The sequence below is a fragment of the Mastigoproctus giganteus genome, chromosome 3 (assembly GCF_048544385.1).
Source record: "Mastigoproctus giganteus isolate SK-2022 chromosome 3, ASM4854438v1, whole genome shotgun sequence".
Taxonomy (NCBI): Eukaryota; Metazoa; Arthropoda; class Arachnida; order Uropygi; family Thelyphonidae; genus Mastigoproctus; species Mastigoproctus giganteus.
The window spans coordinates 148,436,680-148,508,768 of NC_143577.1; positions in this window are offsets into that span (position 1 = coordinate 148,436,680).

Below are 72,089 nucleotides of genomic sequence, written 5' to 3' on the forward strand. Positions count from 1 at the left end.
TTTGAATCTATGGCTCCTTAGTCTCTATAGGATAAACTGATAGTTCCTTGTGCTGTGAAACCTCTTTCAGGGATTAAAACAGTGGTTTGAAACGGGGTGCCGCAACATTCCAGGGGTGATACGTAATTTGGGTTTAAGTTAAACTTGTTATTTTTTATTTCCTTATAAAAAGGTGTGCAGTATCTCTTAATTTTGTGGTGATCTATAATTGATGTTTACTTAGTACCTCTATTTTATTAAAGAATGTAATAATTTTATACTGTATATATAATTTGTATTATGAAATGTAATTACAATAATATAATTATAAAAATAACTATCATATTCTTTAATATTGTGTGTGTGTGTGTGTGTGTGTGTGTGTGTGTGTGTGTATATACACACACACACACAGGGAGAGAATCGGATCTAACAGGCAGAAAATTACTTAGGGGTGCCGTTTTTAAAAAGGTTAAACCACTGGATTCAACTGTCTTAGGTGTAGAATATTCACCTGGATATATGGAAGTCTGTCTCTGTGCGCTGTATGTTTGCAAGGGTATATGTGACCAGGGCTGTAGTGGAAGGCATACGCCGTATATACTCTGGATTTATTTTTTAGATGAAAGCTTTTTGAAAGAAAATTTCTGAAAATTAAAACGGCGTGTACTCGTTGGAATTCCATTAATAAACACGGTATACTCTCTGCATATGTAACATTCACAGTATGCCTTCTGCTAATTTTAAGACAAGTGACCATGGTCTGAGCCCGTTTGATTACTACATTGGTATGCAAAACGTAAAGAACCAGTCAGGTTTTCACCTGTAGCTTCTCAAAGGAGTGGCCTGGATATGGGCAAAACATACCAAAGGAACCTCGTGAGTACAGAAATGAAGGTAATACCGACAAAACGGTACAGATGCCTTTAATTCAAAAAATAGGAACATAGCACTGGCTGCCATGATACAGATGCATCACTACCAAAAATGGAACAAAGGGAAGAAGTGGTCTATAGTAGGAGATATGGCCACCCCTAATGTCGATGCAGGCTTTGCATCGCCTGCCCATACTTCGAACAATGTTATGTTCTTGCGGTAACTTAGTCTATTCCTCTGTCAGCGCCATCTTCAGATGGTGAACATTTTCTGGTGGGTGTTGACGTGCCACTAGGACGTCTCCCCAAAGCGTCCCATATGTGTTCGATGGATTTAGATCGGTTGAACGGGTGGCTAATGCATACGAACAATGGCTCACTTTCCAAAAGCATATCAATAGCTGCAGTGCGATGCGGTGTGGCGTTATCATCCATAAACACTAACTCTGGCCAAGTGCGCCTCAGAACAGACGCACATGGGGAAGGATTACTTCAGTATAGTAGCGTGCACCGGTTACAGTACCGCCTTCCAGTATCTGGAGTTGTGTACGTGCATCCAAGATAATGCCTACCCAGACGAGAACACCTTGACCGCCATATCGATCCTTTTAAGCGATATTTGCAGGGTGATAGTGTGTTAACAAGTTGCTAGATCAGCTGACGTCCAGAATCGCTGCCCAGAGAATCTATTCTCATCAGAAAAGAGTTACTCCATTGAGCTGCTGTCCAGTTGTGTTCGATGTACCACTGTAAATGGTGTCTCCGATGGACAGGTGTTAAATGGACAAAGCGTACTAGCCGTTGGGCAAACACTCCACCTTTGGAGTCGCCTGGCCACAGTAAACTGCGATATCCTGTGTCCTGTGCAGCCGGTTCGCAATGGATCCCGCTGTCCGGTGTCGGTTCCTCTTGGCCTGTAGGAGTATATAGCGGTCATCATCCGGCGTTGTTTTTCATGGACGACAACCACTGGTCCTTAAGACAGCTGTACCTGTCGTTCTGAAAGTCGACGATGCTATGGGTGATACCGAACTCTGCAGCCACACTCCTTGCACTTCCAGCTTCCCAGTTATTCGACTCCGGGTAAAATTATCCAGATGTCTACTAGCCAGCCATTTCGTTGTGTGTAGCACTCTATGAAACCAATAGAACGTCTGTAACAATCGTGCTTCCCATTCGTAATTTTCACAACTGCTGCTTTTCTGTTTATGTGAGCCCTCTCATCGCGATGCAAATTTTTGCATGTACACCAGCTTTTTACTGAACGGCCACAGTTATGCAAATCGCCAGTGTTTCGTTTTATTTTGTGGTTCTGACACCAAGGACCAACACTAGAAATAGTGTTGGTCCTTAAGTTTTTCACACCAATGCAAATACGGTGATGAATCTTCTATTTTCTCTATCTTGGAAATCTCCTCTGACCGTGTAGTTGTCGTGCAGTATAAATTTCTTTGAATTTCCCTTCCGATATACTGCTCCCTACGCTGCAGCCATTGCGTGTGCAGCTTAGAAGGAAAACGCGGCTCTTAAAAGTCAGGAAGGCTGCCTTCTGGCGATCGCCTGAACTTGCAGGTTTTACAAGGGCTTTGCTCTGAACACTTTAGAAGTAATTTGATCTCCAAGTACTTTCAGGTTTCAAAAAGTACTTGCTCAGTAAAACTTCACCTAGAGGCCATGAATGAGGGGAAGCTCCAACAGAATCGAGCACGAGAACGCTGTTAAATCGCTGAACTTGAGAATTCGGCTCTGCCATATAAGCTAAGTTCTCCGTTCAACCAGAATCCACTATACAAATGGAAATTCCACTCAATTAGATTTCAGTAAACACCCCCACCTAAACTCAGTTAACTTCGCCAAATATGATCAACACAGTAAATAGCTTAGCACCGACGGCCTCGTCTGACGTTGACTGTATTCTTCAGTTTGTGCTGAAATGCTTCAATACCTTCATTGATACAGTCCTGTCAGTATTTAGCAAGATCCGTCAATTCCCCCCCCCCCCAGATGTGACAGTCTGTTTGGTAAGACCGCTACCTGAAATTCTTTCCTTCCCAATTCAATCACTTAAGCTTAACTGATGTGTCATTTGGGTGGTTAGCGTTCACTTCTGTGAACACTAACCACCCAAACAGTGACACGCCACACCAGCTTGAGCACGGTTGTGAATACAGTACAGTATGTCGATATCCACGCTGCATTTGTCATATCCGTTCACGTGCTGACAAGGTTACTCAGACGATGTTTGAAAACAGGACTGTTATTGTTCGGAATGGTAATTGAAGTTACAGCTGAAGTCCTGCAAGGCGGTATCTTGTCTAATATCTTGTTCTCGCGTGTTGTGCTTTTGGTAAAGGAACCGACTGACATTACCTTTGTGATAAAACTTCAGTTAACTTTGGGTGGACACTTCTCACTATCAATTCCTTGATCCAACAGACTTTATTAGCCATAAGTCGCAGGCTTTTGCTGCATCGGGAATAAAGTAGACAAGGAAATAAAAATTATGCACTTCCGTACTACTCACGTGGTTAGCTATCCAGCTGACAATTTCAACTTCAAATTGTCATACTCGGCTACCTGCGGGGATAACTTGTTCCAGTAATCAACTTAAACATCTTATTCTGAATTTATGCTCTCCCCAATTCTGTGATTCTCTATAACAGTAAATTCCGACTTCATTCATTTTACTAGCTCCTCTCAGAGCCTGATAAACCTCAATCAGGTTTCCTCTAAGGAGCTTAGTTACCAAGCTGTAGTCCACATAATCGGTGTCTTTCCTCGTACGGTCGTCCTTTTGCCGATCTCGCCATGAGTTTATAGCTGTGGACCATTTCAATAAGCTTAATCTTTCTCCATGAGTTTTCCATACTTGGGACGCAGTATTCCAAATGAAGTCTTAAAATTGACTTATACGGTGGGATTACGACCTTCCTATCTATAGGGCACTGAGTTTTCCTGACTGGCTGTTTGCACCAGAAATTCAACTCCAAGTGTAAGTTATTTTGGAGTTACTATTCCTAAGAGTAAGACATCTCGTTTTGTTGCATTAAAACATAGCTGCCAATGAACCGCTTGTCCTACCTGCTCAGTTTCTGCCTCTGCTTCAATCCTGGTAACTCTAAACAGTTTATTGTATTTTTTTTCTCACTCAAATCCAAACCAACAGTAGTCCAACATTAAGTATCTGCTATTTCGGTTGTCAAACAATACACTAATTTTAAGTGTTATTTTTGATCAGAAGCTGTCCTACACAGAACCTACAAATTATGGTCTGTCAACTCTGGGTTGCTAAAACAACAGCTTTAACATGTCAAGAACCAATCTGTTGTATACAAATACAGCAAGAGCCTATACCGTCATTCTTTATAACGCCAGGGGTTATCTGACTGTTGAATTGAACTATCTGAAAATGTTGACTTCCCCTGCATCAAGGATCACCCAGATGGCGGCAAGGCTTAATATCATAAGTCTTCCCCCCATTATTCACGAGAAAAGCTTGCACTGCTATTAAAATGGTCACGTTCACTTCTCAACCAGACTTCTGGGCTTTCTGCAGTTGGAGAATTCCAGTCCTTCAGGTTACTACTAACCGGCTAAAATTATCTAATCTGTTCTTCATGCAAATACTGCTGTGCATACACTCCTTGTATGGCGATCTCTTCAATTTCGCAGTGGACAAAATATATAGGTAAACGCTACTCCATGGACTTCCTTCCGAGACCTCTGCCACAGTGTAGTAAAATCCACTCCCAAGGATTTCTTCAACGCCACAGTTATGATTAACCTTTTTTGCGCCTTGATGAGATGACTGGCGACATAAGTATAGCTATTCGTGACTAATTTTGCTTTGCTAGAGATTCTGTGCACATTGACTTTACAGAACAAGACTGCTTGCATGGATTCCACCCTAAAAAGCTGTGAAAGTAAGAGTTAAGGACTAAGACTGATATTGGATCATTGCCAAAAAATGAATCGCTATGCATGCAATGAGTTCCTGCACTATAACACTACTCCACCCAAGATAATTGTATTTACTTTGCAACACTCTTTTTTTATTATTATTATTAATATCAATTTATTTCCGAAGAAATGTCCTTTTACAGCTGTGCAGCTAGAGGACATGAGTTATATACAGAGAAAAAACATAAAATACAGACATATGCATTGTATACAGAGCCAGATACAATATACGGCCTTAAACAGCCACTGGTGAAGATACAAAAACATAAAGTTACAACAAGTACAAAAACAAACTTACAACAAATAAAAGTGCATCCGGATACATCGAAGCGTGGATATTGCGGCATCACAGAGAGTCCACCTAGAGCATGACTAAGGCATACATGTCTGCAAGAATGGAAGATCTGTAGGTTCTGTCCTTGCAAAGTTTCTCAGCGTCTATGGCTAATCTGTTAAATATTTGGAAGGAGTTGTGTGGAAACATGTTGTCCAAGGAGGACATGCTACGCAGCTTCGATCTGTATGGGGAGGTGTTGGACTGGCATCTTCTCCTGTCGGACGGTCTGGCGATGATATCCCAAATATCGGGTGACCTCAGTTTTCCGGATAGAAGCTGAGAGAGGGTAAGAAGGTTCCTAGAGATGATGTGATACCTCCAAGGAAGCGTGTTAAGATTGGTGACCAGAACAGATTTTGAGATTGTAGGTGTTAAGCCGGCAACCTTATTTAGCCATTTCAAGATCCAGAATTCCAGGGAGAGGAACCTGGCTTGGTATGATGAGGGTGCTGAGGACCATATATTCGACGCATATAATGGAATTTGGAAAATACAACGAAGAATGCATTTGATGATAAGGTCCGGGTTATGGAAGTTGGAGATCTCTTGTTTTACTGCCCATAGAGCCGAATATGTTTTCGTTCGAGTGGCATTAAAGTGAGGCAAGAAGGTGAGGTCTTTGTCCCAGATGATACCCAAATCTTTATGTTGGGTGACTTTTTTAACTGGAGAATTCGCAATAATGATGTCCACATCGTTGGTATTTTTCTTCTTGGTGATAGAGTTGTGCAGTTTTCTCTTTATTAATGGAGAGCCCAATCGCATGAAGGTAGTTTTCCAGTTCATGTAGCTGTCGGTTGGAGCTCACAGTAATAGACTGGAGAGACTGGGGGCATTTTGTGGTGACGAAGAACTTAATATCATCTGCGTAGGTGGTAAAATTAGTACGGTTTGATAGGAAGGGTTCTAGAGATGCGGCGAAGAGGGCGGCAGAGAGAACGCCCCCTTGGGGGAGCCCTCTGGAGCAGAGAATGTGGTGATTATGGTTTTGATTTTTGATCCATAGGATCCTGGACTGAAGGAGTTTCCTAAGGAGAACTAAGATGTTGCCAGAGATTTTGAAATAGTTGCACAGTATGGTACATAATGCATGGGTGGACAGATTGTCAAAGGCCGCCTTAATGTCGAGAAACACAATATCCAGTTGCTCTTTGTTGCTTAAGGTACTTTCAATTCTGAACAGTGTCCAAGAGGTTGGTGATCGTGGAACGTCCAGGAAGTACACTATGGAGGTTTGTGGCCGAACATGTGATGGATGAGAGCAGGAGGTATGGCTTTTTCCAAGATTTTGAGAAAAGTGCATCCTACAGAAATTGGTCTGTAGTCATTAGGCAATTTTGGGTTGGACTTTTTTGGAACTGGAGAAACATAATGTGTTCCAGATAGCGGGGTAAACTCCTGTTACGAGTACGGAATTGAATGCATCAAGCAAGAGATCAATGATATATACACTGCACAGTTTAACCATGAAAATAGGGAATCCATCCGGGCCAGTGGTAGACTTGTTGGGAAGACTGTTGATGACCTCAGTAAGGCGTTCCTTTGTGATGGCTAATTTATCCAGTGATGTCTGGTTAGCTGGTGGATTAACCCGAATGAAGGGGTTTGGGGCAGATAGGGGCTTAGTTGCGAGCGAGTTAGCCCATGCAAGGAAGGTGTCAGTGGACATGGGGGACTGTTGTTTCTTGTTGGTGAAGATTCTTTTCCCAAGTTTCATTCTGTGTGCAATCCAGTCATTCTGCGCCTTCCTCCGAATGCGTAGGAAGCGTGCCCGATGTTTTTTATAGAGTTGGTAGTCGGCTAGATCCCGTGTTTTTTGCCATTTCCTGTATAGTTTCTGTTTGATGATGAAGGCGAGTTTTGCGTCGCTGGTAAACCAGTTCTTGGTCCTGGGAGACAGGCGTACAGATTTGGAGGCCCCTTCACAGGCGATGTCTTTTAACAAGTTTGCTAAATTGGTAAGCGTTTGATCAGGATGGCTAGCAGCAATTTTTTTCCAGTCTGTAGCTTTTAGTCTTTGTAGGATGATTTGAGGTTGCATATATTTTAATGAGAAGATCTTGAGTTGGGATTCTTTATGGTCGTGTTGTTCAAGTTGTCGGGGAGAACATAGACATTCACTATCAAAGGAAATTGGGAGGTGATCTGATGCAAACTTAAAAATCGGCGTTGTGAGAGTAAGATGGTCAAGGTTATGAAAGAAGAGGTCTAGGTTTTGATGTCGTCTTGTAGGTTGCGTATGGGTTAGTTTAAGGCCTAGAGATGAGAAGGAGCGTACGACGTCCTTCAAAGCAGCTTCGTGTCTTGGGGAGGGCATGTTGAAATCTCCTAAAACAACGGTGAGCATGTGAGGCTTGAGGTGGGTTATAATCCAGGTAGTTAGCTCATCCCTTGTGTCGGGATTATGGTCAGGAGGTAAATATACCGCTACAACTTGAGTTCTCACTTCTTTAACTGTAAAAATTGCAGAAATGGCTTCAAATGCAGGGGAGTCGCTGAGTTGTTTTTGTATTTGTAATTAACTTCAAATGTAAATTATGTAACGAACCTTTTTGTGCTCCAACTTTAATTATATGGTTTTCTAATTATTAAATGATGAAATATTTTATTACTTCAGTTTTTATCATTATGTTATCTTTTCACGTAAACCCGTGGCTTGTAGCCGTAAAGGGTGTGTACGTCGTTTTACCTTATATAAACGAAGTTCTTATTGTTGCTTGATTTGGACCTCATTCTTCATCCCTTGTGGTTGGCACACAGCTGGTAGAATCGCATTCTCCCTCCGGGTGGGAAAGTTAGTCTGACGTGAGGAATTTTTGTGCCTTTTTCACCATGTGGTTGAGTTAATCGGTCTCAGGCGAGGGTAGTATATTTTTTTTTTCGTCCAGCAAACAGAATCGACCACAGAACACACGCAATTTACGGACGATATATTCGGAGCAATGTGATACTAGTCGCTGATGCTCCTAAAACCCAATTACAACTACATTACGCCCCACAAACTTATTTTCCATCGCACGAATCGGCTTTATTGGGTACAGTACCTTCAAACACCCGACCCGGTGAGCTTGCCATAATTTGGCTTGGTACAGCCTCCACGTAAGGGGAAAAAATCGTTGGGTGATTGACTGCTTTTGAAGGTTAATTCGTACACTAGTTTTACAGTAGCACAAATATATGGAAGTTAAATTGAAAACAATGTTCGCCCAAGCATCTACAACAGAACGTAAATAATATTGGTGGAAGCAGGCAGTATGTGCCGTTCAGGATCTTTACTCACTATGCAGTTCCTATTTGTTTCGATATCTAATAGATTATGCGGCTCTCCGATTTTGCTGTCTGTTCAGCACTCTCCTTACTGAATTGGGCTGTTCCTTATTGGAGTTTATTTCCCTAACAGACCTTGAGTGGAGAATTGGACTGTTTATCATGGACCTTAATTACTGGACGTAATTTTTGAATTAAAACATTTGTTCCTGTCCTCTTCTAGAGCTAACCCTTACGTGGTCTTCCAGGGTGAATTCTTTTACTGAAAAGAATGTTGAAGAAATTGACCTGCCTCTAGGCTTTGGCAGTTTGTTGCTGCTGTCTGAACTTAGTCAATCACCGAACGCCAACAACACAAGGTACACTGGGGTATATCGGCAGCACTTCATTAATTGGCATTATCCATCACGATATCTACACTCGCACTTCGGAGTTGCTATACTATTGTAATTCACATAAATATCAGATCAAAATATTCTATTTCTGCAGGCTTGTACCCGTTGAGTCTATCTTGATTAATTTTGAAGTGCAGAACTAAGTAAAGAGTATTCGGTTGGCTGTTGTAGGGATTTTAGTTGAGTCAGCAACTTAAGCCATATCGCGCGATAAAATTAAGAATGAAATATTTTTCATTAATATTTTATTGTGAACAGTTTCGCTGAAGATATTGTCACAATCAAATAGTCTCGTTTTAGCCTGAAAATAGAATTTATATGCTATTTCATCTGAAGACAACGAGGAACGCGGTAACCGATGTTCCGTGTGGGATTGAATAATATCAACGGCGGCACCCATCGTCATGGTTTTGATAGGGGTACCGTAACCACGCAGTGGTACCAAGAACAAATCGTCGAACCGTATGTGGGACTGTGTAGGAGCGCGGTTTGTCCATGTTCTTTTCATGCGCGACAACGTCACTGTACACAGTCAAAGTGATAGTATATTTTGGAACTGAAGATATCCAATTGCTTTATGGGGCCAGCACGATCAGCGACTTAAATCCGTTCAGACATATGGGACGCTCTTGGGCGTCATATCTGCATGCCGATAGCTGACTCAGTCACTTGAGCTAAGGTCTACTCTGGAAGAATGAAATTTGCGACAGAATCGTATAGACTTATTTTGAGTACGGTTTTCCGCTGTCAGGCCTGTTCAGCTGTTAGAAGATCGCCTTACTGATATCATGTGAATATATTTTCGAGCATCTTGTATGAACTTACGTAACGTGAATTTTCTGGCAATTATGTAACACCTATAAGCGTCCTTTATACCTGTCCGAAGCTTCTCGGTATCTCCATTTCATGGTTTTTTTGGTACTCCACCATACCAAATTGTCATGCTTCATCGCGAGTTTTTTCTGTGTTATGTTAATTTTATCGAGGTGTGCGTTGCTTGCTGGATGAAAACACTGAGTTTACATTTATTGGAGTCTTGAATTTAGATTCCTAATTTATCTTTTGTTGAAAGAAGCTGCAAGAGTTGTGGTTGGATTTTGGGAGAAATGGCCACTTAGTAGTTTTCATAAGAGTTCATCTTTTTTGTCAGTAGATGCAAGGGCTGGAGATTCTTAGCCAAAACTGAACAAGATGTGAATGGAAATCAATTTGGGTTTTCAGTCATCTGAGGACTAGTATCTGAAGATGAGGAATTTACTGTTGAGGCGCCTTATCGCATTCTTCTCTATATGCGAGGACAGTGTCGCTGTACATGTTTCATATCGTAATGGTGACTTGGTGGGATCACTTGGGTTTTTGAAATTTTTCTGCACAAGCACATAGCGGCAGGTAAATCAAATATTTGAGTATACTTTGGTATTCGAGTGCCTTTAAAAGCGAATATCAGTTGTTTAGAGTTACGTTTTCATTGATTTCATAAATATACGTGGTCCCAGTCTAATGATGTCTATTTCCACTTATTCTGACAAGACCTATTTACATTTTTCTGACAGGATCAAATAATTGGTTGCCTCAGCTGCTGACTTCCGTTGTCCTAAATATTCGTTGCCAATTCCTTCTCTTCAATGGCGGCACTTGTGCACATGTCCACTTTAATATTACCTATCAGACTATAAAGCGTTTAGGGCGTAAGCCTCAGTCTATGGAAAAGTCTAGACTATAAGTATAGTGCGAAAGCATAAATAACACATAGCCAAATATGAACGAACAGAATATTAGCAAAGCGCATCGTTTTAAGTTATCTCATTGTGAATACCTTCACAACGAGTTGCCATGATATTGCACTACTTCGAATAAGTAACGTTAGTCTTCTCCTCAGGTGAAGCGTTACTTATTCGAAGTAGTGCAAGATCATGGTAACTCGTTGTGAAGGTATTCACAATATGAACTTAAAACGATGCCGCTTTGCTAATATTCTGTTCGTTCAGATTTGGTTGTATTATTGATGCTTTCGCACTATACTTATACATAGTCTATCAAAGACTAATTTAATTTTCCCTTTTCATCTTCTCTTGCTATAAATCTATTCCATTCTATTCAAATTCAATCTCTTCTATTGAACTAAACTCCACCAATCACTTGACTTCCTTTCTTTGGAACTTTACTTCTCCAGTCCAACTTTCCTAACAGTGAAGTAATTTTTCATTGCAATTGTATTGTTCACAACTTCAAATTTCTTTTCAAATGTACATAGCGGGGTGAGATGTTAAGGCTTTTGCAATTACCAATGCCCTCAAGTTCTGTATTTACTTACAGAAAACCATAACCACTCGGCACTCTTGATCTTTTCTTATGAACAACTCTTCAAAACAGTCAAAGTAAGTTGTTCTCTAGGTAGCTCAGCTAACCAATTGGTAGCTGTCTGTTTGGAATTTCTCTAATGAACAAGTTCTTAAAACCTGTGCCCCTGTTCTGTTGCCTTTTGACACTTTCTTATTCCCTTCATGTTTTTCCTTTTGTTTGGAAATTTGCTTATATGCAGCCAATTCAGGGTGACAAATCCCTCCTGTCCAATTATCAACCCATCCCACTTTCTATTTCTTTCCAAAGTAAAATCTATTAACCTCCAAATACTAAAGTATTTCACTTCCAGATCAATCACATCAAATGTGGATTCCGTCAGTGTCGATCCACTGGCGTTAAGTCGGCTTATGTCATCAATCTTTAAAAAAATTCAATGGAAAAGTTTAGTGAAACTCGATACCTGCTTTTTAGCATTGGGTATTCAGTGTTTCTCACTGCTCGTTGCTGTTGGAGGATTCTCTATCTTAACTTTTCCACTAATGCGTCGCGTTCCCCAAGGTTCACTTTCTCCCATTCTTTTCCTCTTGTATACTAATGTCATTTTTCGATTGACCGGAAATTCTATCCATTATTTTGCAGATAATAGCACATTGCACCCTCACGTTCCAGTTTGTGAGAAACCTTGCCAAGACAGCTTAATCTTCTGAATTAACCGCTACCACTTCTTTAAATGCTGGCCGCCAGGAAATTGTACAATGTGGGAAAAGATAGCTTAGTTTTAATCCTCCTAAAACAATCTTTATTTTATCTTGTAAAAAGTCTTTTGCTCGTATGCTTATCTTCGCTGAAACTGAAATCTCTAGACAAGATAATGTTTATTAGGAATTGCCTTGGCTTCTAACGTCTGTGCGCATAAGCACATCACGAATATTGCTTCCTCTTCATCTAAAGTTTTTTTTTTTTTTTCCCTCTTTCGCTCTCGGCTTTACTTTTCTTCAACACAGCTATTCACTTTGTACAAATCTCAAATCTGCCATATCAAGGAACAGTATCCCACATCTGCGTTGGTACACCCAAAACACTTCTTAGGCTTCCAAACTTTACTTAAAAGAGACAGTCAGGTTAATTAATGATTCATCTCCTACAAAGTCTCAGTTGTCTCAAAGACTTGTTTTTGTTGCATGCCTTTTTATAAATGCATGAAACAAACAATTCTTCTGAATTGGCGTATTCTGAAATTCTCCCAGTGTCGTCCGAACACGTGCCCCAGCCACTCAGCTTCCTTTTTCCCCTTAACTCCCGTTTTCTGGAATAACCATCCTTCATGTTATTTTCTGAAAATTACAATATACAGAAATCGTAGTCTACCTTAAAGTATCTTTTTTTCTCTCAACCTTCAACCCGTGCATAATATTAAATATTACTGGTTATAATACCTTGTCTCCGACAAAATCTCTAGCAAAATACAGCTCGGGATTTAACGCGACGGGTAAGCTTATTTGTTTTTTTGCAATGTAACCCCCCATTCATGTACAAAAATAACCGCGATGTCTCAGTGGTAACTAAAGAGTAGTACAGTACATGCATTTTAGCTGAATGTAGTTTAAGTTCGTGTGACTGCTGAATACGTGGTTTTTGTATTTATCTTGTGAATGTTGTTGTCGTCCGGGAGTATAAACAGAATTTATTACTTTTATTTAATGGGCAGGCAATCCATCCTCTTGCGGAGCCACAAACTATTCTAGAACTTTGGAATATTATTAAATTCAGTGGCATAGTTTTTGGTGGTTGAAGGAGGGGAAGAAAGGTTCATTTAGCAGCAACTCCTTTAAACATTTAATTTTGGTCCATAAATTGGAATGGATTGTATCCAAACCCATTTGGTCTATTTATATAAATAGTTGCAAAGCTTAGAACGCGTGTAATCGGAAAAAACTATACCAATGGTATCGTTTGGGCCGCCAAGCAATTTAACCTCGTATCCAAACGTTAGAAATGTTATACACTTTTCATTTGCTATACCAATTAAGTCTATCATACATCGTTACCCCATTCAAAGTGATCCAGCCTTTTGTAAAGTCAGTTAACAAGTCGGGTCAGAGAATATTATCGACAGCTGAAAGAATTGTTCAAGATAATGGATATTAAATTTGAGGAAACTGTGCGATTGTTTCGGATAAACTGTTTAGTCTTTGACAATGTCAACGACAGCTGTTGCTGGCCTTTCTGACCGCGAGTCATTATTCACATCGGCCTGTCCTTTAACAAAGTGTTAGACGAAACTGCGTTCTATTTCAGCAGATGTATCTGCTGGAGCCTGCTGGACGAGACTAAACTTTGTTACACAGGGTTTATTTTTAAGCCAATAAAACCTTGAATTGATTATTTTTATTTTGTTTAAGACATTGTTTTATTAATCGGACCATTTCAGTTGATCTTTCTAACTGTACAGCTACGATATAAATTTAAAACAGTAAGTTAGTTATAATGAATCTGAAAATTTATCTTCAGTTATTTATGGTACCTTACATTGATCAGGGGTTTCATTTTTGATGTATCGTTTGATTAACTTTAAAGAAAATGATAAAATCGCAGGAAACGTTTTAACTTTGGTTTGATGGAAAAAAATTTCGTGATGCCGATGAGTTTATCAGTAATGGTTCTATAACCGCCATCGAGGCTTTAAAGTTTAGGAGGGGCGTCGCGAAAGATTGTTCTTGAGATTTCTTGTCTATCACAAGAAATAGGCCTCCATTCATTATTCAAATAATGATTTGAAATTGTGGCAGTACGCGTATACTTTAATTAAATCCTCAAAGGAGGTTTGTAGACGATAAAATTCAGTCCGGCCAACATAATGTAAAAAGGATACATTGAAGTGTTTTATAATGTTCAGTAAGGGTTCTTTATCAGTATCTGCTGTTAGTCGTAATAAATAAATCATTGGGATTCCTACTAATTACTTCCATTTATCAATAAATAATTTTGCGAATAAATGATAGATCCTATCTGTGTGCGCATGTAGACCAAATATCATAAATGGACTTTCTTATTTTTCTTTTTATATCAATACAGCATATTTGTGGAATAAAAATAAATCTTTAAACCATAAGTGATTACGTGACAAGTCGCGTGAACCTACAGCACACTATATTCAGAGGCAATATTTATGAACAGGAAAGGTTTATTAAATTTCTCTTTTTTTTTTTAAGAATACTTTTCCATTTCTTCAAGATAAATCATTTTGGACAAAAAGTGAGATATTAGGATTCCAGCTGCTCATTGGTAGCGCAGGAATTCTGAAGGAATAGCCACATTTACAAGAATAGGCACGTGTAATGCGTTTCATGCTAACGTCGCTGATACAAGGTGATCTAGGCGAAGCAAGGAATGCGAATGGAATCTCAGTGGTTCTGTTATTAACTTAACGCACAGGAATATTTCTCTCTAAGGAGACGTTGGTAATGGGAGCCATTTGTGAGAGAAAATATTGGATACTAACATTTTAGGAATCTCGAGAGAAAAATACATTTTTGCTTCAAAAGTCATACTAGTTTGGAAATTATGGTTGAGGCTCATTCCATGTCATTCATGGGGTTGCTGCTGATCAATATTCTGTGAAGTTCTTTCAGTACTTTTCAGCTGCTATATTTTATGCTAAGACATTGAAATAAATAGAATATTAATACGCAGAAATCGCTGCAGCTTTTTTCGTAACTGAAAACTTTTACTGCTTGTGTGTTAAGCGCCAAAATGATGGTTCTAAGGCATGACAAGATTGCATCTACAAATAGTGTATTTTGCAGTGGTTATGCTTTTTTCTGGAAGAAAAACCGACCTTCCGGGGAGAGAAAATCATGCGACCCTTGCCCGAGACTGGATAACTTTCCACGTTGTGGAAATGTAGACATCTATAGTATCTTATGTACGACGGTACCTGAACATCAATTCAACTGCGCCTTAGTACATTGAATACAAAACTCTGTAAATAGCCCGAAATGTGGTTATGCCAATTTTTCGCTAGGTAGGCGATCACGTGGAAAGCATGCTCAATGAAATCTACACCACGGGGAGGTGGGCCATAACTACGTACATATTGTGGGGGACCTCAACTAACTCATACTGAATGCCTAAAATGAGTTGAGATCGCTTAAAGAGGAAAAAGGGCATTCAATAGTGCAAGACTAGTGGATGCCACTATCTTGTACCTATGGAGGCAAAACCAGCAAAATCCCGCCTCGAGCGAAAGAAAAGAGGCCAAAAAAGTACTATTGGTGGTGCCAGTTTCACTGATTTACCAGTGAAAGATTCTGCCCTTGTACAAGAGTGGGGAAAAATAAAATTGGTAAAATAGAATAGGAAAACTAAATTTATATAAAATAAAAAGTATATATATGAAAAATAAATAAAATAAGCGTAATAATGCGGCGCCCAGATAGAGGAACCAGTAATCGCGTACCACAGAACTAAATCCACGAAACCAGCAAAAGAGTTCACCTTGAAGGCCACTAATTTTGCCCCTTCATGGGCTGTAGAGAAACACATTAATTTCTGATCTATGGAAAGAGAAAGCAAGCCCATATCGTCAGGTAAGTTCAGTCAATAAAGCCCAGTCAGGTGCGTCCTCTCGTAGATCAGCCCAGCTAAGACCACATTGAAATCAGTTCTGGGAAAAGAAATAACTGGGTATCTTATCATTTAAGTAGGCTTTTTATAATTTTAACTGTGATAGGTTATCAGAGAATTCGTAAGTAAGTTTCAAGACTCCTAAACCAAGTATCAGTATGTTCTCTTCCATGGTTTGAAGTTTAGGATACATTACCACATCGGTGCGAATACTGCATTTTAGCATACGTATTGATAAGTTTCACCACTTGAAAGTAATGTGGAACAGTTAACATGAGCATAAAGTACTGGTCGGAAGTTTAAGAGATAGCTGTAGAAGATGTAGGTGTTTGCAACGAGGTGCGACAATTGGAGAAGGAGCAGGGGTGGGCTAGCCAACATCTTTTCTTTTTGTAACTACTTCTAGTACAAATTAAGAATGCCTCAGAGGATCATTTCCTTGCCATGAGCAAGGAGTATGTGGAGGAAGTGGCTACATCGAGATGTTTGAGGGCCAGGTCAGAATCCATATTGATTGGTTGCCTGTAGATTTGATTGTTGATAATGACTGCAGTCTTATTAGGAGTAGACATGCAAAACTCTTACTTAGTACAGATAGACGATAGGATTTTGGCTACTCTGGTCACTTGGAGAGGTTCTTGAGTGAGTGGTAGATTGGCATCGTCTTCGGGAAACTTGCTGGCACGAAGACAATGGTTGAACAAATTTAATAGTAACTATGGTTGGAGTTTAGCAATTTTCTCGACTTTTTGGCTCAAGAAGGTAACTCTGGACACTTATGGTTTCGGTTCTTATTACAGCTAGCTGAGTTCATCCAGTTTAGTGTTTTCATAGGCATCGTCTACACAGATTTGCTGTTGGTCAGGGGTCTCGAATAGGCGTTTTGATGCAAGAGCGCATCCGATGTTACAAATTGATTGCTTCCAGTTGAAAGTGGCATTTCCCTTGGGGGTCACCATGTAGCAGATGACTCCTCTAGTGAGTTTGTTTGTCACGGCGAGATACATCACTCCCAGGTGTCAGTGTTACCTACAGTTGAAACATTGTTCCTACGATTTTTTTTGATTTGTTGCATTAAAGTACTCATTTCTATTCTTCTATAGGAATTACGGAGTGCTACTACCACTTGAGACCAGGAAGATCGTGCCCTTTTAAAATCTTTGTGGACAGAGTGAACCTTGCAGTGATGCTTCATTTCTGGGCCATCATGGGACCGCACCAGGACGAGTTTACTTCATGTTGCTGACTTGAGTGATAATGTTGCTTATCTTGTTGATTTGGGCTATCTGATTGTGTTATCTGATTGTGGCAGTTTGATCCAGTAAGGCTTCTTGAAGGGAAGAGGAAGATTCGTCTCATTTGGCATTTCGCAGAACAGCTTTGGAAATATCGTGTTGGAGGGTTTATTTATGGAGTGCGAGAGGTTGAATATTATAGCTCTGTGGCCAGACGTGGTGCAACATTCGTTAACACGGCAGTTGGATAAGTTGGCCACCACAGATCTAGTTGCGGCAGTAAGGCGATAATCGCTTTCAACAGGGTACTAGAAAACGTTGATAGGCAACTTGTTAGGTAGATTCAGAACGGTGAGAGATGAGGGATCAGATGCTGAGAGGGAACCCAAGTGCCTTCCATTATGAGAACTTAGAGAAATCTTTATTGCAATAATAATACAACTCGATACATTGCAATGTTGCCCTTCACGGCCGCCAGGCCAGGGGTTAACGGTAATAATACAATACAAATAGGGCATTGATACATAAAACATAGGAAAGGCATATGTAGAAGTATAACTCAAAACTCCAAGTACAATACAGTTATTTACAGTACAATATATAAAGATAGGTGGAAACAAAATTTCATATACATATAGTAATATAAACAGTGCAGCATTCTTTGCACTGAACAGAGTTAGTCAGTAATGGACTAACTGTCTACTGAAAACTTAGTATGCCATCTTCACATCAGGTGGTATTGTTGACTTTCGGCATTAAGACGAGCATCGAGGGGAAGGATCAGGGAAGTTCAATTCAAGGATGAAACGTCTGTTTCCCTATCAGAAGTGAACTTTTAAGGTCAGCATCCAAGGACTGGGCACATGAAAGTAGCTGAAAAGGCAGGAACCTATCGGATAGGTTAAGACTGCTGAGATGTGGGCATAGAGTTGGAGTCTCCCTGAGGGAAGCTGAAGGACTCCATGAGCACGGTCCCAGAATGATAGTGCCAAACTCTCGGCAACCATTTCGATAATCATGGTAAGACGTTTCGCCCTAATCAGCGCAGGGAGCCTGCGAATTTGAATTAATCTGGCCATTTCAGTTGTCCTTAGCTGTGGAGGAAGTTTGTTTGTTTATTGCCCATTTTAAGAGCCAAAACTCAGCAGGAAAGTGGCCTGATTGTGCTAGTGGCAGCTGATGCCCATACTTCTGCAGCATATAAAAGGGAGTATACTGTGGTTTTTATATATTTTCTAGTAGTCGTGACTTCATTGATATATGCTGCGTGGCAATCCATCGGAGTCGAGCTGCCGGGGTGAGGAGCTGGTCTGTGGTAACTGAAGCAGAGCTTAGGACAAAGACAAAGACAAACTCGAGATCAGTATGCTTATTGACGATGGGAATTGGAGAATTACACAGAATGGGCTGGATATAAGGAGTTTTCTTTAAAGAGAATATCATAAATTCAGTTTTTTCTGGGTTTATTTTTAATCCGAATTTGTTGAGGTAGTTAATTTCCGTGAGTGTATTATTAATTGATCATGAGAAGATCATATGGAGAAATCGGTGTGAGGAGCTTTATATCATCTGCATAACATAAGATATCACACTTGAACTCAAGTGGAGAGAAGTGCTGTGAAAAAGAGCCCAGATAAGACGCCATCCTGTGGCACGCCTGAAAATACTTCGCTCGTATGTGCCCATGGAGAGTAAGCTGGATTATTCCGTTTTGAAGAAGTGACGTCAGGAAGTGTAGTCTCCCTTGATCTGATAGTGGTCTGAAGTAGCTTCAGCATTGCAGAAACGTTTAGAGTCGAAAGCTGCTTAAAGGTCTACATAGATAACCCCAAGCTCTGCTTCGGATTCAAACGCAGAGAGGATAGAGCTGTTGGTGGCTAAGAGATTAGTCACAGTGGATCTATGCGGAAGGGAGTAATGGATTTGAGGAGGCTGATGTGGAAGAAGTTTAGTTATAACGGGGAGAAGTACCTTCTCAAGGAGTCTTTAGAAGACTTGAAGCGAAGCATTGGAAATTGCCGGTAATGCTTAAGTGTAGGAGATTGAATTTTGGGAATAGGCTACACAAGGTAGATGTTCCAATGCTTGGGAAAGATGTTAAAAGGGATCCAAAGTATATGGGCTAATTCATTTGATAATGAATTGGTGGATTCCGTCCGCACCTGCCGTAGCAGAAGCTGATATAGAATTAGTGTTTATTGTCCAGCGGCACCGGGAGTACCCTCTACAAAGGGCGAGGTATACTAGGTGTCGCAATACAAACAAACTCTGAATGCCAGAGATAGTGTAAGATTATGTTGGTCTGTTGTTACTCTGGCATTTAGCGGCCAGGTCCCCTAGTCTGACCCCTCGTTTCCGTCTATCCTCTCGGGGAAGCCTGCTGGTACAATAAGAGAAAGTTCTCTGGCAGGGGTGAAACCTGGACTGCACCTGAGCTTGCCAGGGAAGGTCCCAGTTTAAAAAAATCGCTGGAAGAGGAAGATATGAAGGAGGGAGCGGGGCAGGAAGCTTAGGGTAGTTAATAGGAATGCTATCCACCTAGAAGTTGGAAGGTAAGGGAATAGAGGCCACTCCTGTGAAAGAAGCCCATCCTCTAGGGAGCGTCAAAAGTAATATTTGAGGTGATAGGTTCCACAAGGCGAAGAGTAGGGATGGGAGGTGAAGGGAGTGTGGGTAAGTTGGGAAAAAGCATAGGGCCAGGGTGCCCTATGTAGTGGAGGAAGAGTCGCAATGAGGACATTTGGGTTCTATATATGTGAATCCCACACTGGTTAGACCAGCGATAGCCGATATCATATCTCGCGCAATGCTACAAATTGGAGGCATGACCTCAGCCGAACAGGCGGAGATTCCCATATGGGTTGCCCCTGCTGCAATCCGAATTGGAAGTCCTTGCTAAAACAACGCACTACCGTTTATTCCGCTTAGATATAAAGCTATCATACAAACAATTACACAAGTACTTTGTTATACTTGTTTAGGGGAAGACTTTAGTAACGGTACACGAAACTCGCGCACTCATTTACCTTGTTTCATCTGTCATCGCACGAACAGACACGACGCAGGTGCCACCTAAATAGTGACAACTGTCAAGATATGCGCATATTTCTTTTCCTTACAGGTTAAGCGAACTCCTTTCCATTCCAGCAAATCATGATATTATACTAGATATGGTATTCGGCATATAGTGCAAGTAAGCCACAGGCTTTTGCTTCACTGGCAAAAAAAAAAAAACAAGTAGATAAGAAAATACAATGAGGCATCGTCTACAAAATATTGTACATTGACTTGAGGAGGTAATGCTGTTTGCTTTTCGAAACTGCTTTTATATACATGTATATCTATATCTCTTTTCGTATTTCTCAGCCACAGAAACGAGCATAATTCGATTGTCAATTAGTCTTTACCAGCTTGATTCAAAACTCTGGAAACTGCTGAACAAGGGACGATATTTCTCAGTGAATTTCTAATCACTTCAATATCAATCGCAGTACTCGGCCATTACAACCGCTTACGTGCTGTACAAATCGGTGAAATTCTTCAGATGGTTTATTTGGGCTCACGGAATTCAATGAGTAGAAATGGAACAAGTTGTGATGGTTGTATGAAGATGGCAAAAATAATCGTGCGGTTTGTTTATTTCTTAGAAAAGTGAGTTTGAAGCACAGAAGTATGCATTTGTGTTGTTTCGAAGGTTCCTCGTTTTTGTTTGTTAATTTACTGTTTATTACATCGGAATAGACCCTTCAGTGCAGGAACAGACGTTACCAGTAACGTCTGCTACTGATTAGGCGAAGACAAACTACTGATACTATTACGATAGATGTCGCCACAGTTGCATTCACTCACAGAAGGAAACCCTCACATCGACAATGAATACGCCTTGGAAATGTCACACGTGATGAACACCGACTTCGATTTGTCGAATAATACTTTGCTTTTTTATCGAACTTATTTTGTATGGATAAGCCGATTTCCAATAAGATGTTTTGTGGATCCTTTTATTCCACAACCCTGAAAGATGTTTGTTCGAAGTTCTTTGAGCACAAAATACGGATAACCAAAATCTGTTGTTCGCATTTTATTATGATTATTTTCAATCGGCAGTGAAGATTACATCTTATGAGTCTGGTGTACAGATTTTTTTCTACAGATCGCGCAGTTCAAAAAAAAGAACTCAGCACGGTTACGTTTACTCTAATTCAAACGGAGGTTGAAGTTAGGTCCATCACATTGCTAGGAATATGACAAAGTGCCGAAGAATAGTCGGGGTGAGAAAAAAAAGCTCGTTATAAAACTGTCTTTTCGACAGCTTTGACTTAGTTAATTGTCGCCACTTCCTTCCAAAAGATGTCCCTTTGGAAGAAGTGGCGTGTGTGTCAACTTAACCCTCGATTGTGAACTTTCGTCCTTTCCATAATTTAAAAATGACCCTTAGTTCTGGAATGCTAACAGTGAATTCCATCTTCATTCATTTTACTAATCCCTCTCAGAGCCTTAAACTTTAATCAGGTCACATCTGAGGTGCCTGGTTGCCTAGCTCTGCAGCCTACTTAATCGGAGTCTTACCTCGTACGGTCGTCCTTCTGCCGATCTCACCATTCGAGTTCCTTGTCTTTGGATGATTTCAGGGAGCTATCTTTTGTCAGATGAAGTTTCTATACTTGAACACGGTATTCAAAATGTGGTCTTACTGTGGGATTATGACCTCCCTATCTCTACAGGATAAATTATCGATAGGACACGGGTTTTTCCTGGCTGCCTGTTTAAACTGTTCAGAAAACTTCATAACTGCATGTATCGTAACTTCGATATCCGTTTCCTCCTCCACTGATTTTAATTCAACCCCACCAAGTGTAATTTATTTGTAGATTGTTATTCCTCAAGTCTAAGACCTTGCATTTAGCAGCATTCAAACATAGTTGCCACTTCTCTGACCATCTTTGAAGTCATTCTGGAGCATTTCTTGGCACTGTTCATTAATGACCCTGCCGATCTTTACGTCATCTGGAAACTTTGACATCACGCTTTCTATCCCTTCGTCGATCTCTTGTATGAAAATGAGAAACAACGGTGGTCCAAGAACCGATCCTTGAGGGACCCCTCCTGACTGTACACCAATCTGAAGAATATCCACTAATCGCAACCCTCTGCCCTGCAAGCAAGTCGGCAATCCATCTTAGAACCTTGCCAGTAATCCAACTTGTTCAAGCTTACACAGTAACCTCTCATGAAGAAGACTCAAGTACTTTGCTAAAATCCAAATAAACTGTCGATATTGTTCGCTGAATCATGAGTACATGCATACGAATGTAATACATGCGAGTATTACTCGCATGTATACGTACCTGAACACATGTGAATGCAATCACAAAAATATACTCTCATACATAAACCAGCTACATAAGCATATATATATTTTAAACACGTTTATTTACTTACGCATACACAATTTAGGATGCATTCACATCAATTTCTCAAGATCATCTGTCGCGCAAACAAGTAGCACATACAATTGTAAAAAAAAAAAACTCGACTGACCTATAATTGGGTGGGGAAACACATTCTAGCAGGCCCTTATATTCGAGTTTCACGTCGCATCCAGATAGGCATAGTTGTCAGATTAGTTAGTTGTGACATGGTTTTTTCCTCCTAGTCTCGAAAACCTTTTTAGCAAATTCAGAGAAGGCATGCGTAATGCATGTAATCAGAAATGAGTATTTGCTCTCTCCGCGGTTTATGGATCCTATTTTACTGATTAGCATGTAGCTGTGGAGTAGATAATTGAAACAGTCATGCAAGACATGGGCTAAATCCTCATTATCACCATAGGTACATTTAGGGTCCTGTATGAGTCCTGTTGACTTAATTTTGCATTGAGGGAGTCATGTCCCGATAGCACGAATGTGGTGTACAAGCCTGGTGCAAACCAGGGCAGTGGTTCGGGGAGAGACTAGTGACATGAGGTAGGAACGCCCTAGTGACCTTTGCTGGTGTAGGCAGGTAAGCTTCCTCTCCTGTTTCCTTCAGTCTCCGCTGTAGGCTTCCCAGCTGCGTAAGTGCGCCTCCACTCGGTTTTCACTCACGCAACTGGCAAGCCTTCAGCGATTTTTTCTTTCTAACACCATTAAGTATACGATGACCTCCAAGCAGACCCAGAAAGGCTTTGCACAATAGTATAGGACTGAAATATTTTGGAATGTATTACTCCACCTATAAATGTTGCGAGGAAGTGAAGCCCACAGATAAAGAATGCAGGAAATGAAGAATGAACTGGTCGGGACTTTTTGTTACTCACTGGTGCTCCTGTTATGTTTATATTATACGTCTTATCTTTCTGTTATATCGCTGTAAATAGTGGTGTAGATGTGAACATTCTTTAAAATTCTCTAATTGCTTGTAAAATTACAAATTAATCTTATGCTCTATTTGCCTGTTATGTAAAAATAAGGCAATGATATGTATAATATATGTATATCATCAAATTTTTTGTCCAGTAAAGCTTGTTACTTTTTTGTCGAGGTCTTTTTTTTTTTCTCTCCTGGCAGAAATTATGACTAAACTTGAAGATTTCTGGGAAAACCAACAGATAAAACCAAAATTCTCGAGTAGCTACGTGGCGGACATATCCGTCTGGAATCATGGCACAGATAATTTACAAAGCTCGCTTTGAGGCTCTTAATAGTTTCCACCAAAAAATGAGACTCGTTAACTGCAAAATTCCGTTCCTGGACATCCCTTTTTTTTCAAGAAAGGCCAAAAAACTACATATGGAAGTTTTCAAAAAGTCCCACAGATACCGGCATCATACTAGAATATAAATCGTGCCATCCTTTCTGTACAAAAATAGGCGTTCTAAAGTCTTTTCGGAGAGCCTACAGTATTTACAATGAAGATCATATACAACTGGCACTACATACAATAACCAGGGTCGCGTTAACGAACGGATATCCGATTTATGTCATCAATAAAGCCATCATAGACAAGTCCATTACACAACCTACTAGCGACAGAAGAACCATCTCCATATGTATACCATACATCCCTTCAATCAGCTCTAAAATAGCCGATGAAATCAAGAAATTTGGGATCGTCACCTTTTTACCCAAGTTCAGCCTCCATGAAATAGATCATAAAGCTGCAGTCCAACTACCCAGATAATCCTAGAGGTCCTATATATAAGATAGTGTGGATGTAGTTGTGCGTGTATATATATATATATAGGGGAATCATACAGACGCCTACAGTGAAGGATAAAAGAGCACAAAAATATGTAGAATATGGCAGAGTTCAACAAACTGATACAACTCTCCACGTATTCCAATCTGGTGATATTTGGAATTTCCGTAACACAAGCATCCTGTCCACAAATACAGTATAATAGAAGAAAATTTAGAGGTCCTATCAAAGTTGTATCCTCAGCAATCAATAGAAAACGGAGGGGGGGGGGGAGTTGATTTCAAGTATTCATTTTTTTAAAGAAAAAGAAAGTTCCAGGAAAGGAACTTGTTCAAAAGTTGAGAGCTTGGTTATAATTTAGGAACAGTGTTAAAGTATATTGTTGACAGTCCCATATGGCCGCCAAGAATCTACTTGCGATGATTGTTTCCCACAGGGTGCTAGAAAGCGGTGTTAGCTAGGTTGGGGGACGGTGAAAGATGGTGAGAGGAAATCCTTCAGGTGCCGCCTATTATGATAACTTGTGTTTATTGTCCAACGGCACCCAGGTTTCCCCTACAAACAGCGAAATTACAAATTACAATTTTCATTTTCCTCTGAATAATATTATGATTAAAGTGCAATACGAATATTTTTATTCGGGTTTGGAAGCCTCGTCTTGAGCCCGTTGAAATAATTACGATTAATCAGATTCCTGATCAGTGCCAATCGATGACAATAGGAATGCAGCTTGGCAAGTAGACATCTTTAGGGTGGAAGACCTGATTCAGTTTAAATACCCAAGAGGGAAAAATAAAACGAGGGAAGTACTTTTTCATTGTTAGAAGCAAAATCTAGGGCGCAAACATGTAAAATATCACGAAATTTTCGAAATAATTCCTGCACAACGTTTTTAGATTATTAAAAATTCTCGAAGGTGAGCCAGACGGAGAGCTTGATTAAGTTAAAGTTGGATAGGGTAATTTTTTGGCGTTGAAGTATGAGTGATTAGATATTTTTTTCGTTGGTGTAAAAATAATAAATGTTTAGTCTATTTTAAAACATTAGCAACACATGTTTTGGAACATATTTACTACATATATGGATGGAATAATTCAAATTCCCAAACGACAGCAGTTATTTCGCATACTGAATACATACGAACATGGATTAATTATGGGATGATTAGTCCACGTAGTTGCCAATCTAGGATGCGCAACACCTGCACTTTATACCGGAATGTAAGTGTGCAGGTAGGAACGCGAGCTTCATTCAGTTTTTACTCAAAGTACATATATACAATGACAGTTTTCTCTGAAATGGTGTAGATAAGATCCCATGTGTTTCTAAATATTATCCGTCTTGGATCATTCTTCGTCGTAGTGTAGAATAATCGGTTATGGCCTATGACATACTGTGCTGGCACTTTATTAGGCACATCCCTGTAGTGCACACTAGTGACTTGTCCTACAGTTGTGGATATAAATGCGACTAGAACAACCTTTCTAGTATCAGTTAGGCCTATAAACCGTAGCAAGAATGGGCAAAAGGAGTGATCTGACGGACTTCGAACGTAGCATGGTAGTAGGTGTGCTGGACAAAGCATCTCTGAAAGAGCAGTTCTCTTGAACTTTTCACGCACTACAGTTTCAAGGATGTATCGAGAATTGTGCGACTAACAGAAAACCTTCTCTCAACGGCACTCCTGTGGAAGATAATCGCTTGAGAGAAGTCAGCCGAGGATGGCTATAATAGTGCAAGCAAACAGACTGGCCACAATGTCGCTGATTACGTCAGAATACATCCTTGCTGCGCAGAACAAAATATCGTAACGAACCACTAGTTGCACTTTGTCACGAATGGGCTACAACAACCGATGGCCACATCGCCTACCTTTCTTATCAATGAAGAACAAGACAAGCACGCCTCCTGTGGGCACAGCAACACAAGCACTGGACTATCGAGGCTTGGAAAACAGTTTCTTGGTCTGACGAGTGAAGTTCCTGGTGCATCATTTTGATGGAAGGTTCAGAATTTGGGGAAAACAACGTGAATCTATGGACCCATCATGTCTGACAACTGCTGTGCATGGTGGTGGAGGCAGTGTTATGGTGTGGTGAATGTTTTATTGGCATGCGTTGGGTCCATTGATACCCATAGAAACACGTCTGAATGCCACATTCACTAAACATCGTTGCTGACCAAGTGCATCCGTTCATGTTGACAGTTTATCCTCACACAGATGGTTACTTCTATTAGGATAATGCTCCCGTGCACAAAGCTCGAATCACTATGGAATGGTTCCAGGAACATGGCAATGAATTTTCTTTGCTACAGTGGCCCGCTCAGTCCACGGATCTCAATCCTATCTTTGGGATGAGTTGGAAAGGGCTGTTCGCTGTAGGTCTACACCTCCATCGAATCTCAAGAAACTGCGTGACACTCATGTCTGCATGGTACTCCATTCCTGCATGTTTTCAGTATCTTGTTCAATTCATGCGTAGACGAATTCAGGCTGTTTTGAAGGCTAAAGGAGGCAACACGCTACTAGGTAGGGGTACCTAATCAAGTGGCAGCAGTGTATAAATAAATTCATAAAATGCGTATTATTATTTATTTAGGAGCATTAGCAACTAAGGCCATATTGCTCCATGGATATGCGGTGGTCATTCCCTGACTTTTCCGTATTTGGTGATTACGGGCTCGAACTCCGGTCTGATAAAGAAGCGTGTGCTACGCACTGCTGCTCCTGCCCACCTGGTTACGGAGGCTCCTGAATGAGTATTATAAAATAATATTAAATTGTATTACAGAACAGTTTAGTGCTAAAGCCTCCGGTTACGGAAGAAGTTAACTGACGTACAAGTTGGTGCAATTAGATCAGTTCTGTACGTTGCCAACTACGTAAGTAGTCATAAATTGGCATCATGTAAATCTCATTGTGAACACCTTCAAAACGAGTTGCCATGATATTGGACTACATGGAATAAGTAAGTCTTCACCATAGGAGAAGACTATTGTTACTTATTCTCGGTGGAGAATAAGTAACAATAAGTGGGTGATGGTTTCCACTGAGAATAAGTAAGTCTTCTCCTTTGGGGAAGTGTTCCTTATTCGAGGTAGTGCAATATCATGGCAACTCGTTTGGAAGGTATTCACAATATGAGATGTACTTAATGATACCAATTTAACTACTAAAGTAGGTGGCTACGTACAGAAATGATGCAATTGCACTAACTTGTATGTGCACATCTTAACTTTTTTTTTATGACTTGTCATACTGGTTATATTTGATAAGTACGATAACGGATTTATCAAAAATGTTGGGATGAAACATTTACTGTGTTCTAGCTACTTTCTATATTTTTTTTTGACAAAAGAAACTTACATCAAAAATTACAATCGGTTGAATTCAAACGGAAGTATTGCATCATTGCTGAATATTTCTGAAAAATAAATAAAATACAGCACGTTAAATATATCATGTCTTGTGTTAACAGCAAACGAACGTGTCTGTTTACTCAGTTGCCAACTACACTGATTTATGAATATATCACACCCTCCAGTAATTTCCAAATCGCAGAAAGTTGTATGAAGTGGAAGTCCAGATTCATTTATTTCTGATCTCTACGAAGATTATTTTATTTTGTATCCAATCTCGTAAGAATAATGACAGCTGTCTCCAGAAATAGGAAAGATATTGCATCTTCACGATGCCAACAAAAGAATGTATTGAGAAATCACAAGAAGGAAAAGAGAGCATTATTGTCATCTAGAAATAAATTCTCTCCTACTGCAGTAGTTTCCTTCCAGAGATTGCAGTTGCTATCAAAAGTCTCATTGTACATCTGCTCATTGTTTTCCTTTTGTGCAGGAGCTAAAATATGTTTACACTTCTGGGCTAAAAAAATTAAGCAAAAACTTAAACTCCTCCATTTCGGAAAAAAACTCCAATTTTGAAAAAAAAATTGTTTATTCTCATTTTTCATGAAAAAGATCGCTAAGATGTCTTTTTCAGTAATAAAAATATAAAGAAGTATATTTTTAAATTGATATATTTTAAAATCTCTGCACTAACGAGATATATTAAGGAATACTTGAGGTTTCTTCTTTTATGAAAACCTCTCACGAGTATTACAATCTCTGACCTCCATTAAAATGAAAGAAATTATTGCCGCGGCCGAATGAAATATTTGTTAGTATTTACTCATAATTAAACAAGAGTTAACTGATTTATTATCATAAATATATTTTACAGAATTCTTTCAGAAAGAATGGAATTCTACGAGAGTGCGAATTTAACGAAGCTGCAGAGTTTCTCAAAGTATAAACATTTTATGAGAAGAGCAGAAAATAACATCGGTGAATATTCTAGGAATTCTATTTGTTGGAGTCGCATTCCTACAGGCTTAAGTTCTTCGGAACTACAGATGTTTGCAACGCAAATTCGCGATCAATAGAAGGACGAAAGGAGGGTAGGCTCTCTTGTCAGGAACGAAATGGAAGAACTGCCTAAGAACTCTTGCACGCCCAGTAATGCTCCGAGGGAAAATAAATCCTGTTCTTTTTAGATGGTATTTTCCCTTTGGCACACTTCTTGGTAGAAGTGTTTGGATTAGTGCCCAGGCAACTTGGGCTTTTAGGTGTTAAGAATCATGTAGATTGCGTATTATAAGGGCGATTTTTGTGAGTTGAACTTTCCTTCGGGCTTTTCATCCTATAACGATGAACATGCGTGTCAGCTCAAAATCGGATAACTAGTACCTGTTTGCACAGTTGTTTAAGTAAATTCCTTGCGTTGTCTCCAAGGTTCGAACCCCGACATTTTAAAGTGGGTGAATTATAATTTATTTCTTTAACGATGTCCATAACTAGATACCGAAAATAAACGTTCTGAGTTCATAATTATTTAACTAAATTAATGAATATTTATAATGTTGACTTGGCTGGTAAAGGTAAATATATATAAATACAATCTCACTTCAGGGAGAATTATATTATATCCATGGCAAGGGGATTCATATATTTTAATTGCAAGATAGCAGACATCAAGGGTCTGAGCATTTTAGAATCGAGGAAAGGAGCAATTAGATATATAAAATGTATTCAAATAAAAAGTGGCGAAATATATTTTAAAGCTGAATATATGAAGCAGATATAATATACTAACTGTAACTGGAGATAGTGTGCATAGTGTTGGGGGAAAGGCGCCTCCGGTGGTTTCCCACATCTGCACCATATAAACTCTGGAGACAAACAGTATCACTGTGAAAGCTAGAAAAAATTGTGTTGTAAATGAAGTATTGTGCTGGGTTCTGTTGGGTGTCCTGGCTTTTGGCCGCAGGGCCCACACACACCACTAGGAGGTAGCCAGTCTGCCCGTAATTCTCTGGCTAGTCTCCTCCAGGTCACCCGAGCTTCCTGGAAAGAGACCAAGTGAAAAAAAAAAAAAAAAACAGGGTACAGGATGTACCGGAGAGGGTAAAGGAATGTAAAGGAAGGCATCCTCCGCAGGTTGAGTGGGAATTCTCCCACCTAAGTGGAAGAAGAGGGCCCTCCAGAGGGTGGGAAGACTATCACGTATCAAGAGAGACACGGATGAAACAATTCAAGCGACCTGAGTGTCAAGTTCAGTAGCTAGAAGTGGTCACAATCTAGGTGAAGATGTTCAGTATATGAGAAAAGGGTGTTGATCAATGTGCATCAGTTCCAGGACGTTGTACCAGTGATGATCTTCTGGTGAATAGATCATGGACGAAGGCAGAGAAAGCGTGGTACTGATTTTCCTCATTGATCAGAAAATGTTTATTTCCTCGAGGTAAGGAATGCATTTTTGATATGAGCAACGTTCGCAGTTCCTCGTAGAGCGGGCAAACATAGAACAGGTTATCCCAGTCTTCGTTTTCATCACAAAGACAGCGAGGGTCATCCACGATGTTCATAGAGGCAAGTTTGTGATTTATGGTTCCATGGCCTGTAATCAGGAAAGTGGTATATAACCCTGGTCTGTACTATGCTGGAGCTTTAGGGTATATCTGGGCTACTCCAGAATTTTTTAGTGATGGAACCTTTGGGGGTGGTATTCCATCTGTTTTGCCAGGCGTTAAGAAGGTAGACTGCAAGGCGCTTTTTTCTTCTTTGATGGTGTTTGCTGAGTTTGTAGTGAAATCAAGGATGGTGGAAACTACCTTTGCGAGCCGGTAGTGCACGCCTTTGCGAATTATTTGTAGGTGCAGAGGGAGAACTCCTGCCAAGACTTGGAGCGCTGGGTTGCTTACTGTGCAGCAGGCACGGGTGATAGTGAGAAGGATATTACGCTGGATGGAGGTGAGCTTCCTTTGGTTACGAACAATGAGTGCACGATGATACCAGACACCTACACAGTAGGTTATAGTGAGAATAAATACAGCTTTGTATAGCATTTGCAGTGAGCGGCGATTTAGGCCCCTGTTAGACCTGCTGATCCTCACTAACTGGAGAATCACAATGTTCCAAGAAATACAAAAAAATACATATCGTTAAAAATCAATACATAAACTAAACATACATACAAAGGTACGCCAATGATCAGGATCCGATGATTTTTTTCCTGATCATTGACAAGATTTCTGATGGCTTCTGCTTCAAGAAGATGACTATTCCTGCTGATTTTTCTTAGTTTATTAGAGAAGAAACTGGCCTAGATTTCATCAACGAAACCCAGGTGCCGCAAATGCCATTGAGACATTTGCGGCACGCCTGTAATTTAATATGGCCTCATTATTTTTAAATAATTATCGTACTATAACAGCTGATTGTTAGCGTAAACGTTCTAATGAAATTTCTTCCCATTCCAGCCGAAATAGCTTATTTCTCAACTGCAGCCAGCAATTGGAATCGAAACCAAGCAGTATTCACGAATAAGCTGAACGTAAGTGAAAGAGTGGCATCGCTGGAGAAATCGACCACCCATTTTTACTGATTGAGAATGGGCAGTGACTACAAGATGGAAAAATTTGCTCAGCTGGACAGAATTAGTTTGTGAAGGAATCTATAAGGAAAAGGTTTTGAACTTTGTTTACCCCAGGACTTTATTTAATGCAAAATTAATTTTTCAAGAGGTGGTAGCAGATTCATAGTTTTGATAATTATTCCGTCACATGTTAAAGTTTAAATAAATATTTAGCCCTGCAATATCATCAGTATTTAAATTTTCTGTTTATACTCCGGGACGACCAAACGGTCAGAGGAGTTCACAAGATAGACAGAATACAAGAAACAGTACCGTATTCAGTAGTCACGGGCTTGAACCCCGGTCACTCAAGGCACGTGTACTTATGCACCCGCGCGCCTGACCACTAGGCTACGGCAGCCTATCTTTTTTTTTTTGTTTAAGTAATCAGCGTCTCTGACAAAATAGAGCCTTACATATAATAGCATGTTATGTGGGCTGAAGCATCCGGTATAATTTATTGTGTAAAAGCCCACTTCTTATGCCAGCCTGAAATATACTCTCCTCTCGATTGATGATTGAAGAAATTGGTCCAGTCTGAAAATACGAACTCTGGCTTCACACGAGTGACGTTTGGCGGAATCACTATGCTGTCAAAGGTTAGCGCCTTCCGTAGTATAGTTGCAATCAACTTGGGCTACTAAGAAAGGGGTATGATATAAAGTAATTTCGCTGCCATTAACACAGCAAATAGTAAGATGTGTTATGTCGAATTATGCTCATTGAGCTCTCTTCAGTAAGCTATTTGCTAAAGCAGTATTAAGATGAAAACATGACCTTTACAGTAGGAATATAATACTTTTGGCCTTCAGCGAATACAGTCGAAGCCAAATCACCTCTTGTAGTATTACTTAATTTGATCAATAGATAATTTGCTTTTCTTTACGTATCCCAAAGGGGAGACAATCACCAACAAAATCTTTCAACTTTAAACAATTTTTTCTTATATGAAAAGCCGTCAAAACTTGTAGTCTAGTCCTTTGGATTGGGTGAAGCTTAATAAAAAGGACTAAAGTTTTTTTTATGTTCGTTTTGAATTTCTTTTAGTTGTCATTTTTAAAATGTTAGAATTTAAAAAAAACATTCCCAGGTTTATTCTGTGGTTGATTGAATAACAGAATCAAAATTAATAAACGTTTTATTATTGAAGAAACATTTTATTAATTTTTCTTCTGTTATTCAATCAACCGCTATTTTCACGAGAACGGTGATGTGTGAAGGCACGTCGAGAAAATCGCGGGCGTTTTTCATCTTCGTAAGAAATATACATCACGCGCCATGAATATATGTAAGATAAAAAAGATCCTGTCACTTCTATACCATTACCCGACCTGTACCTGTCGAGTGTGCTGCCGTCTGCTGTGATTTATGAATATTTCACCGTGTATGGTGATTACCGAATCAAACAGACTAGTGGAATAAGAAGGCACGGCCACATTTATTTTCCAATCCCTCAGAAGAAAATGTTATATTTTGTTTTGGAAGCTGTCTTGTATTGAATCGCAAGAGCAATGATAGCTGCGTGGAGAAATGGCACGCCGTTGCCGAGTCCAGGAGCTGACAAAGGAACGCATTTCTAAGACAATAGTACGGTACTTTATACGTTGTTCATTGGCTACATAATTAATAGGTTAATTATGGCCTCGTGATGAGAAATTTCAGGAATGCGTTATTGAATGGCATCAACTCTTTCACTCGGTTTACTAATTGCATTACGGGAAAAGCGCTACGGTTAATTGGGCGCCCTAATGTTTATTCTGCTTTGCGTGGATATCAAATCCTGTCAATAATTCTTAGTAATGTAATCTCTAGGCTTAAATTCGTCAAGATAAAAATCCGATGTCTACGGCTCTACTCTTGGTTTGTTCAGATCGATCGGTGCCCGTATTGTCTTTGGAATAGAGAAAAATAGTTTCCTTAAAACAGTATTCCAGAACAGCAGGTTTATTCTCTGGTTTTAAGGCTGTCATTATTCGTTTCCTTTTCAGAAAACCGGATTACTGAATCTCTGTCGTAAACATTTTATTTAAATTTGTGGCAATATACAATATGTTATAGTACATTCTTTCATGTTCGATGTGTACTCTGTGCAACCATACAACAGGATATTGATTCAGGACTTTTTTTTTTTTTTTCAGTTGTATATTACTCCCAAACTACACTTAGTCGATTACGAAAAATGCTGAAGCAGATTCTTATACATGTGTACGACAGCACTTTTCGTTTCAGATATATCACTGTCCATGGTTGGTCATGTATTTGTGCTGGCAAAATTCTGACAGACTTTTCCCTCCTTTGGAGTATACACACACCAGGAGAATACTAATCATTGAACAGCAACGTTAAAATTGGCTTCTAGATATACTCCGAAAATTCTAAATGGCAGAGGCTCTTAACATCAAATGCTTTTCTGCAGCAAATTGAGAAGAGGATCGTTTTTCTATGAAGATGATGGTGGGTGCCTGAGAATCTAATTTGTGGGACCGCTGTCATTAATTGCCTCTTGGATAGCACAGTTGGGATAATAATAGTCTCTCCACACCGGGTGGAGAGACTGTTAGAACCCCATCAATGACGCGAGGAATATTTATTGGCCTTTTTCACACTGAGTAATTTGGTTCCAGGAGAGGATAGAATGTTTTTTTTTCCGTACAACAAGCATCAAATCGACCACAGAATACTCTATTTATAGACATATTATAGACGGCGCAATACGGCCTAAGTTGCTGATGCGCCTAAAACCCTTTAACAACCAACCAACTGTAACTAAAAAGCCTTCTTTCAAGTGTGAGATCCAAACCAGTCTTGGTCCCCAACCCAGGCTGAAACTGCCGGATTGGCCTCTGCTCATGCGTATGCTGTACATAAAACTGCTAGATGAAGACATCCATAAATTTTCTGTGGATACAAAGTACAGAAAAAAATCTATGCTATTTCAACTTAAATGTAATCTAACTGAGATAGTAGACAAGCATCTTTATTCGTGAGTGCCTGCGGGCTGCCACTCGTCTAGACTCTAGAGGGTAACTTACTTGGAGTGAATTCTGTGATCTTTAATGATACGATGTCTGGCTACCATAATAATGGATCATTAGAAACTGGACTGTTAACCAGGGCTTAGTGTATTTACTAGGACCTTAATTTTGAACACGGTGTCGAGATTTTATTCGTATTATATAAAGAATACGATATGCGCATTCTTTTCTTTTTACGACATATGATTCTACTCTCCGTTCGCTTAATTAGGAGCGTAGTTGGCTAGAATCAACTACGTTCGGAGTTTTGTTACATAATTTCTCTGTTACTTGAGTGACATAGGCGGAGGAGTGTGCTGATGAAGACTCAGAACTTCATGTTGAATTGTATAATTATCCTTGGGTAATTTTTATCAATATTGTAAATATTGAAAAGAATAAAGCCCCAGCATTGAATCCTGTCGGATTCCACTAACAATATTAGTCTAAGAAGAACAGCACTAATTAATAACTACTTCTGAATTCTGCCCCTCAACCATTGCACTAACTTGGCCCTAAAGCCACTACTTGATTTTGTACAGCAATCTTTCATGCAGATCAGCAAAAGTTTTCTAAACTCTAAGTACTCGTATATGAGGTCGAAATTATTTTATTCATCCGTTCGTTTCATAGCAGTGCTTTATTTTAGGAAATCAGATTGATCAGACAATCTCTCATTAACAAATTCGTGCATATTGCTGTATATGCATTCCTGTCAAGATGATCTCTCGTTACATCTGGGACCGCTGACGCTGTTTTTTCTGGAACAGCTTACAGGTCTGTAATCATCCACTTCGCTCTTTTATTTCCCTTTTTGAAAAGGGGAGACGTTTGCACGTCTTCAGGGAGCTCTTCTGAACTGTTAATAATTATGGTTTAAGGGCTGCTCACCTCCTTTGCTGCTTCATTCAGTATAACTGGATAAATTCGATCAGTCCTAGGTGCTTTATTTACACTTAGCTTCCAGGATTTCTCCTTCATTTTCACACAATAATTTCGGTCCCAGTTATAAGTTTGTGTGCTTCTGCTATAGCCATTCCTAGGTGTATGTGCTAATCGCAAAAGCAACTAACGCTACGCGTCGTCTGTATACTGTCCTGGCTTGTATTTTTCGGTCGGTTTGCTGTTCAGACTAACTCAGTCACGTGAAAAAAGACTCAAATTCCTCGCGTCATTAATGAGCTTCCAACTGAAGGCTTTACCGCTGGTATGGGAGGTGGTGGTGGGAGTGGTGGTTGCGAACTGGCTTCACCACCTCCTCCTCCCACCTTATAACACTGTGTGCAGGAAGTATAGTTTACCTCATTAGTTATTCATGATTTTCATTAGCATGACGCCCTCGTGGTATAAGTTTGTATAATCACCCTTCTTCTCACACCTGATGGAAAAGAACTAAGTTTGAATCCCGTCAATGAAGCAAGCAATTTTCGTGGAACTTATATGAATGTTCAGCAATCAGAAAATCGACTTCAGAACACACGCAATTTACAGAAATAATATAGCTTAAGGCTTAAGCTAGTTTCTGACAACTTAAGCCTTAAGTTGTTGATGCGCCTAAAATCCCATAACAACCAACGAGCTGGCATGACAAGCATATCGGCCCAAGAATATACACCCATAATGATATGAGCATGACGCTCAGGGGCTGTTAAAATAATTTCATTTTATTTTTTGTACTAAAGGCTAATAGCTAAATATGCTTCCTATGGCATTAATTAATATCCTATAGTTTGATGTCAGTTTTTTTGTGCATAATGATTAGTGATTAGCAAATATTTTGAATCTGTATGTACTATACAGTGTTTGTTAATTGTATTGCAGGTATACTGGCAACATTTAAAATATGAAAAATTCTTTTTATTTATAGAAGTTATCTTACTGCTGAATTGAGCAAGCGAACCCCTCAATATTTGGAAAACGGGCAGTAAATTCTTTAGGCAAATTAATTTTTGATAAAGTTATGTACCGTAGTGAAGTTGTAATTCAAGAATTTTTCTTATGAAAATTTTTCCTTTTAATCCTAATGCATTTACTGCAGTCGTCAAAAGGTGTTGATAAACACCTTTTGACGACTGCAAAAGATAATAAAATAATCGTAAAGTAAAACTTCTTCGCAGAGAAGTATCTTTATTGAAATCTGCCCTCGCGCAGTAGCACAGTTGGTGAAATTGTCGTGCTCCCTACACCTGGCGGAAAAGATCTGCATTTCAATCATCGTGTGGAATTTGTATGGACCTTTTCCGCAATGTGGCTGAGTTGGTTGGTCCTCAGCGAGGGTAGCATGGTTTCATCTCCCGGAAACTCGCGTTTCTTCCAGCAAACAGGCACATCGACCACTGACCACAAGAAATTTATAGACAATATGGCCTAAGTCGCTGATGCCCTTAAAAACCTTACAAAAAACTCCCTGAACTCCCCGATATTTATCATGTTTACTATTATTATTAGTTTCTGTTTATCGATCTTCGTGTTATCTTTTGGACAGCCAGATTAGGATGTATTAGAGTGAACCTAAAATGTAGAACAGGTTACTTTTTATTTGGTAGTACAACTGGGCAGTTTGTTTTTTATTTAAAAAAACAGCAAAACTTTTTTATTTTTGAGTTCTGCTTCGACTATACCAATTTTTAACTTTTACTAATGGTTATAATGCTTATTAAAATAATATAAGACTTCAAAATAAAATACATTACAAGAATAGATTGTTATAGCAGAGACCGCTACGGCAGCTTGTTCAATTTTGGGATAGATCAACTCAAATTAGACCCATGATAGAGAACTGGATTCAGAGAAAAAAAAAAGGTTGCAGAAAGAAAACACGATGAACATTAGGGCAAAGAGGCCAATCCCTACAAATTTTATCCTGTGATTTACTGGTCCTCATCAGATAGCAGTCGCTCTCAAATGACAGAGCACATTGGCAAACACTGGATTCCATTACTTTTCGTGCAAGATTCAGTTACAATATGTAAATGATTTGAAGAAACTAAAAAATTTGAAATTGTTTGTTTCGTGAATCCAATTTTTCAACCTCTAAACACGATATAAAATCACTGGAGGTCAGGTTAGCATTAGTAGTGCAAATGACGAAGAAAGTAATCTTATACAGCATCAGCTTAAAAAAAAAAAAAAAAAACGATTCACATTTCACCTATCCATTAGCTCCAAAAGTTTGTCCAGTTCTTCCTTGAATTTATTCAAGCTGTCAACTTCCACAGTGACAGATGGAATTTTTGTTCCAGCAATCAACTATCCGCTGGCTAAAGGCAAATTTCCGCACATATATTCTACAACTGTCTTTCATAAATTTGAATTTAACGCCCTGAAGTGCGTAATCTGAGCAAGAGAAAGAATCCTATCAGCATTGAGCTTGCTCAAACCATTCAAAGCCTTATACAACTCAATCAGATCACCTCGTAGTTGCTTAGTTTCCAGATTCTGCGATTTGCAGAACTTAAGCCTTTCTTGGTAAGAGCACCCATTTCCCCTCACCAATCGTTGCCCTTCTCTGTACTCGTTCCAGCAACTCTACATCCTTCCTAAAATGAGGCCTCCAGACCTGTATGCAGTACTCAACGTGTGGCCTGACCATGTTCTTATACAAGAGGACAATCACCTCCTTATCCCTGCTAGCAAAATTCGTGCAAGCTACTCTTGCAGCCTGCCTGCACTGCTCAGAAAACTATTTGACTGCACAAGATACACAGATACTAGAAGATACATAAACTGGACAATTACTATGTATTGATAAAAAATTTTTATGAATGTGGCTTTCTTTGTAGTTATATTCTTATAATCAAAACTCTAAAAATGTTAGTAATTAGTTTATTTAAATTACTATATTTTATTGTAAATATGAGAAGAAGAAATGCACAATAATAATTCTAAAATGATATAATTTATCGTTTGGAAAAGTTACTTTCAAAATACTTAGCGCTGTAATTGAGTCTGAAAAACTCTTTTTACAAAATAATTCACATTACATTATTCTAATTACATAAAAATTCAAAGTAGCAGTAGAAATAAGTAAAATACCTTTCTGCTTTTCCTAATCGATGCTGAATTAACACTTATGTTGTGCACCTAAGGAGACCTTGAACTGTCTGTAAACTGCGTATGGTCGGTTTGCCTGTTTTTCGAGTTTCGGAAAGGGGAAAAAAAATTGTACAACCTTTGTCAGAATTCCTGTTAGAATTCTTCAAATGGGGTCGATGCGGGACTGTTCATAGCAAATGATATTAACAATTGCTCATCTGCACTGCGATGTAATAATATCATTCCTTCTTTATTAATCAATTCCAGTTTAATTAAATTAAGAGGATGAAGAAATGAACCAAGTGTCAGTAGTTTTTCCACTATTGTTTGTCTGTTTTCATAGAAATCATTTCAACGCCAGTTCCACCACCAGATTAGAATATTTTTCTAGTTACTATCGGTTTGACTTGCATCTGCAAATATATTAAACCGAAACACTTCATAAGAGTTGCACACTTCACTAGACATCCAAAAGTTTCTTTTGTGTTTCTTACGTGAAAAGTCTGTTAATTCTTGTCTGAGTGACGAGAATTAGCATTGATTTTTTTCTCTCTCTCTCTCTCTCCTCACAAAGAAATTCAATTCGAAATGCATTCCATTTCACAACTTGTTTATTGTCGGTGCAGACACTGGATTTATGTTGAGGTGTTGCTGACTAAGCGATCGCTATTGAACGTTAACGTAATTGTACACGAAAAGACAGACTAAAAACGAAAACAGAACTTTGAAAAACTCAAATAACTCTGAGTAATTGCCACCATTCCAGGAATGTTTTGTTTTACTGTCTACGATGGTTTTCTAGGTGTTTCTTGAAAGACAAGATAAAAAAAAAAAAAAAAAACACTGAAAGGAAAGCATTCAAGTTACTTTCCTGGCAAGAACAGAACAAATGGCAGATTTCTATTAAATGTAAGCAAGCAGTGGAAATAACCTTTCACACTTCAGATACGAAAGAATTACAAAAATCACCTTCAATGAGAGAACATTCACGTACCTGATTCTCATTAAACGCTTTGTTATTTAAATCATAATTGATTAATTTTAACACAGTATGGATTAATAGTACTAAAGCATATTGCATTTCAATGGCGATGGAGCTTATTGTTAAACACGTATCAAATTAATGATGTAGTAATTTTAAGGGATTAGTATTAAGTGCCAAGATAAAGAGCAGATAAAATTCCACTTTGGCAAATAAACTGCTTTGCGCTATTGTAAAGCAGAAATTCTTCAGCTTTTGTTTCATTGAATTATGAGATAATTTCAAACGATCCTTTTTGTTTGGTTTGGAAATTCTTTCTGAGGGACAATTAGGATTTGGTGTATCTGTAAATAAGAAGTTTATAACACGCCAACCGAGCATTTTCACAAATGTAAAGTTAGTAGTAATCAGATTAGCATATCCTTGTAATTATGAATTAGCTTCCAATATTGTTAAATAAATTACTGGTTTCTAAAATATATTTTAAGAGTTTAAAAACCAAATTCGAAGAATTAGTTTCTAACATTATTAGGGTAGTGTTCAGCTAGTATTAACACTATATCAAACAAATCTATCCGAGATTTGCATTAAAAATAGCATGGCTTACAGTAGTCCGAACCTCAAAGTGGCCAACAATTATAATAGGGTGTACTTACCAAATAATTATAATTTTTAATCGTTAATTCAGAAAACTGATGACAAAAAAAAAAATTAAAACTGCTCGTCAGACTAATCAAAATCGTTACTCCATCCTTTGCATCTTACTTTCTAACTCCAAATGTTTTTCGCCTTACTTCTTCTGTGTTCTTTTCTGTTCTGCTTGTATACCAAAGGTTAGCAAACAGATTTATAGGTTGGCTGTGGTATGGTGATAACATGCCGGTAACTGGTTCCGCACTTTAAAAGACCCATCCGTACTATAGTACTTCATGACCCATGTTCAGTCAGAGTATATGTAATTATAATATTCGCTAGTCATAGATTTTATATAACGAAAATACTGAGTTTTCTGAAAATGGCCTGAAGATCAGATTCGACTAGATATGCAACCAAAATAAAATCTTTAGGGATGAAACCCTTTTCTTCGTTGCGCACAAAAATCTTCCTTTATCTTCCTTAACTTTGGTTTTCCAATAAACGTACCATTTTTTTATTATTGCTATGAAACCCTCAAACACGAAAATTGCTAGAACCTACAGTACTTAGTACGGTCATAGTTTGAAGGTTGAGAGGAATGAGATACTTATTGATATTAAGCTTGAATTTCTATAAACTGTAATTTTCACGAAATACAGGGGACGGAAGGTTATTCTAGAAAATAGGTGAAGGGATAAAAAGAGAAAGATGAAAAGTTGGTTCTGTGAATTTGGAGTTCAGTTTCGTCATTTCTGGTGAAATTTCTCCACTTGTTCACAAAATAAGTGGAGAAACGTATTTTGAAATTGTAAAGAGCATGCTCCTGTTCGTGTCGCTTTTTACACAGACTTATTCCAATAGTATTTTTCCTTTTGCGTACATTCTGACAGTTCTTAAAATTGTAACAAATTAATTCCCTATCTGTTCTGTGTAATTTCTTGCATAAAAAGAAGAGTTTCCCCTGCTCATCTTCAGTAACGCTCGAATTTCAGACAAGATATACCATTATCGCGATATCTATTCTCTTTTGACATAAGCACGTCACAAATTGTTTTCTCCGCATCAAACAATGGGTTTTCTTTTTCGTCCTCGGCATTACTTTTCATCTAAGCCGCTACCAATCTCAAATTCGCTTTATCATAGAATTTTGTTACCACATCTATACTCATTCTCAAAAGAGTGCAGCCAAGTTAGTTAACGTCGCTTCTGTTATAAACTCGCTCCGCTCATTGTATACCTTCGCGGTTAGCACAGTGGTTATAACCAGCATCCTCCGCACGTCGGATGGAAAAGGCTGGGTTCGAATCCTATCAATGACGAGAGTAACTTTTATGGGCGTTTTTCACTCCGTGGCTGACTTAGTCTCAAACGTGGATAGTTAGGTTTTTTGTTCAGCGAAACAAGCAAAACGACCAGTGAACTCAGCAATTTATAGGCATATAATACCCACATATAGATGAGATAAATCTCGAGCGGCAATAATATGAATTTTTTTTTGCTACTCAGTGTCGTACAGACTTTCAGTTTCTGCTGAATGCCTTTTCTATAATTATTTGCACGCGCACTGTTCTATATTGGCACCTGTAATTCTACCGCTGTCTTCCAAAACAGCCAACATTCATTCGTAGAACTGCAAACGCCTTTTTCCCTATGTATTTTCAGAAAATTACCATCTACAAAAATTTCAAGTCTAATATTCTGAATTATGAAGCATTACTAAAGATAATAGTAAGGAAAAACACAGAACGTATTCACAAGGCAAGTAAAACTAATACCAGTAGTTAACATATTTAAAAAGAAAAACAACTTATGGCTAGTTTGGTTGATCTGAAAGTAGGGTATATTTCTTCTTTCATAGTGACTTTCTTGTGGCTCTGCTTTTGTAGTCTTTTGATATTTTTTTTCAGCTTGTCCAGGGCAAGTTGGTTGCAGGCTAGTCTTTTCTGTCTTAAGAAGAGAGCCCTTGCCTTTTTGTAGGCTCTTCTTAAGACAGAAAAGACTAGCCTGCAACAACTTGCCCTGGACAAAATGAAAAAAATCATCTAAAACACTACAAAAGCAGAGCCACATGAAAATCACTAAGAAATATTTAAAGGTGGACAGAGTTCATTTTTCAACAGACTGACCAGTCGCATTCACAGCTCCCTGTAACACTTTCTGTTCTTCTATGCAAACCGTTAATATCACCCGAACATAACATCATAACCCGAATCTATCTGATGCAGATTGTCAAAAAACTACCGCTGAAAGCAGTAGTCAGCCCTGACTGATTTCCTCTGTTTCTAATAAAAATCTGTAGTACATATTATAGACCCCCCCATACCGGTACATATCTTCAATGAAAGTGGAAAGATCCCAAAGATCACCTACACCTATTTGGGCCGTCCAGTCCCTAAATGCAGAGACCTCAAGCGGCCATAAGATTTCAGGCCTATTGCCATCAGCCTAAAGATATTTGAAAAAGCAATTCAGCCCTCCATTGCAGACCACTCTTTCAATTACCAATCCCCGTACCTCCATACAATGATTAAGGGGAGATCTACAAATACACTGGTGTGCAAAAATTAAGGATCAACACTATTTCTAAAGGTTACAACCACAAAATCTTTACTTAAGATACTCTTTACTGATGAGAGTAGATTCTGGACGTCAGCTAATCTGATGAGAGGTTGGCACACGGTATCATCCCGCAAACATCATTGAAAGGGATCGATATGGTGGTCTAGGTGTTCTCGTCTAGGAAGGCATTATCTTGAATGGACGTACACAACTCCAGAAACTGGAAGGATATGATAACGCCACACCCCATCGCACTGCAGTTGTTGATATGCTTTTGGAAAGTGAGGATGTTCGTATGGATTGGCCTGCCCATTCAGCCGATCTAAATCCCATACAACACATATGGAACGCTTTGGGAAGACGCCTAGCGGCACGTCCACGCCCACCAGAAGATGTTCACCAGCTGAAGATGGTGCTGACAGAGGAACGGACGATGTTACCGCAAGAACTTATCAACAGCATTGTTCTAAGTATGGACAGGTGCAAAGCGTGCATCGACAATTATGGGTGGCCATATCTCCTACTGAGGACCACCTCTTCCCTTTGTTCCATCTTTGGCAGTGATGCATCTGTATCATGGCAGCCAGTGATGTGTTGCCATTTTTGAAAAAAATCCTGTTTTGTTTTGTTTCCGTTGTTGTTTCTTTCATCTTTTCTGTACCTCACGAGGTTCTTTCGGTATGCTTTTCCCATATCCAGGCAACTCCTATGAGAAGCTATAGGTGAAAACTTGACTGGTCCTTAAATTTTGCACACCAGTGTAGTAACTTCATGGACACCATTATCAGAATCCAGAAAGCCCTGAATGACAGGACACAGCTAGACGTTATTTTATTATTTATTTATTATTTTTTTTTATATTAAAGCTGTCTATGGCAAAATAGATGTAACGTCTCTAATCACCATTCTTCAGTATTACTTCAACATTACAGGAGATATCCTCAGAATAATTAAATCAATCCTGGAGCATAGACATCTTATTTCACATCGTAGCTTCCGGACAACGTGCACTACTAATAGGAGGTATCCCACAAGGAGAGTCCTATCATCAATCCTATTTGCCGCAGTGCTAGAGTCTTTCCTGGTATCCCAAACTGATTTCCAGTCATATGCTGATGACCTGAAGTTTTACATTACATCCTCTAACAAAAAGCAGGTTCTTGCCACTACTCTCTGCAGGCAAATAAACAAAATCCATCACCTTGAACAATTTCTGGCTTCGATTGGTTTACAGATTAACCAAGTAAAGACAGCACAAATGTTATTCATCTGGAAGAAGTCACACAATAATATCAAAGTTACCATGAACGGATCACCCATTTAAAAAGTTAAAACGCACAAGGATCTGGGGTTAGTATGGGACGCGGGTCTGACATTCCAGGCACACCTCCCGAACACGAAAACAAAAATGCATTCTGCTATGTGGGCAACTAATGGGGATACACAATGCTCAATTAGTCAAGAAACACGTCCTTCGATATCTCTACCCCATTCCTTTTTATGCAGCAACTATTTGGTCATCGGCCCCTAGAATACAATTCAAGTTCCTCAGCCTGGAATACTGGCTCGTGGAATGGCTAGACTTGCAACCAGTACACTGTTTCTAAGGCCCAGCTCTGCATCAATCTCGAATTCACACCATGGAAACAACGAACTGTGGCGGCTATCCTTCTTGCACTGACTAGACTAATTACAAAAAAAAAAAAAAAAAAAAAAAAAATATTAGGATCCCCCGGAAATGATTACATTTACCCATATATTTGTTTCTACATCTGGCTGGGGTGCTGGACCTGATTCATGCTGTTGGGTCTGGTGCTCTGGTTGGTTGTCTTTTGTGCTGCGATCATGAATACTCCATTCTGGATTCTGCCGTGCTGGATCAGATTCATTGCGTCGGGTCTGGTGGTCTAAAGGGTCTATTATCCATGGCGTACAGTTGGAGATTGCTGGATAGTACCGTTATTGTTTTTGGAGGTTCCAGTGCATGTGAAACAGCAGCTGAGGAAATATTCAGTTGAACTGTGATTTTTGAAGTTTATAGTTGTGCCATCCAGACTATTGAATATTATTGTTGTTTTATTATATATATATATATATATATATATATATATATATATATATATATATATATATATATTTTATTATTATTTTTTTTTTTTTTTCCCTGCTGGCTCCCTGGTATGGGCAACCCGGGGCGCGGGATTGCTGGCACTCACTGGTATTGCACTACCTCCAGTGGGTGCGGGATTTCAAGTGCGAATAGCGCTACAGTAAAATCAGACTCAGGTAATTTAACATACTTTTTAAGGACTGCTTTGTGAAGACTATATATTCCCAAGTTCTCAAGGTAGATTTGGGTTTATGCCTGGGAGCTACCCTGAATAAGAACACACTTGCACACACACACACGAGAGTTTAATGTTTGTCAGAGCATATAATTATATGTAAATATATCTTGTATATAAATCATGTATATACTTTTATGTACATAATGTTGAGACTATATTGTGTGTAATTAATAAATGAATGAATGAAATACCCATATTTATTTTGTCTGTAAATTGCGTCTGTAAAGCAAACAGGCAAATTGCAACCAGATTTGCCTGTTTGCTGTGCTGGACGAAAACACTCCAAATTCTTGGGGGAAAAACTTTGCTATTTACGCCTGAGACCGACTAACTCAGCCACGGAGTGAAAAAAAACTCACTAAAGTTGCTCGCGTCATGGACGCTATTCGAAACCGGGTCTTTTCCACCCGGTGTGGGGAGGACGGTGACGAAACCACTGTGCTACCGCGCAGACGCCAGACTAAATACAGGACGACTTGACACCCCTGATATCAGTGACCTAATAAAAAGTCCCCGAATTTCTGGAAGAAGTTAAGTGGACACGAGGCTCCCGCTGAGTATCAGTTCCACAGCCTCAAAGGCCTGAGACGCATGTTCCCAGGAAACACGGTTGATTTGATAAACAGTCTAACCATCGACCTCGATAAATTCTGCCAGGATCACACTTACAGACGCCGGAAACTAATGGACACATACATAAAACTACCGTTATGATTCTCAGGAACACCACCAGAAAGAAAATGTGGACTGCCTCAACTAAGGAAATATCTGCTTGTACATATACTTCACTTTTCTATTTAGCACTTATGATCAAATATCTTGCTTATTTTTGAATACTGAGGTATTCCACAATTTTCATGTATGTAATTAAAGAATTCTGTAAATACTGTTCCTTTCAGGTTAAGTACACACGTGGCTCTATGTAACCCCAGACACATGTCCCTACCTTTACCTGTGAATGTAATAATCACCCCCTAATTTACTTCTGTCTAGTGGGTAGCTCTAAAGAAGAGCAATAAACAGATAATATTTAATCTGATATCGAAATTTTGCGTCTCCATGAAATGGGCTGTGTTTATATTATGAGCATTTCTATAACATAAACTGATTGGTAAGCACAAAAACTATCGTTGGAGTTTAATCTGTTCGTAAGAGAGAACTTATTTAAATATGAATTACTTTTACTATAAAACAGACATGACTAATTGCAGCGCTTTCACATTCAAATGTGGCTCAGAGAAATATGTACTAGAAAAAAAATAAATGATAACCCTAACTAATCACACTCACAGAACACTCCAAGACAGATTGTTATGGTAAAGAAAAATGTCATATTAGGGCCATCCAAGAGCTATTTTATCTACCTCATATATCCCCATATTTTGCTTGTTTCGCTGGACGAAAAACCAGACTCGACCACGGAGTGAAAAAAATGCCCATAAAAGTTCCTTGCGTCGTTGGAGGGATTCGAACCCAGGGCCTTTGCTATGCCATTTTGGAAGTACTGTGATTATAACAACGATTTGTCCGCGCAGACACTGTGGTTGAGAAAGACAAGATACATTGCAGAAAGCTTCCAGGGTATAATTTTAGTATTTTAAGTAAAACAAGTTTTTATTATATTTATACAAAACTTTGCGGTTAAGTTTCATGAATTTTATTTGTACCTAATTTATACATTTTTATTTTGACTCTGTAAAGGACTAGCACTTTAAAGAATATCTCAAATACAGTTGGGTTGGTGAGTGGATAGAAGATACATATGTTGTTTGGTTTATAGGAGCATTAGCAACTAAGGCCATGTTCCGGGGATATGCGTTGGTCATTCCCTGACCTTTCCGCATCCTCCGTATTTGGTGGTCACGGGCTCGAACCCCGTTCTAATCAAGAAGCGTGTGCTAATCACTGCTCCTTCTGCCCACCTGTCTACGGATGCGCCAAGAGACATATACCTGTCTTGTAATACGGTACAGGATAGTTGGACATGTTAATTATCATGTACTATATTACATGAGTTTAATTTATTTAATACTTTGTGGAACGAAATAGAGGTTGTTATAAGAATGCTAAAAACTCTTACTTTGTTAGTGAAATACAAAACTGTGTCTAAAGGGTTCGTAATTACTATTAATTTTGTAACTGAAATGGATCCTACTTGGTTCCTGATAGTGACGATTTCAAATGGACTTGCGTAAGGGCAGGATGCAGACAGCGACCAGAGTCATTATTTAAAATATATACCTAAAAATGAATGTTTTTAATATTCACATAGAAAAGAAGAGAGAACTAAAAAAAAAAAAATAATGAAATCATGTCGAGATTGGAAATGGTCTCAGTGGTGGCGGTGCCTTAATAAATTTTAGTGCTTCGTGTTTTTTGTCGTAAGTGTCCCACATGTGAAATTGTAATTTCGTTTCAGAAGTTAAGGAAAGATATATATTCTGCTGTTTCTTTCCCTGGAAAGATATGTACTTCAGTACTAATAAAGAAAAACTTTTATATACCCAATTACATGCATAGCTTGCAGCGATGGGACATTCAATTTCGACGAAAATTGAACACATGAGGCAGTCTTTTCCAATTAAAATTAAAGAAAAAAAATGCGAGGTTCCGCATTTCTTTAATCCAGTTGTGGAATCAAGATTTATAAGTTAATAATTTTAGGGAAAGAAATAAAAAAAAGAACAGCAAATAGAAAAACTCTGATCTAAAAACAACATGGCAATGTATGCAAGCATACATTGCCATGTTGTTTTTAGCTGGCCTATAAAGAGTCAAAGCAAGCAGTCTGTGGAATACTGAAAAGTCATTCTGTTTTTCAAACTGTCATTGCTTCTACAATGTTCGGGCGCCTCCGTAGCCAGGTGGGAAGGAGCAGCAGTGCGTAGCACACGCTTCTTGATTAGACCGGGGTTCGAGCCCGTCACCACCAAATATGGAGGATGCGGAAAGGTCAGGGAATGACCACCGCATATTCCGGAGCAATATGGCCTTAGTTGCTAATGCTCCAAAAAAACCAAACAACAACAACAACAACATCTACAATGTTCAAAATATATCTGGAATTATACGATTCGACCATTGTAGTAAAAGTAGTTGTCAGCGAAGTAGTGACAATACATTTGCACTAGTTAAGGAATTGTGAAATTCTTGGTAGAAATCTTAACGAAAATTATTCAATTCAAGTATTCAGTGGCATATGTGCCCTTTCTTCCAATACTTAATTTCTAAATCTGCAAAATATTGCCTAAAGTTTTGGTTTTTACGTGATGTCATGACTTATGATTGAAACACAACTTTACACTGGTAAACAAATTCATGGAAAACATAATGGGCTGAGATTCGTGCTGGATTAATTATATTGGCTCAAAGGTTGAAACATCATATGTGATTTTTTTTACTTCAACTGGACTGGAATAAATGCTTCTGAAAATAAACATTTCAGTACTAGTAACTGAAAAAAAACAAACAGAAAACAGCCCTATTACACCAGATCTTGTTACAAAAGAAAGGCAAGGCGGTATCCAATTTTCAGTTTGTTTTTACGAAGGACACTATTCGTATCTTAACATACCAAAAATAAATGTTTTATATTGCAAAGCACTTTTCTTCAAAATAAATGTATGTGCTATCCTGGTGATCAAATAGAAGTCATTCTTGATTATGATGCTACCGGATATTCCTCAAATGTAGATAGATTTGTTAAACTGACAGCCTGTTTTAGAAATTAAATCCAAACAAAATGATGGCCCCAAATAGTTTTCATATATGATGGATAATGGTTTTTCTAGACCAGTGAGCATATAGGCATAAGTGGCTACTATATTCACCATTGCCCGTCCGTTTGTGCGTTCGTAACAGTGAATCCTACTGGACGCTGACTTCAAAATGGGCGGATACACAGACTAATAGTTTAAATAGAGCCGTAGGCAGAGGTGAAAGTGATTCTTGCACTGCTACTATTTGTACATGCAGCAGCCTGGAAAGCAAGGAGTCTGGGTTTTCAGGCCCTGCTGTGGGTCATCATGGAACAAATTAATACATCGGCTGTGTTATGGTAACTAAGAGTAAGGACACGTGCATGTATACTTGCAGATACACGAATGCTAGGAGCATTGTAAATCAATTTGTAGCACTGATTAAGTCGTTGAATACAGACATTGTAGGAATAGTGGAGGCGTGGTGTCTCGGATATAAGTGATGCTGAATTTGAATATGGAGAGTACAATCTATACAGAAAGGACAGGAGAGTTGGAGGGGTTATGCTCTTAGTTAAGAAGAATATTAAATCTAAGGCAGTGCATCCAGTTGGCTTGAGTGACGAGTGCAATGTTGAATCAGTTTGGTGTGATAGAAGCACTGGGAAAACAAAATTGAGAGTAGGAGTCCGTTACAGGCCTAATGACTGTGAGTATACAAACAGCTGTACAGAGAAATAGTGGGCCAACAAATTAGAATATCTCATAATGGAAGATTTTAACTTTCCAGATGTTGACTGACATTTGTGGGGTGGCCATAGACTGGTGATGTGCGAATATATCCTCAATTAATAAAGGGAATCAAAAGGCGACATGAGTAATTGCAGACCTGTTAGCTTAATGTCTGTTTCAAGGAAAATAATGGAATCGCTGAATAAATAAGTAACGCAGGACCATTTGGACAGGTATGCAATTATACTGCAGTCATAGCATGGATTTGTCAAGGGGCGGTCTTGTCTAACCAAACTGATAGGTTTGGTTAGACAAGACCGCCCCTTGACAAATGCAGTGACCAAGGAACTGGATGCACTAGGTATTTTGACAAGTGATGCAGTGACCAAGGAACTGGATGCACTAGGTATTTTTACATGTATTGTACTTGGATTTCAGAAATGCTTTTGATACTCTTCTAAAAGACTTCTGTAACAACTGGAGCAATGTTGACATTAAGGGCAATTACTGCTATGGATATAGCGATGGTTAAATGGAAAAGGACAGAGTGGTTATCGGTGTGCACTGCTCTTCTTTGACTTATGTTATTAGAGGAGATCCCCAAGGTTCAGTGCTGGGCCCATTGTTATTTTCGATATTTATTACAAGAGAAAGTAGTTTTGTAAGAGTGAAAATTGACGGAGAGCAATGCCGTGAAGATGAAAATAGGTACATTTATGTAACGTCTGTGATCCCATTTTAAACTTATATATTCTACGTATAAGAAAAATAACTTAAATTTTATACAAAAAGAGTTTTCCCTTATTTTACTAGTTTTTCCTTGCACCGCATTCTGTACAACCTGTGGGTGACAAGAAAACATTAGATAAAGTTATTCAGGAATGAAGTTCTGACTTGTGCTATCCCCAATCACAGTATTGTATTGCAGTGAAACGAGTTTGCAGTACTTTCCAATTCGTCCGGCTGTTTTTCGTAGATGACGTACATGCACACAAAGATATGACTATATACGAATCATTTAGCTACTTCCAAAATAACACTTTGCTGTCAATTTAAAATTAAAACGCGTGGGTTACGCACTATCAAATATTAAATCTTTTGGTTCAAAAAAAATTTGATCCATTAATGTTTTGGTTTGATTTATTGTACTTTTTCACTGAAACTAACATTCTAAATATACACTATAGTAAGCTTTTGAAGACTAAATGCTCAAAGTATAATACGTTATGGGTTGAGATTAATTATATAATATCGGTAAATACACCATAGTTTACCCATAAGTTTAACTACATCGTTTAGATTTTATCTCATATTGTGGCTACCTTCACAACGAGATACCAGGTATTGCACTACTTCAAATAAATAACGCTTCTCTAGTAGAGGAGACTACTGTTATTTATTCTCAGTGGGCATCAACATCCAGACGTGGTTCGGAGCTTGTTGACTCACTCATTAGTGGGCGGGTTAATTTCTACCCATAATATATTATGCTTTGTGCATTGTCTTCAATATATTATCACTATCTTCATCATTTGGAATCTCTCATATTGTGGAATTAACTTCGCAACCGTGATAGCAGATCTGCACTATGAGGGTACCTGCCCACCCACTGATGAGTGAGCCAACAAGCTCCGAGAATAAATAACAGTAGTCTCCTCAACTACTATAATAATAATAATTATTATTATTATCTGTTTATTCCACGAAAGAAGCTAGAGAAGCGTTATTTATTTGAAGTAGTGCAATACCTGGTATCTCGTTGTGAAGGTACCCACAGCATGAGATAAAATATAAATGATGCCGTTACACTACGTATGTAGTTAACTTATGGACAAACTATGGTATATTACACCGATATTATATAATACTATAGTAAGCGTACCCATTCGTTATCATCTTGCTCTTGGAGTTTTCAAGTGTCTTTGTCATGAAGATTTTCAACCTTCTTTAATAGATGAAAGCTTTTAATGCAAAATTGCAATCGCATGTAACAAAGCTCTCTTCTTTACCAATTTTCTGATAAACGTTTCAGCATTTCTGAAACTTTGGGTGTCTAGAAAACTGAAGAAAGAAGAGCCTAATTTCTCTTCAAGACGAAGTGGCTTTGAGTTAGCAAAGTGTTGAAAAGTAACACGAAAAATATTGGACCATTATGTAATTTCCTCAGTCCTTGAAAATTTGTGACTTTCAAGGGGACCTCAAGCTAGTGAAAAAAGAAGAAAAAATCCCTAGTATTATTTTTAATATTTATTAAAGATATTGATGAAGGCATATGAAGTTTAAGTTTGCTGATGGTCACAGGCGAGAAAATTAGCCTGGGATGGTTGATCGATTCCCCTCAGACCGACAGGATGACAGGGTAGTTAATGACAGAAATCATGGTATACTACTTAAATAAGACCTACCAGATGGGCGGAGAAATGGCAATTAAGGTTTAACAGCGGAAAATGGAAAGTACTGCATATAGGTAGCAGTAATCCCAGGATAACAAAACATTTCGATGGTGCCATACTCAAGGTACTGAAGAGAAAAAAAAAAGACATGGGACAATTGTACAGTTCCACATGAAGTTTTCTGAGCAGTGAAAACTGCTGCTAGAAAAGCTCACCGGAGTTATCAATATATCATAATTTTGACACCAGCGATGAGGAAGTGATTATTACGCTGTATAAGGCAATAGTTACTCCCCATCTTGAGTGTAAAGTACTTGATAGCTATGCACTAGGGGTTTCCCCCATCTCCGCGTTGTATGCATTGTAGGTGTAACACAGAGGTTTGTGAAAGCCCGAGATTTATAAAAAATATGTGGGCAGTGTCCTGTTGAGTTGTATCATGGTATGTTGTATCTCTAACCATTTAGCCGTTGGGCTCGTGGTGGGACGCCCCGTTGCCCACACTTTCTCCGTGGAGGCACGCCAGGGCACCAAGTAAATAAATAAATAAATTTTCTGTTTATACTCGAGTAGCTTTATATTTAACACTTTGGCAGGCCCTGCCACCTATTTTCCAGAAATTTCAGTGGCTAAGACCTAAAAAAAGTTATGCGTGGGGCTTATCGCTTTAGTAATGCTATTCCAAAAGGATTAAAGGTTGATTGAATTTTGGATCCGAGCTAAATTTAGTCCGAGGGCTGAAATACATGGTTACAAAAGTTAGAGTGGGGAGAGAGATTGAAAGCTCAGGGAGGTGACAGGTAGAAGTATGGGTGGCTACAGGGAAGGCGCCCCCAAATTCTAGTAGTGGTATGAACCACCGAACAGAGAATGTGGTAGCAAGGGAGAGAGGCGACGAGTCGTCTCGTCCCCCTGCCAGGAATAGGAGTTAAAGAGAGAGTCGGGCAAGAGTGCTTGGCCCAGGCCGCCAAAGTTGGCCACTGTTCGTTTTATTTCAGTTCTTTTGTCCATCTTCATGGTTGCTCGGCGGGGGGCGAATAAGTTGTTGTCCTGCCAGGGGAGAGGGAGGGACGTGGGCCGGCTAGGGTGCTCGGCGCAATTTGCCAAAAGGCAGGAGGCAGATGCTTCATTAGAAGCTTCACCGCAGTAGCTCTCTCTCTCTCTCTCTCATAGGTGCCGATTCAGTCTGTCTTCTGGGGGCTTCCTTCTCATTTTTATGGCTGTCGTGGTTGGTTGAGCTAAGTTTCAATAGCAAAAGCTTAATTTTTCTTCGCTTGTAGAGGTCTTCTGCAAATTTGGAGAAAGCTGTGTATTCCTGTTTGCTGTCAAGAAGATGGTTTTCCCGGTCTCTAGGCAGAAAGATGATCCTAGTGATAAGCTGCCAGCGGAGGTCATCATAGAGCTGACACATTCATGCATAAGATGGTGCCAGCTCTCTAACTCTCCACAGCAGTAGGGGGGGATCGTCAGTGATGCCCAGAGCTGCGAGTTTGGCTCTGAAGACTCCGTGTCCAGTGAATAGGAAGGTTGAATGTAGTCCGGGTAAGAACCATGGCGGTGCTTTCGGGAATAATTTGTCCACATTAGGGTGCTTACTTCTGCAGGCCCGGGTAATAGCTAGTAGCATGGCACTGGGGGAGGATTCTAATATTCTATGATTGACTGTCATGGTGACTTTGGAGTACCATGCTCCTGAAGCATATGTAACTATTGGAATGAAGGCAGCTTTATAGAAGAGCTTGAGTGTTTTACAGTCCATTCCCCAGTCCTTCCTAGCAACATTGGTGACTAGGGCCATATACTATCTGATTTTTTTCCTGATGTACTGGAGGTGCGCGTTGAAAGAGAGCGTGGTGTCGAGCATCGCTCTCAGGTTCTTTAGATAGCCGCAGTGTGGTTGTGCCGATATTGATTTGAGGGGATCCTCTGTAATCAAAGGTTCCTCGACGGGGGATGGAGTCTGTTTTGGTCTCCGAAATCATGAGGCTTGGACGAATTCCGTATTAAGGAATTCGTCCATAACTATGCTCCACAACCCAGTACCAGTACAGAGCCCTGGGGGCAGCCTCTCTGGAGTCGTCTCACGAGCACTCTTGTATGGAGCGTTTATCTTGATGCGTCTGTCTGATAGATAACTTTTGATTGTGTTGTAAAGATTTTCTCCATCATGCCAGCCATCCTAAGTAGAGCCAGGACGCTTGGCCACCAGAGGATGTCGAACGCCCCCGGCAAAGTCGACGGAAATGGCCCAAGAAGTATTTTTGATCAGTGGCCGCAGCCTGTGTCAAGACATTTCGCAGAGCGTGAACCGTTGACATTCTCTGTCGGAAGCCAAATTGTTTTGGTGACCTCATCTTGAGTGTTCCATACAGGTCTGGAAGTTTTATTTTAGGAAGGATGTAGATCTGTTGGAAAAGGTGCAGAGAATTCGTGTGTATTAAGCACCAAAGATTGCTGGACAAAAATTCCGTATTTCACGGAGAAAAATCATGAACCCTTGCATGAGACCGACTAACTCTGCCACGCTGTGAGAAAAGCACATAAATATTCCTTGACGAAACTCGAACCCGAGCATTCTCCATTCGGTGTGAGGAGGTCTATGATTAGTCAGAGGGAAAAACAGAGGCCGCCGTAGCCTAGTGGTCAGGCGCGCGGGTGCATAAGTACACGTGCTTTGAATGACCGGGGTTCAAGCCCGTGACTGCTGAATACGGTGCTGTTTCTTGTATTCTGTGTATCTTGTAAACTCCCCTGACTGTTTGGTCGTCCCGGAGTATAAACAGAAAATTTATTTTTATTATTTTATTTTAGATGTTCTTACCAAGAAAGAATTAAGTTCTGCAAATTGCAGCGCTGAGTACTAGCGAGGCGACCTGATTGAAGTGTTTAAGGCTGGACTGAGTAAACTAAATGCTGATAGCATCCTTACTCTATTTTGGACGACGCATATGCTCAGGACATAAATTGAAAAAGGGTCAATGAAGGATAGATGTGCGAAAATTTGCTTTCAGCCAGATAATAATTGATTGTTGGGACAAACTTCCATCCGGTGGTGTTGGCAGTGGGTAGTGTGAATAAACTGAAGGAAGAGTTAGCCAAATGATTAAAGGAATTAGAGGACATAAAAGGAATGATTTAAAAAAAAAATACATGAAAGGAATGATTTCTGTCAGAGTTACCGCAGTTACTTGATTTTCTGTTGTAATAGTGTTAATATCGTAAATATTTTCTCTTAAAGAGTGTAGATATTTTCTATAATTATTTGCGTTTTTTTCTCATTTCTTACATTCTGTATTGCTATTTTACCTGTTAAAATTTTCACTAAAACAGTAAAAAAGAAAATGTAAAATTTTTCACGGCTACGCATATTTTGAACGAAATAAAATACCTTAGTTTCGCCAGAAAAATTAGCGCCCAAAAGTCCCCTTTACTTAGGTAAGGTATGCTTATATAAACAAATGAAAACAAGCCTTCCTTCTTATAAATAATAGCACATCTACTTAGAAATTTCCTTTTCATCGACAGAGTATAAATAATTAGACGTACTAGACAAGGAGCATGGGTATTCCTTTAATCATATAGAATCAAATCTTTCTTCCCTTTAAATTATATTTTTGGAATAAATATTATCTTTGTTGTTAAAAAAAGGTCTAATTCGAGAAGAATGATATCGATCTTAATTCCTGCTCTTCGCCCTCAGACTAACTCATTGTTTCAAAGTGAAGGAATCTTGAACTCCTTAAGATTGATCAAGCTAAGTTTACTTGGCAGAATGCCTGCAAATCAAATACATTGCGTGTGATACATTAGAAGTTGCATTAAGCTGAAAGGTTTCCTGCAGACTCTCGCGGTAACAGATGTCTTCCCAGATACTGGCACTTGCAGTGCTTATAGCCATTGATTCGACTTTAAATTTCAAAGTTTGGCTTCCCAAAAAACTTCGCGTCTGCATAAACATGATTTATAATAGAAACTTCGAACTGATTTTTGCAGGCTTGTGAAAACTGATATTAAAATGGATTGATATTGAACAAATATATCAAAATATTTGGAATTGTTAACTCTAAATAATGCATGAGATCCTGAGAAGTAATTTTAGTAAGAAGTTTCTTTACGTTAATCTTTAGCAGTTAAATTTATTTCTCATTTCCATTTAGTTAGAGGACAAAATATATTTATTAAATTAAAATTGCAGAAACCAACTAAATATATGGCCGAAATCTTATTATTGTGGATGTCAATTCTTTTGGCTTCTAACTCTTTTACTTAATGTCATGTACTGTAGATAACTGAACGTTTCTTCTGTGTTTTATTCGCATAGAAACGCTAAATTGTTTTAGATAATTTAAATGTTCACAACCTGCTATCGAAATGATCAGAAGCTGTTATCTGTAGTCCGTGCATATTTACAAGGTGGTCACAATAACAACTTGAATTTTATGCTTCACATAATACAGCCTAAGGCAGCGTTTCTAAACCAGGTAGCAATTCCCTTGTGGACCTTAAAGGAGATCCAGGGAGGATCGCGACTTACCATGATCAGTTGAAAATAAAAAAACAGAAATCGATTTATATCGACAAACAAACTTATTTTTTGATAGGAACACTCCATCTGGTGTTGTAGAAGTGCGTAGTTTGAATAAATTTAAGGAAGAATTTAGGCAATTTTTTAGGTGGGTTGGACAGGCGATGTGGAAAGTGGTTTTCTTTTTTTTTTTAGTGGATGTAATCTTTCTTTCTTGCGTTATTTGACGTAACTACCAATACTACACGACTCGTAGTTTAAATATTTTAATGAATCTGTGAAAGTCCACCACTTCCTTCACCCTTAATATTCACACATCTGTCTTCGATTAAGTGACACCATAACTGCAACGTGAGGTTTTTAGATTTTTCGGGAAATCAGTCTTTATTATTATAACCTAATCGTACAGCTTAACACAATTTCTTCCTGCCAACATCATGCCAATCTCGCAACTTGTGATCCTGCAGTCTCGTCTCTAGGGATCGCCAGTAATAATTGATTGGTTGCGATTGGTGTGAACTAGGCCCTAAAGCAACATTTGTCTGTATTGGATACTCTGTACTTCCTTTTTACATCAAGCTATAGATTCAGGTATGGTGTAAAGTTGGCTAAGAAAGAATTTGGAGGTTACATTTCTTGTCGAAATAAGGTTGTTCAGGTGTTAATGATGATGTTATAACTCCAATAGCTAGAAAGAGCCATATGATGAGAATAAATAATGATACTTCCCGTTTTAGATTTCTTGGAATAGATGAAAGTCGTGAGCTGAAATCAAAGGCGAGAGGAAAGTGCCCATAACTTTTTTTATTGTATATTTCCAGTGAGAATAAAATGTCTCCTAAGTGAAAGTGATGCGTGAGTTAATCTATTCATCATGGCATGCGACCAGTTCACCTACAATATGATCCATGGTATTCTAGACCTTACACTTCCTTCTTCTTTCTTCAATGTAGAAAATAAGACTAGATTAAAGTAATTTTCACTCTAACACGAGCAGGTAATGTTATTTTCGTCTGCATAGGTGAATGTTCGGAAGAGGTAGGAAATAACTTGATTCTGCTAAAAAGAAAAACAGGCTAGATCATATTGAAGGATCAGGTTTAAAGGGGATGAAAAAAGGAGAACGAGAAACGGATCAGTAGTACACGAGCTTATTCACATGGTGTGCGTTTTATAGAGGAATGGGACTGATTTGATTTGACTCTTAGTTGATTTAACTGAGGTTGTTGGTATAAGGCATTCAGCTGAGCTGCCTCAGCTGAATGTGTTGAACCCGTATTTATGGCATAATGAAAAACTCGTGACCTGAAGGTAACCACGAAGGAATAATCTGACCCAACTTGGTTGAGTAATATACAAACAGAGTAATTTCAACAAAATAATATATAGATGCCACTACCTCAGCAGAAAAGGCTATTCAGCTACCTAGTTGCTTCACTTCATTTTCTTTTTCATTAAATAACTTTTTCTTTTCAGACAACGAAATAAAACAATTCCAGTTATGATTAATATCCAATGATTGCAATGATTGATTTGTCTTTTCATTAGTTTTAATGACGTGTAAAAAAAGAAAAAATAAACTAAAATGCAATTGAACAAAGAAAAAAGCGATTACTGTATTCTGATAATATCAAGGTTTATTTACTGTGTGTTGTGCAATAGCACTGACGTACATGGACGTGTATAAACATTAATTTTTTTTTCCCAAGAGACACTGAATACAAGACAGTTTCTAACTGACAATAGTCGCTTTACGCACACACCCATCCTAGTCCACAGCAAACACTTGAAAGTGTTTTTCAGCAACGGGCATATTAAGAAACTCGCCTCTTCATATGTCTTTTTAAGTGTAAAGTGTATTTTAGGTCAAACGGCACCAGGGTTTCCCCGCCCCCATATCTCCGCGTAGTTTACATTGTGTGGTGATACTGTTCATTGTAAAGGAAAGAGATTTAAAAGTGCATGAATCTTGAAATGTGTGGTGTCGTGTACCGTTGTTCTTCTGGCCATTTAGCCGCCAGTCACTGCTGAAGCTCGACATTGCCCCACTTTCGCCTCATGGAGGCAGACCGGGTATCCAGTACTTTGCTTTTACTCTGGCAGGTTCTGCCACCTAATTTCCTGAGATTTCGGTGACAAAGATCTAAAAAAAAAATGGATAATTCAAAGTTTGGTTGCAAGGGGACAGCGCTTGAAAGGTGAGAGGCCGAAAAATTTTTTGATGTAAGGTTAAAATTTGGTGTGAGACGTAAGTTGCAGATAGAGAGAGAAGGAGAGTGAAGACTGGGGGAAGAAAGAAAAAAAGAAACTGGGGTCAATAGGGAAGACGACTCCAGGTGGATGTCAGCGGGGCATACCCATGCCTCACCAGAGGGAAGAGAGGGGTGGCGAGGGCGGAGAAGGGAAGACCCTCTCCTCCCCCCTCTCGCCAGGGAAAGGAGGAATAGTGAGCCCGGCAAAGGAGCCGGCTCCGATCGCCAATAATGCTCTGTACCAGCATGTCTGCTGTTTGTCATGTCATACACTGGTATGCAAAATTTAAGGATCAGTCAGGTTTTCACCTGTAGCTTCTCATAAGAGTGGCCTAGATATGGGAAAAGCATACCGAAGGAACCTCGTTATGTACAGAAAAGATGAAAGAAACAATACCGACACAACAACGGCGACTTAATTCAAAAATGGCAACATAGCACTGACTGCCATGATACAGATGCATCACTGCCAAAGATGGAACAAAGGGAAGAGGTGGTCCTCAGTAGGAGATATGGCCACCCCTAATGTCGATGCAGGCTTTGCACCTGTCCATACTTAGAAAAATGTTGTTTAAGTTCTTGCGGTAACATCGTATTAGCATTAGTAAAGGCATTTGGTGCAAGAAACCAAGCTTATACAACATCCACAACAAAAAAAAAAAAAAAAATCCTAGTCTCCAGACACTGTAATTTGCAAAACTTAAGCCTTTCTTCATAAAAGCAACCCTTTGTTCCATTCACTAATCTTGTTGCTGTTGCCATTCTCTGTACCCGTTCCAGCAGCTCTACATCCTTCTTAAAATGCGGCCTCCAGACCTGTATACAGTACTCAAGATGTGGCCTGACCATTGTCTTATACAAGAGGATAATCACCTCCTTATTGGCGCTTCCGTAACCAGGTGGGCATGAGCAGCAGTGCATAGCACACGCTTCTTGATTAGACCGGGGTTCGAGCCCGTTACCACCAAATACGGAGGTTGCGGAAAGGTGGGAATGACCACCGCATATCCCCGGAGCAATATGACCTTACTTGCTAATGCTCCTAAAACCCAAACAACAAACAAACCTCCTTATTCCTGCTAGAAAAACGCCTGTATATCATTGACAAAACACCATGAGTTACTCTTGCAGACCGTCTGCACTGCTCAGAAAACTTCATATTTCACTGCACAATTACCCCAGTTCCTTTTCGTTCTCTACCACAGTCAATATAGTACCACACAGTTATATGTTACTATGGAATTACTGCTTCCCATATGCAGTACTTCACATTTGTCAATGTTGTGGCCTGACCATTGTCTTATACAAGAGGATAATCACCTCCTTATTGGCGCTTCCGTAGCCAGGTCGGCATGAGTAGCAGTGCATAGCACACGCTTCTTGATTAGACCGGGGTTCGAGCCCGTTACCACCAAATACGGAGGATGCGGAAAGGTCAGGGAATGACCACCGCATATCCCCGGAGCAATATGACCTTAGTTGCTAATGCTCCTAAAACCCAAATAACAAACAACAAACAAACCTCCTTATTCCTGCTAGAAAAACGCCTGTATATCATTGACAAAACACCATGAGTTACTTTTGCAGACCGTCTGTACTGCTCAGAAAACTTCATATTTCACTGCACAATTACCCCAGATCCTTTTCGTTCTCTACCACAGTCAATATAGTACCACACAGTTATATGTTACTATGGAATTACTGCTTCCCATATGCAGTACTTCACATTTGTTAATGTTAAACTTCAGTTGCGACCTCTCAGCCCATCTGCTCAACTTTTCTAGATCCTGTTGCAGTAGCGTACTGTCATTAACAACTCTTCCAACCTTCGTATCGTCTGCAAACTTAGACATTAAGCCTAATATACCATCATTAATATCATTAATAAATACAAAAAATAACACTGAATCCTGGGGGCTCCACTAATAACATTAGTCCGCGAAGAGCAGTGTCTATTGATTACCACTCTCTGTCTTCTCCCACTCGACCGTCCCTTTATCCCTTCTAGCAGTTTGCCTCCAATGCCACACTGCTCCAATTTGTGCAGCAATCTTCATTTTTGCAAGAGTATCAAAATCCTTTCTAAGATCCAAATATATGATATCAAAATTATTCTTTGCATCCAGTTCCTTTGTGACCACATCATAGTATCCAATCAAATTGGCCAGACAAGACTTTCCCTTAACAAACCCATGCTGTGTCCGAGCTATAACAGAAGTCTTGTCTAGATGATCCTGCAGTGCTTCTCTAACCAGTGCCTCCATTAATTTCCCTGGAACAGAAGTTAAATTAACAGGTCTGTAATTATTGGACTCCCCCTGAGTCCAAGGAAGTTCTCATAATTATGGCTAAGCGTTTGCTTACTTCCTTTGTTGCCTCCTTTGATATAATTGGATAGATCCCATCCACCCAAGTGCCTTTCTTATGTTTATCTTCAATTTCTCCTCCACTTTGATCTGAATTATTATACAATCACTTAGCTCCCTGTTAGAGTTTGATAAACTTCTGGCACTCCCTTCATTGAATAACTCCTCATGTGTGAATGTTGATGCAAAATACTCATTCAGTTTATCAGCTACCTGAGCATGATCATCAATAGTCAACCCATCTATGTTAAGTGGACCAATCTGATTCATCTCCTTCCTTCTAGTTTACATAAGTAAAGAACTCTTTGATGTTTTTCTTTCCATCCTTTGCCAAAGATTTCTTGTAATCTGCCTTTGCCTGCCTAACCTCCTATGTGACTTGGTTACAGACCAGCTTATATCTATTATAGTTTTCAGTGTCATCTGTTAATTTATATGTATCCTATGCAATTTTCTTCTCTGCCACATGTCTCATTAATTCATCTGACATCGATTTAGGCCTAAAACTTGAATAATATTTCTTATCAGCTTCCCATTTTGAATTTGCTCTTGGTAACATCATCACTTGGTCCCACCGTATAGAATTTTAAAAACTGTCTCAGACCACCGTAGTCACCTTTGCGAAAGGAAAAACCCTTCCCTTTACCCTGATGGTAGTTACCGCTTTAAGTAAATCCCACTTGAGCACACTGTGATCACTGCCAACTAGTGGTTCCTTTATCTGCAGATTCTTAATGCATGAAGAATCACTACTGAAAAAAAATGCAAGATACTAGAATAAGGCCCAGTCCTGCTGACTGCCCCATAGCCAAATAAAAAAAAAAATAATAAAATAAAGGACAGTTTCAATATCAGAGCAGAACAGATGTACTCATATTCTTGTTATCCATTACGTTTCCTCTCTTGCAAAGCATTTTCCCTTAAATTAATTTATTATTTAGAAGCAGATTCCATTGTCAGATCGACGTCTCTCTCGGTATACGTTTGTTTCGCTTTAAAATGTGATAAAATATGCTAAAATTATTTGAGATATCAGACGTAGTGTCGCTGTTATCAATCAGCACCTTAGATTTATTTTCATAGTACGCTTCTAATAAAATTATGATGGGTCGTTTTGGAAGTTGGCATCTCTTTGCCATGGGTACTCATACATTACAGCTATTTGACAGAAAAGTGAGGGCACTTGATCAGCAAACAAGCTTTTACAGAGTTAGTGGGAAAAAATGAATAAAACTGGCACAATAATAAACATCAACAGAGCTTCTGCTGTTTACAAGGATATAGTTCAATGGTTTCTAAAAGGAAAAAGAGCTGTTAGCGCTGTATATGTGTCAAGACAGAAGTAGCTGTCATCAAAGTAATGCCTGAAAAGGGTCAACACAATGTCTCCTAAGTGATAAAATGTGCCCGTAGATTTTTATCGTCGCCCGTTTTTCAGACCCCGTTATTATTAATGGTAGTAGCTTTCAGGCGAAGTCTATTCCATAAATCTCCACGTTCTCTTACGTGTAATCCTTAAGCGGCACGGGTAGACTGTACCTCACTGAGCACGCGGTTGACACTGATGATCCTAATACCATTAAGCGCGTTATATCAGATTTTATTAACAGAAATATTTCACTAGTAAATCTGCTAAAATTCTGGTAGAGTGGTTAGCGCGCTGGGCCACTGAAATCTCTGATGTATCTGTTTTACACGTTCTGGTGGTCATCAACATCAAAATGCTCCTCTCAAATTTGAATAGACAAAGCTGGTTAAGGGAATTTATTCTTTTTTATTTCTAAAGTTGCCTAGACTGAATTACTCATCTAATGCAGCGAGGACCGTAAAAATGAGTACTTTGTGAGGCTTTTTAATTGTAGTATTTCAGACAGCTGTTTAGGGAGATAAAAAGTTTATCTTTAACACATTAAGAGGTAAAATTGAAAAGAAAATTATGGTCAAAGTAGAAATTAGGAAGGACCTAAAGTTCTAGGGGCTGAAACAGTAGGTAAATACAAATAAATCACCAGAAAATCATTTGTGAAGTCTGCGTAACAAACCACCAAGAAAACAGAACGACATAAAGCAACCACTCACAAATATTGGTGCCCAGTTTGGGACGACACCAGTTTTCATAAACACATCGAGTAAGTTAGAGCAAAATTAAATTCATCCTCCGAACGTAGAGCAGCAGCTCCTGGGAATTTCAATTACATATGGTCATCTCATAAACAATTCAGTACGCTCAGGTAAATAGTCCTCTTCATTTTAATGATATGATCATCTGCATGACATTTCCCAGAAAACGTTTGAGGCAGTGGAATGTGGTTTTTGGGATGACTAAATTTGAAGCTAATTTATCCGATGTAACTTAGCGTCCACCCTGAAAACCTCATATGTCGGCTAGAACATTGCAACTTGAGTCTATCTCTATATTTAGCGATCAGTGTCCTAAGCAGACAGACTTTTGTCAGATCTCTGACACGCAAAGAAATCCTACGACAGACCCAAATCAATATCGGAAAATTAACTCAATAATTTAAATTAGGAAGAAGAGTAGAACAAATGCACCTATTAAATGTAATCGAACAAGTAAAAAATTTGAGCGTATCCAAGAATTAAGAGGCAAGTCATTAAATATGCTTATGAAAATCACTCACTCGATCAATCAAACAAAAAGGTCGTCATTCAAGAGATCGTGTGCATATGCATGCACACCAAAGCTCCTTCATCAATAATAATATCAACATTCTTGAAAATAAATGGGCCTCTCGTTCTAGATTCCATAACTTAAGGATAGACGAATTCCGTATAACCCAGAAATGTTTTTTTAATAATAAATGTCATGAAGCTTTCAGGGTTAAATGGACCCCTTCATCAGTAAATTCTAACGAGATAAAGACGTTAGAGACAAATTGAACAGATACGGAGTTGTGCGCGCAGTGATGCGTGCATTGGACACGTGATTAAACATTCAACTACTAGATTGCTGTACATTGTTGTTGCACGGATGTGTGTGGATTTGCTGCCAGCGTTTATCCAGTTTAAAGATAGTTGCCTCCAAGATAGGGTGTAGCCTCATGCCTTGCTGCGATTCATAGTTCTTGAATTTCACGAAATGTTTAGCGACTCTAGCCATAGGCGGTGTCAAAAGTGTCGCGATTGGTCAATCACTTCTTACTGGCGCTTGGGGTTAAATTAATGGTGGGTCGTCCAGAAGTGTTCCGCGATTGCGGATTGGTCAGTCTCACCAAGGCTAATTGACCTGTCGTGCTTTGCAAGGCGGTTTTGAAGGCGTCTCGAGCTCTCTCCTATGTAGCGTTTCATGCGGTATTCCCAAGAGATTGTGGCTATCCAACCCACATATTAGACAAGTACTTATTGCAAGCGCAAGAGCTCCCAATCCACCCGAGACCGTCATCGATGCATGATAATATGCTTATCGCCTACATTCTCCACTATCCGGGCATGTCGGGCCACATTTCAAAAAATTCCTCCGGGAATATCGTATAAAATGCGTGAAGGTAGAAGGTTGCGTTCTCTAGTTTCTAACGTGACGACTCCTGTCGCCCTCCTTTGCGCAGCGGTGTGGTATACCGTGTAACTTACAAAGATTGTGGCAGCTGCTACATAGGAGAGACTCGAGGCGCCTTCAAGACTGCTTTGCAGACCACGACAGGTCAATTCGACTTAGTGAGACTGGTCAATCCGCAATCGCGGAACACTGCTGGACAACCCACCATGACCTTAACCCCCAAGCGCGATTACGAAGTGATTGATCAATCCCGACACTTTCACCACCACCTCTGGCTAGAGTCGCTTAACATTTCGTGCAGTTCAAGAACTATGAATCGCAGCAAGGCATGAGGCTACACCCTATCTTGGAGGCAACTGTCTTGAAACTGGATAAACGCTGGCAGCAAATCCACACATGTCCGTGTAACAACAATGGGCAGCATTCTGGTAGTTGAATGTTTAATCACGTGTCCATGCACCCATCACTGAACGCACAACTCTGTATCTGTTAAATTTTGTTTCTAACGTCTTTATCTCATATAGAATTTGCTGATGAAGGAGTCCATTTAACCCTGAAAGCTTCATGTCATTTATTATTAAAACTTTTCTGGATTATACAGAATTCGTCTATCCGTCAACATTCTTAAACATTTGCTCGCAGAAACAAAGTAGAGTGGCTTCAAAGGATAAAAAAATATTATATTAGGAATGTTAATTCAATTATCCATGTGTATTATCTGTAAAGGCTTCAAAGGATATTATTATTATATTAGAATTATCCGTAATTAATTACATTAACCCGTGTTTGTGTCTGTAAATTGCGTGTGTTCTCTGGTCGATTTGTCTGTTTTGCTGGACGAAAATCCCTGAAAAATCTACACCTCACGATGAAGTGAGGAATTTTAATGGGCATTTTTCACTCCGTGGCTGAGTTAGTCGGTCTCAGGGGTAGATAGCAAGGTTTTTCCATCAGAAACTGGGATTTTTCATCCAGCAAGACAGACAAATCGACCATAGAACGCATATAATTAACAGACATAAGACACAGCACGGCAGATGAATTTAATTATTCGGGTGGACTAACAATAATAGTAGTAAGGAATAAGAGTCTTCGCGGAAAGCACAGTGGCATCGTCACTGTCCTCCGAACACCTGGTGGAAAAGGCCCGAGTTCGAATCCCCTTGACGACGCGAGAATCTCTTATGGGCTTTTTTTCACTCTGTGGGTGGTTAGTTGGTCTCATAGATAGAAAGTTCCCCCCCCCCTCCGGAAAAACTGGAGTATTTCGTCCAGAAAACAGGCAATTTGCAGACACAATACACATGGTCAGTTGAAAGTTAATTTCCAGGTGACCCTAATATAATAGTTCAGTAAGGTGCAGGGCAGGTAGGTATTTCAAGAGAAAATTAGGTGGTGATAGGTCTGTATCTCTGTACAAGAAGAATCAGAAGTGAGTCCTAGGATAACAGGTTTATTTTTGATGGAGCCGTGCACAGCGAGAACGATTTTGGCCTCCATGTTAGGTGTGAACCAGGATTGCCGTTGTTTGTTCACATATCTTATATCGGGAATGAATCATCTGGTGATGTCATCATTCAGGTAGATTGTCCGCGAAGTTTACCATATGTTATCGAGTTCTCTCGTTTTTCCGCTCTGGCATCAGAATTGACCCTGGTATGGGTGCTATGAAATCTTGCTTCTCTGTTCTTTATAGAGTGCAGGAATTCAAGTTACACAATGTGAAAATCAAGGGGGAATTTTCCATTGATTACTTAAAGGGCTGCAGTGGATGTTTTTCTGCAGGCCCTGGTAATTTGGAACTTGATAAGTCGTTGCATCTGGTCTAAATGAGCTTGAAATGTGATATTGTCGGTGCGATGGTACCATATCGCGGTAATAAGAAACAATGGATATTAAAATTACCTTGTAGCGAGGTTCGAGTAACCGTTCCTTAAGCTCCCAATCACTGAGAGTAACTTGGGAAACCACAGTATTGAAGTTCTTGATTTTCTTCAGATGTGGCAGAAAGGACCCTCTCTCATTCAAAGTGATTCACTGTGATTATTGAGGTCTATGGACCTTTAAGTGCTCTTTGAATTTGTCTGTGGAAAGGGCAAGTTTGTGAAGTTCTATCTGTCTAAGAGAGCAGCACTTTGTCGTTTTATACTGCAGGCCCAAGAACAGACCTTTGAGGACAACCACAGGAGGTGCGTAAATTCGATGAAACCTGGTAGTGACAAATTTTTCTGTTGAAGAAGTAGCTGCTAGACACTGGGTAAATATCTCAGGCGCAGTCAGCATCTATGGCCTTTCTAAGGATTCTGGACCACCAGACTGAATCAAATGCACTTTGGAAATCCACAAAGAGAGCTACTATGTAGCGAGCGTCGGGAAAAAATCTGCCTGCTAGACAATGGAGGCAATTGCATCAGTTGTTGATATTTCAGGGTTGAAACCAAATTCTTTCGGAACACTCAAACCTTTCTCTTCGTACGCTAGGAGGAGTCTAAGCTGTTCATCTAAGATAGAATAACTATGCCATCAACATTCATTTTGCTTAAACCTTTCAAAAACATTAAACTTCAGGAGGGTGCTTAGTTTCCAGACCCTAAAATTTAGAGAACTGAAGTCTTTCTTTATAAAAGTACCCTCCTTGTGCCCTTGACTGGTCTCGTTTCTCTTTTCTGCGCTCGTTCCAACAGATCTATATCCTGTACAAAATGAAGCTTCCAAACCTGTATGCAGTTTTCAAGGTATAGCCTAACAATTGGGACATAGAACGAGAAAATCACTTCTTTGTCTCTGCTAGAAAAATTCCTGAATACCATTGTTAGAACACAATTCGCTCTCCTAGCGCCCGTTTGCAAAGAACTTCACATCGGATTATATTTGTACAATTACTCCCAAGTCGTTTCCGTTCTCCATTATCCTGAGTGTGGTACCATCTAAATGGCTTATAATTCTCCTATTATTGCTACCTAAATACATTTTATCAATTTTAAACCTCATTACCGATGAGACTAGTAGTTTTAGACTAGTGCTAGGAAGAGATGAATTAAGAAGAATGCGGGAAAATGTCAAAAATTACATTTATTATAATGCTGAACGACGGAGGAAGTGTAATATGATGGGCGAAATTGCCTACAAATTGTTCAAATGGAATACGAGAGATCCTTATTTCATCAACTCTCCCAGGCGATATTAATAGCAATAATCGCTTATGGGAATTCTGAATTTCACTCAGGTTACGCTTACTACACTGAGTGGAGAGAAATCATGGGATACCTATCTAGTAACGGGTAGGCCCACCTTTCGCCCGGATAACGGCAGTCACATGACGGGGCATTGAGTCCATTAGTTCACGAAAGCGTTCCTCAGATATTTCCATCCATGCTTGCTGCACCGCTGCCCATAATTCTAAAACCCGAACGGACCTTTCCACAGCGTCCCAAAGATGCCCCACATGGTCATGTCCGGTGAACGGGGAAGCCATTCCGTGGCGGTAAAATCTGCAGCATGCTCTTCGAACCACGTTCTAGTCACCACTGCTCTGAGTCCATTTCTCTGTGGGTGCACGATGATCATGAAGGGATGCAGATGGTCTGCAAGGATGGACACGTATCCGGGACCGTTCAGAGAGGCGTCTAGACATACTAGAGGTCTCAACGTGTGCTAGTTGAACACGCCCCAGACCATTACCGACCGTCCATTTGCCTGAACAGTTCCTTGTTGACATGAGAGATGCGTAGCTTAGTGCGGTTTTGGCCAGATATGCACCTTGTCATCCGCTCGAAATAACTGGAAACAGGACTCATCGGACCAGGGGACCAGTCTCCAATCATCTAAGGTCCAGTGCCGAAGTTCTTTCGCTTATTCGAGGCGTAGAGTCCTGTCTCATGATGCTAGCAATGGGATTCTGGTGGGTCGGCTGCTCCCATAACCTATTGCTGCTAATGATCGCTTGATTGTCTTGGTGTAGACGTTTCTGGCACATCCCTCGTTGAAGTCGGCGGTGATTTGTGCCACTGTCGCTCTCAGGTTAACTGAATCAATGCGAGACAGACGTCGACAGCCACTTCATCTACCAGCTTTCTCCACCCACAGCGCTGTCAGCGATGAGATGTTATTCCCGAAATGGCGTATTCCCGATATACTCTTGATACTCTCGAACGGGGACAGTGCAGTTTCTGTACCACCTCCGCGATAGAGTGACCCATGCATCGAGGTCTCACTATATACCTTTTTCAAAGTCGGTTAACTCACGACGTTTATCAATACTGACATCGAATTACCGTCTGCGTGGATGTAGGGCACTACATTTCCAAAGTTAGTCATCATGCGAATTTACAGATGTGCGGAATCATCAAGTATCTGAAGAATCTCAATCTGATTATAAATGCAAACAAATCTGCTCAAATAACTTATTCCTTACAGAAACAGCCAAACCACATAGAAATTAAAATTGCAGATGTTTTAATTCCAAACGTACATGCTCACCAAGGACCTAGGAGTTGTTTTTGACAAAAATCTTTCATTTAATTCTCACTATGTACATGTTGCTAAAAAAATTCAAAAATCAAAATGGCTGATCAAGCGAGAAACAGTAGCGATTCAAGATAGAAAAATAGTCATAAACCATGTTCAGAGATGCATTTTTCCCATTCTGTCCTTATCCGAAATCTGGTCTGGTGCTCCTCAAGTTACCGTCAAGAAATTCCTTGCCATAGAGTATTGGGTTCTTAGATGGCTGAACAATAAACTTCGTTTTCCCCGTACAATATCCAGGCAACAGCTTTATAAAAACTTAAAAAAACAAAGCCTCTGCAACAGATGATCAACGAGTCTAGAGTCATGCTTCTTGCAAAGTTAATTAAATCTGGAACCGATTCACCAAACTTAGCCAACATAATAGCTTCCCCCAACAGGGAAAATTCAAGAAACGAACAACAATTCAAATCGAATCCAATGCATCCATTCACCTAATAAATTATCACAGCTTTGATTGCAAGAGGTTACTCTGAAGCCTACAGGAGTCTGATTTTCAATCAAATGATGAGAAATAAAAACAGCTGCCTGCCTGCAACCCAGTAACTGCATCCGAGAGCCAAATGTGATGTTCTGCAATATATATTTTTGATCATTATAATTCATATTCGTTGTTAATGTATATATAGAATATGCTATGTATTTTTTTTATATGTCTCCTTTGTACTGAATTTATCCTCCTAGCCTAGTGCTGTCTGTGATGGGCTTGGTGTAGTTGCAATAAATGAATATGTATTTATTTATTTATATACCTGTCAAGCGGTGGGTTCGTCCACTAACGAGATGGGTGACAGCGTTCCGTTGCCCAGGAACCAGGTATCCCATGAATTCTATCCTTTCAGTGTACACTGCTCGAAAAAATTAACATAGAAAATGTGGTGTAACTCGTGCAGGTTGCGATGAAATGGAACAAAATTTAATATGGCCGTGTATCACTGAAAAACGAGTAAAGAAGCACGACATTAACAGAAATTAATGTCTTTAACGACATTAAAAGAAATTAACAAAAAAACTGTTTTTTCCGGAATATTTTATTGTGAACAGTGTCGCCGAATATTTAATATAATACAAATAGGCATCCTGGTATGAAAATTCCGAGTATCCAATAGAAATCCATCTACCGTCTTACAGAACTGCACATTATACAAATTATTCGTGCCAGTAAATACACGGGTTACGACAACATCACTCGATTTCTGTTTCTTGGCTTTCTCGGTGGGATAGCCACATCTCCAATACTCAGGATGGCAAGTCATCGTCTTTTAGATGATTATTTTGAGAGAGCGGGCCGTTGCATGACTTGAAGCAAGACAGTCGTAGGCTGAGGCGGCACACTGGTTTAATGTGTCGCACAGTGTCGTCTAGGCACTATGGAAGAAGTTTCAGGAGATCGGAACTATTACAAGAATAGCTGGGAAAGGTCGCCCGAGGGCTATATCAAGCAGAAAAGACCGCTAACAGCAAGGCTGTTGTTGTTGTTATTTGGTTTTTAGAAGCATTAGCAACTAAGGCCATATTGCTCCGCGGATATGCGGTGGTCATTCCCTGATTCCGCATCCTCTGTATTTGGTGGTCACGGGCTCGAACCCGGGTCTAATCAAGAAGCGTGTGCTACGCTGCTCCTGCCCACCTGGCTACGGAGGCGCCGTAACAGCAAGGCAGAACCTTACAACGCCCTTCTATCAACTACCTCTTGAGGTTGTTGCGGCCACGAGTGAAAACATTTCCAACCGGATAGTGTTAAGAAAGTTCAATTCAAGTGGGCTCTAAGCAAGGAAGCTAGAGGTTTGCATTGCATTAATCGCAAACCACAGCGGAGCTCGTCGAAACTGGTGCCATGAACATGTCACTTTTAGCCCTGACAAATGGGGTACAGTTCTATTCTCTGATGAGTCCCGTTTTAGCCTACAAACAGATTCCAGACGTTATATCATCCGGAGACAACTATGAATGCGGTACAACCACCAACATGAGAGAAAGGTACGCTTACTGCAGAGGCGGTGTTTTCGTGTGGGGTGGAACAATGGTCAACGCCCTCACCCTTCTTCATGTTGTTGATAGGCGTACTGCAACTGCGCATAGGTACAGAGAGAACAGATCCTCGAACCGTATGTGGGACTTTTTACGGGTGCGGTTGGCCCAGATTTTATTTTCATGCACGACAATGCCACTGCACATAGAGCTCAAGTAGTATGAGGATACCTTGAAACTGAAGATATCAAACGACTGCCCTGACCAGTACGATCACCAGACTTAAATCCGACCGTACATGTGTAGTACGCCCTTGGATGTCGCATCGCACGCCGACAGCTAACTCCTTGGTCCCTTGGTGAGCTAAAGTTTGGCTGGTGGAAGAATGGAATTTGGTGCCACGGAATTTCATGGACACCCTTATATCGAGCATGGTTCACTGCTGCCAGGCCTGTTTAGCCGTTGGAGAGGATTATACGCCATAGTGATGTCATGTAACCACATTTTCGAGCATCCTGTATGGACTTCAATAATGTGACCTTTTTGATAATTCTTATACAACCCCTAAAAATGTCACGTATACCTGTCCGAAATTTCTCGTTGTATTAAATATTCGGCGACACTATTCACCATAAAATATTCATGAAAAAATATTTTATTCTGTTAATTTTGTCGAACAGTGTGTTTCTTTTTCTTAGTATTACTTGCTGTTATGAAAAATATGCAGACGAAGCAGGATATTTTGTTGTTGTCGCTATTAACATTTTTCATCGCCAAAGGAATCGTTGATGCAAGGAAAAAAGATGACAGGCAGCAAAGAACAAAGATCATTGATTGGTTGTGGTTTTATAAAAAATAAAAATAATGAATGAATAAATCTTTATATTTACTTAATATTATCGATCATGGCTTGAGAAGTCCAAGGGTTTCACAACAGTTTACCTTTTCCAAAAAAAAAAACTATTGAGTTATAGTATTTTTATTCGTTTCATCCAAAGAGACTCTTGTAATGAGAACTACCGAGATTTGCAGTATAAATTAGAGTAGTTACATTGAGCGTGTTAACTAATAACACGATAAACATTACAATATAGTTATGACGGTAAGGACGATGCGTGGATGTATGTGTGGGCTGCCTTGGGATTTTTCTACTGGTATATTTTATTTTTTAGGAATATGTAGTGGTGTGGTCAGCCTTCGTGTTTTGGAAGAAAGGAAAGATACACAATTTTTGGGATGGGGGATCTGTTTGACAAATGCAATCTGATAACGATGGAAAGAAAGCGCCTTTTCTCTGAGCTGCTTCTGTGCGACTCCCCTTCGGATCGAATGTCAGAAGAGATAATGGACGCAAGCGTCTTTCAGGTAACAAACAGCGTGCTAAAGATAAAAGTGTGCTGCCTACTC